The 72,089-nt window shown below is 33.2% G+C and overlaps 4 protein-coding genes and 3 long non-coding RNA genes across 9 annotated transcripts in view; 3 read left to right on the top strand and 4 right to left on the bottom strand.

Moving 5' to 3' along the window:
• Positions 1–3,596, top strand: part of LOC128186116 (uncharacterized) — a 5,558-nt gene extending 1,962 nt beyond the window's left edge. For 2 of the 3 annotated variants that reach the window (XM_052855846.1, XM_052855847.1), the window contains exons 3-4: positions 1,293–1,421; positions 1,601–3,596. In XM_052855846.1, coding sequence (XP_052711806.1) covers positions 1,299–1,421; positions 1,601–2,491 — 1,014 coding nt within the window. In that variant the 5' untranslated portion in view covers positions 1,293–1,298 and the 3' untranslated portion in view covers positions 2,492–3,596. Of the gene's footprint in view, positions 1–1,292; positions 1,422–1,600 lie in introns of those variants that run through there. The other variant, XM_052855850.1, reaches the window with a different exon arrangement.
• Positions 3,597–4,053: 457 nt separating this feature from the next.
• Positions 4,054–6,184, bottom strand: LOC128186115 (uncharacterized). The gene is made up of 4 exons (XR_008243891.1): positions 6,078–6,184; positions 5,875–5,923; positions 4,964–5,096; positions 4,054–4,137 (listed from the first exon to the last, which is right to left on the bottom strand). It is a non-coding gene; the product is annotated as an uncharacterized LOC128186115 (long non-coding RNA).
• Positions 6,185–8,072: 1,888 nt separating this feature from the next.
• Positions 8,073–16,221, top strand: LOC128186173 (snRNA-activating protein complex subunit 1-like). The gene is made up of 2 exons (XM_052855924.1): positions 8,073–9,182; positions 15,762–16,221. The coding sequence occupies exons 1-2, from the start codon at positions 8,147–8,149 to the stop codon at positions 16,085–16,087; spliced, it is 1,362 nt and encodes a 453-aa protein (XP_052711884.1). The 5' UTR covers positions 8,073–8,146; the 3' UTR covers positions 16,088–16,221.
• Positions 16,222–27,646: 11,425 nt separating this feature from the next.
• On the top strand, positions 27,647–35,475 carry LOC128184159 (uncharacterized). Its single transcript, XM_052853516.1, has 2 exons — positions 27,647–27,686; positions 33,413–35,475. Exon 2 carries the CDS (start codon positions 33,446–33,448, stop codon positions 35,114–35,116), a length of 1,671 nt encoding a protein of 556 aa, XP_052709476.1. The 5' UTR covers positions 27,647–27,686; positions 33,413–33,445; the 3' UTR covers positions 35,117–35,475.
• Positions 35,476–43,954: 8,479 nt separating this feature from the next.
• Positions 43,955–48,254, bottom strand: LOC128184193 (uncharacterized). The gene is made up of 3 exons (XR_008243703.1): positions 48,207–48,254; positions 47,759–47,911; positions 43,955–44,422 (listed from the first exon to the last, which is right to left on the bottom strand). It is a non-coding gene; the product is annotated as an uncharacterized LOC128184193 (long non-coding RNA).
• Positions 48,255–52,374: 4,120 nt separating this feature from the next.
• Positions 52,375–56,240, bottom strand: LOC128184192 (uncharacterized). The gene is made up of 3 exons (XR_008243702.1): positions 56,109–56,240; positions 55,671–55,823; positions 52,375–52,664 (listed from the first exon to the last, which is right to left on the bottom strand). It is a non-coding gene; the product is annotated as an uncharacterized LOC128184192 (long non-coding RNA).
• Positions 56,241–58,505: 2,265 nt separating this feature from the next.
• On the bottom strand, positions 58,506–65,964 carry LOC128184171 (ashwin-like). The gene is made up of 4 exons (XM_052853537.1): positions 65,829–65,964; positions 61,967–62,160; positions 60,410–60,806; positions 58,506–58,735 (listed from the first exon to the last, which is right to left on the bottom strand). The coding sequence occupies exons 1-4, from the start codon at positions 65,928–65,930 to the stop codon at positions 58,670–58,672; spliced, it is 759 nt and encodes a 252-aa protein (XP_052709497.1). The 5' UTR covers positions 65,931–65,964; the 3' UTR covers positions 58,506–58,669.
• Between the last annotated feature and the right edge of the window lie 6,125 nt (positions 65,965–72,089).

The raw sequence follows: 72,089 nt of genomic DNA, 5'->3' as shown, positions 1-72,089 counted from the left end.
TACTATGCTTATTTTTATGAATTAAAAGTAAATTTGCATGAAGAAATATGTTTTATGCCTTTTAAAAATTATTACATATTTTTTGTTTTGCTCGTAAATGTAAATTAGGTCATATATAGACTGTCGTGTTAGGTGCGTTTTTATCGAGACTATAATCTATTCGGATTTTTTCTTTCTTTTCAAAACAATGTATCGGGATCGGTATACGGGACATAGACCCCAATGACATGAAATTTTATATAGATGATATTACTTCATACTATGGCAATAATCATACAATTACCGTTAGAAATGCTTACAGTAACGAACTCGATTCTTAATAATAGTAATAAAATGGTATACTTCAAAACGTGTTACTGAAAATATATTATTTAAATTTTACCATAAAAATTAGTACAACCAACTCGTTATTTTCTTCTTTGTGATGTGTTTTTGAAGTAAACAACCAATGATGATTCTTACAACAATTATATTTTTTGCGGCCCATTTGACGCTTGTATGACCGCCGGCTTTGTACCGTATGGGGTATTTTCCTTACCGGGCGATTACTAGGGAATTAGCTCAACACTCGCTGTATTTTCCACATTTATTCCAGTTATTAACACAACCATATAACAGTTACTCTCCACTCCGTACACATTAAATAGGGGAAACTCGCTTGTAAATAATTCTAATTTAATGTTAACCTACATATGACAGTGAGGGAAAACGTAACGGATTAGACGGACGACTTGTAACTTGACTCTTAACCTCTAACTATCGAACTCTGACTCTCTACTCTCTTCAACTAACTAGCTATCATCTATAAAACATATAATAATATTTTACTGGCATGACCCTATAAATAATTGACATGTATAAATCATCCAATCAGAGAATATTTCTTTATCCTTAAACTGACCATCGCCTAGGTAAACGCCCATTTATTCACCTGCGTTAATCCGCTAATTGTTATATAATTGCCTTAACTCTATTAGTGTCAAACACACATTTGTTAGCTGAAGCCATTGTCCTTCAATCCTGCCTTTCTAATAAGTATATTTCCTAAAGCTACACTTGATTACTTTGATGTCCTATTTCTTTGTTACAGTTAAGACGTTTGATAAACATTAATTTACATTTTATCACATCACAGTCAGGAGGAATTTCACGATAATTAAGAAGAGTAAATAACGTTAATTTACCAACAAGCTAAAACTATAGAGAATGTTCGCAACATGCAAAATATACATTTTGCCTGGTGACACTTGCGTCAATATGATTTCTTGTTTCACATTTGACTCTTTAATTAGGCTGCCATGTGGAAAATTGTCAGGAAGACGCGGTGGAGATTAGTATGTGTAGTTTGTTGTGGCGTCTGTATCTTACTGCTGTTGTTGCTGACCAGAAGCAAGTGTGGCATCAGAGGAAATCTAAAAAAGGTGCGAGAAACTTAATCTTTGTTTTCTTTTCTCATTGACAACACAATGATGATTAAGGAAATTTATAATTAACATGAAGACTAATTTGAGATTATTGTACGCTCAGTGTTGCTGCTGCATGCATGTCTAATCTATATATATATATTTCCTTTTTTACTTTTTACTTTTGTTATTTTAAGATATTCAATAAAGTGTTGTATTTCCGCTCTAGTCGGAAATTACCAGAGGAATGGATGACGACAACAAAGCACGACAACGTCACGATCATCTCGGCTTTCTGGGACCTGGGTCGCTTCCGGAAGGGGGCCAGCTCAGAGTATTCTCCAAAGGATTATAAGCAATGGGCCGAGGTGTTCCGAAACATCGTTAACCCCCTCATCTTTTACACTGATTCGAAGGATTTCAAACTGCTGATGGAAAAATATCGAGAAAAATTCCGGAACAAAACCAAAATAATACTAATAACGGATCGAAAGAAATTTTGGCCATTCCAAATATTAAAGGAAATCCAGACAGTGTTTCAGCAGCCGAACTATCCTAAGTATTACCCAAATACTGTGATGCCGGAATATTCCGCCAGCCAACACGCCAAATACGCTGTCCTTGCAGATGCTTTAAAGCAGAACATTTTCCATACCGAGTTTTACGCTTGGCTAGACGTCGGCTACTTTCGCGATGCCACATGTGAAGGTGAAAATCATTACTTCCGGATTAATCCACCTCCGGAAGTGGACAAAACACGGCTGTCTATAAACCTAGTAAACCAATCTTTAACCAAAAATGTCTCTTTCGATTCCATATTTAAAGAAAATTACGTGTGGGTAGGAGGGGGTATGCTTGTAGCAACCAAAGACGTGTTTCTAAAAATTGAACGACTGTATCATCGCGCTGTGGTTTATTTCTTGAGGCGAAGGTTGATGAACTCGGATCAGCAGGTGATTTACGGGATTTATTGCGAAGAAGGAAGGCGGGTTTTCTCTCCGGAAGTGAACCTTCAGTTGTTTTGGTCAAATGGCTCTCGCAAAGTCTGGACGAGTAACACGTGGTTCTACCTGGGTTACTTGTGTTAAGAAGATATCTGAGTTTTTCTCCAATAGCACCAGAGAATATAATGTACATGTCATTTATTTCACTTTTATTACATGTACCAACATGAGTGCAATACACACACACAATATACCGCTGTATTGATCTGAAAATGATGGTCTTTGTCCGTCATACTATACATTTGGGGCAGGATATAGTCAAACAGTATATTCAGGATGTCTATCCTTCATTTTAAGTGTAACAGGTTTTATACTTTAATAATCAAGATTTGTTTAATAATAATATTACAAGTAAAGAAGCGGAAGATGTTCCTGAAACCACATAGATAATACACACATGACACGATTTTTTGTTCAGGTTTTTCCTCCCTTTTTTCTCTTTTTTATTTTCAATGATTTCATTTCAATTAAAAATTAAGCGATTAATTATTTGAATCATTGAACGCTCTCCATCGTAATGCATGGTCACGATTTTGGTCAAATTTTATTTTATTTTTTTCTATTTTTATTGTTTACAATGCTTTAGAAGTGCATTTCATATGATTAACCAACATTTGAGATTCAGTCGTAGAGTTATAAACAAGGTACAAAACTTGCAATTCTTTGTTAGGTCAGGGTTTTTTTTGTTCAATATACCAGTAAAAAAAAATTTTCAAGCTGATTTTTCTATCTTCTAATTCGTTTTGAACATAATAAACAGTTCTAGCTTGGCGTTTGTCACATTCAGTTAAGGACGTCTAAACCTGGAATTTCCTTATCAACATTCAAAATGTAACCAAAAACAAGACATGAGCTTTGTTTACGTTACAAAGAATTATGAGCTCTGTATCTTGCTTATAACTCTACGGCTGACACTCAAAGTTTGGTCGACAAATACAATTACTTTACGTACTGAAGCGCTGTAAACAATAAAAGCGGAAACATAAATTTTGATCAAAATAGTGGCTATGCCCTGCTTTATTTTTTGCTTTGTATGACGCTATTTAAGCACATCCGTCTGTACAGTCATGTATATTTTTTGTATGCTGATCCTAAAATGGTATTATAAAATAAAATAAATATGCGACGTTTTCATGCGCGGATCCAGAAATTTTTTTCCGGGTGGGGGGGGGGGGGGTGGGCGAAGGATAATTGTGTTTGCCGAGGGGGGGGGGTGTCCGAGGCATATTTGCGATAATTTTACAATGTAAACTTTATAAATTTTCATTTTTCAGGAGGGTCGGGACCCCTCCGACCCCCCCCCCCCCTTCTAGATCCGCGCATGGTTTTTTTCTTGATGAACAATATGATAGTGTTAATGTTAGTTTTTGTAGGCAGAACAGGGTAATTATATTTTTTACACAAATGGATGTGCTATTTCTTCATGGAGTTATACATTCTGAACACTATGATATTAAATCATTGAGATTAGATTGAATTTGACTCATTTTCAATTGCTTGACCCTATAAAGTAACTTATCTTTTAAGCATAAAAAATGTGGAGAGAGAGAGAGAGAGAGAGAGAGAGAGAGAGAGAGAGAGAGAGAGAGAATGTCTGTATTTATATGGTTTCGTTGCCAAGAAATAAAGACGCTAAATACTCATTTTTGTTGTTTTTTTCTTTTATTTTCGTATAATAAGAATAGGTATTTCTATTCACAAGATATATGCACTGGAAGTAAGGGATCCAGCTGAAAGAAAAGAAAATCAAAATCTTAAGAAAGACTCATTTCTGTCCCATTTATGCAAGCTGGATTATGTCAACATTCAATAAAAAAATACTATAAATTGTATTTCACCATACAAGATAATTAACGACATGTCTACATGCAAGATAATTATATGTCGACATATCTGATAATTATTGTAGTATGCAAGTTACCAACATTTAAAAAAAAAGAATCTGATATGACGTAATAATGTTGCGTCCTGTATATTTGATGTCATATACTGGAGGTGATAGACAATTTTTTCAATTTAGAAATCTCATTCGTAAATTGTATGTCACAACACGTGCAACATAATAATCTTGCATGTAGACATAGTTATTTTTCAACATGACATAATTAATTTTGCAAGTAGAGGTCATAGATCTGCCACCATACTACATTTAAAATACATACATGAATATTTTAAAACAACATAATGCTTTTTTTGGGTGATTCATACGGGTTATGAAGGTAGCGTTCATTGTAGAAAACCTTAAGCTTCATACATGTAATATTGAATTATAAAAGAACGCATTTTATTTTTAAATTTACATTTTTCTTTTAACAAATTAATAAAATGATTGTAAAAACTAAGTAAAATTCACTACATTATTGTTCATGTACATCAGAAAGTTAGCTAAAAGAAACCACCTTTTCCGTAAGAAATAGGGAGAATCTACTCTGTAGATGTTAATACTAGAATATAGAAATAATTAAGTGCATCAATATTCTCTTAGACCATCAACACGTACCCCACGTGTTTCAATATCAGTGATTCAATAACCTTAAATAAATTTAAGTGACTTACCGCGCTTGTTCTCAACAAAGAATCTCACACATGTAGCCATGTTTCTCACAGAACTGATAGTACCCTATGTCTGATCTCAGGAGGAGGTCAAAGCAAAAGCTGGCCGCTTCCATATTCCCCGCAACTACATAGCCTGAAATCGCCATTGAAGGATAGTTTTAATATAATTGCATTCCATAAATGTAGCGTTATATATAGACATACATTAATTAGCGGACTCAAAGTTTAGAGTAATACATGTATTCCTCTGGGTCTTCTATTAAACAATAAATGATTTCTTTGGTTTGGTGTTCAGTGCGGGTATGCTAGCTATTTAGCATTGCAGAAAAAAATAATTAATTAACCCGCGTTTACCAAATGCATGGTATCTCTTATACATTAATTATTAAGAAAATTGATAAGAAAACAAAACCTGTCGTAATTAATATTTCTAACAAACTACTGTAAATAACATGTAAACTAAGAAAAACATTTTAAAAACATTTTGTGAACAGATGTTGTGGTATCGATCATCGACTGTATCAAAATTAATGAAGTGTCATAGTCGAAAAAAAACCTTCTGTTTTTCAGTATTTTCATAACTCAAATAGATTAAGTGTCAAATATATGAAATAAGATTAAAAATTATTTTCAGTAAATAAATTTTTATTCTTAATAACCAACCAACGAAAATAAATTAATTAACATTTAGTAGATCGAAATTTTATAAATGACACTAGGTAAAGTATATATATTTATTTTAGCTCTTCCCGCCTCTTTAGATCTCCTCATATTGACAACAGCTTTAAAATTTTGAAAGATTACATTTTTTTTTAAGTTGACTGTGTATTTCTTGAACCTGTGGTATTATACACATAATCATATTAAAAAGGAAGAGTTTTATCTTCAAGTAAAAAAAAAAATACATCTACCTAATGTCGAGAAAACAGCCATGAAGCAGATGCATTGGAGTAAACTCATCTGTAAATCAAAAAAATGTATATATTAAATTACTATCATAGATACAATACATAAATGAATAATCATACATTCATATCACGTGTATAAATCATCCATACATTGCACATGTTGTAAATGAAATGATTTCAGTTGATAAATTTTAAAAAGCGCTTACCTTTATATATTGGTTGGATAAGGTGGGGGGAAAGCAAGATGCTTTGTAACAAAAACAATGATAGTCCGAGACAAGATCAGAATCGAGATAAAATTTCTCGGTTTTTGATAATCTTTTATATATCTAGAAAAGTGTTCATGCAATTAACGAAATATGTTACAATCGCCATGCAAAATCAAAAGAAATTCATTTAAACAGTAGTAAGAAGGTGTGTTTGACTCCATTAATTATTGCCACGACTTCTGTTACACGTACGATCGAGTCTAATGCACCAATTTTGACATGCACGTGCGCGCGGGTGTTATGCATGCACAATATTATTGGGCCCGGTCTAGTTTGACGTGCACTATTTTATCTCTGTCCACCTTTTTTCTATCTTTAAATAAAAAAAAAATTGAGTTTGTTATTAACCACGCTGGTGGTTTTTTTTCTCCATAAACAGATTCAAATCTTTAACTGTCATGACAGATGCATCTGTTCGTTAATTTATGTATCTATTATGTTAAACGCCTCTTCGTTTACCGATAATAAAAAGGTATCCTTGTCTTGTTTTTAATAGCACATGTAAACATATTTCATTTTTTTATTAAAGGGGGGGGGGGGGGGTGTTTGCATTCTTTTACAAGACACATTCAACTCATTATCTTTTTATTTCATTCTTTACCTTGCTTTTCGCATTTTATGACATAGATCTAATGCCTCTTCATCTGTTTGAACATTTGGTAATCTAGTATGCTATTATGTTCTATTATGATGAGAGTGCACGTGGGCCCTAGTCCTGTAACTTATATCAACCCCTCCCTACAATAAATGTCAGTATTTTTGTATGCAAATGAAAGGTCACATATTTTATACATGCACACGTATAAAAATACGATTCAAAATTTATACACACGATAAAGTAGCTGCAGGTCGGTAGCTCCCGGTCCAAAAAAACAAAAACAAAAAACCTACAGCTATAACAATGAAGGAACATTTCACACATTTCAAGTTTCAGTGGGGTAGCGTCCATTATAAGGCAAAAAGGCAAATGCCTACACATAATTTTGTAAAGCAAAATTTTGAATTTGTGTACATTTTAAATCCAAAACCAAGTTGACTTTAACTCTGCCTGGTTTACACAACTTTATAGTTCGTTTACAGAAAAGCCATTAGATCCTTTAATTGTATAGAAGCAAAAAAAGGAAAAAAAGAAGAAAAAACGTGTTAACGTCGTTTTAATATTACAGTAGACATGCGATTGCATTGCCGAAGTGTTAACTCTATATAATCCATGAAAAGCTGAATTTGAAGGGTTTTTTTTTCACTAAAACCTAAAACTCTTGGCTATGTTTGAATATATATTTTCAATAGTTAATTAAAACGATTACTTTAGCGATTATACTGAATTTTATGAAAAGGCAACTTTCTGAACAATAAACATGATATGGTCTGGTCCCTTAAAATTTATCTTAACGTTGTCATGCCTGTGCAATAAAAAAATAATATCCGTATTCGATTAAGGGACTGAAAACATGTAAATGTGGCGTATCAAATATGAAAAAGAAGCCCCCCCCCCCCCCCCCCTGCGACCCCCTCCAGCAACTACCCCCTACCAAAAAAGCAAACAAGAAAAGCTAGTGACTCCATATCGGTTATTTTATCAGATTTTATTGGTGTGTGCTTTTGCTATAATACATGTAATTATATTATCAATGTTTAAATGTACATTGCAAGGATGAGATAAATATAACACATTTGTATAGCTATTAGTATTTTATAATATTTTATAATACATATCGTGGATACACGGCTGTACTTCAAATGTATACATGAAAAAAAACTTGAAAATTAAACTGCCAAAATTGTATCAATTTCTGAGGATGTCAGAAACTTAATATTTTGTTTTGTCATACACGCATTATGTAAATTAAGTTTTAATCGTGTAAAAAAGAGAATTCCATTAAATACATGTTCGAAAGAGACACGAATTCAATTACGCTCGAGTTACTTTACATGCTAAAGCGAAAGTAGCTTCTCATGAAAAAACGCGGGTTGAAAACAAAGTTACAGTTTGCATGGTTTGAGCGATGAGGCAAGAACGTTTTCCTCCTTACAACCCAACAAATGGCGTTCGAACAGACTTTGAAGCTCTCTTACAAAAGTTTACGGATACGGAGTCTGTTAGATACGAAGAATTTGCCGCCATTTGGAGGGACATGAAGTTTTCGTTTTTATTTGCGGGGCGTCAGGATGATAGAGAAGTACAGGACTTTGTGGACGAGTGTTTCAAGATTGCCTTGAAATTCTGTTTACCCCCACACAATTTCCAAATTCGGGTGGGGGGTCTGTACATTTTGTATGGAATATACTGCACTCAGCCGACCGTGAAACGTAGAAAGATCCGCGTGACACAAGATATCTGGAACAAGATATTGGAATTCCAGAGCGAGGCGCACCAACAGGAGCATCTAGATGTAGAGTTCATCTTTCATAAGTTGAGGTATCATGAAGCCTTTCATTATTGTGCGACGGAATCCTACGTGTATCCGAACAAGAGTGACACGGTGATAGATGTCACGACGCGAGAGGAATTCAGAGAAGAGCAGAGCATGTTATACGAGTTATTCTCGACGGACGTACTCGAACAATTAGCCGCAGTCCATCAGCATTATCATCACATGAAAGTAGCCTTGGAAAACAAGAAGAACATTGCGCAGGGTGAAACAGAGACAGATATGCCGGCTAAATCGTTGGACGTGATTCAGCAAGATTTGGTCCCTGGTATTACGAAAGCTCTCATTCACTATCAAGAGAAGAGGAAAGCGCTCCAACGAGTGAAGAAAAACGCAGCAGAGACAGAAGAATCGGAAGGCGATTTAGAGGAGGAGGATTATTCAGTGTTTTTGCGTATGGGAGAGGGTACATCTAGGCAGGCCTCGGTGAAGAATAAGGCGTTTAAAAAGTTGGCCAAGAGTAGCAAATCTAGGCGACACAGACAGACTCTTGGAGATACCAGTGAAGGGGAAAGTCCCCAAAAGAGAAGGAAAAGGCAGAAAGCACCTAATTACTCCCTTCCACATGTTCCAGTATCCATGACGAGCATCAAGATAAAACATGTAAAAGGTAAAAGAGAAAAATAAATACCAGTACTTTGTTACTCTATACTGAAAAGATAAAATATACATGTAAATGATTTTAAGGTTCTCCAACCCTTAGCCACAAAATGTTTTTTACAACATGAAAAATGTTATTTCTCTTCAAACTTTATAAATGAAACCTGTTTTAAACATAAAAAGAAATTTATTGATGGTATCATTGCGTTTTACAATATTATTGCAAATTTGTTCACAACAGATATATGTATTATGGAATAGATATACATGTACAAGTTGAGATCAAATTTTGAAATTTTAAAAAAGGTTGTAACTTGTACATGTTGTATTGGTGCATTGGTGGCTTGAACCCCTCTACCTATATTTAGATGCTGGAGATCTCCGTGGACCCACTTACTGGCACTATGACAAGCAATTCATCGAATAACTGATGGCAATATTACATGTACCAGTAATATTATTACCAATAATTTCTTTATATGTAAAACTTAAAGACAGATTGATGGTACAGATAAAAAAAATCCAGTAATTTAGAGTTATTGGACATGGCTGAGGATCGAAGATCGTTAAATTATGTTTTGTTTTTATATTTTTATAAAACATTAGAATGTGGTGTAAACAATATCAAAGTACTTGGTACTAGCTAATCAGCCTATTAAAGGAAATTATTCTGATAAAAGCTTGCCATGGCTTCTTCGTGATCTTTGTATTAATCTATATCAAACCTACATGTACATGTGTATGCTTAAGGTGGATGGGGCACCTGTTGATATTAGTGTGGGCTAAAATTGAACATATATGTATCAAGATTACTTTTTAGCTCACCTGAGCTGAAAGCTCAAGTGAGCTATTCTGATCACATTTTGTCCGTCGTCTGTCTGTCCGTCCGTCCGTCCGTCTGTCCGTCTGTAAACTTTTTACATTTTGAACTTCTTCTCTAAAACTGCTTATCCAATTTCAACCAAATTTGGCACAAAGCATCCTTATGGGAGGGCGAATATAAATTGCAAAAATTAAAGTCCGATCTGTATTCAAAGCGGAGAAAACCTTGAAACTGTAGAAAAAAGGGGGTGCATTTTTAAAAATCTTCTTCTCAAGAACTACCAAGGCAAATTCAACGTAGTTTAGCATAAATTATCCTTATGGGAAGGAAAATATAAATTGCAAAAATTAAGGGGTAATTTTGTTTCAAATTGAAGTTATTACGAAAATAATAATAAAGGAAAGGCGTATTTCAATCGGGCTCGGCATCTGGTAAAATGGGTAGGCAAGACTTGGTCTGGGCAAAACAAAAGATTGGCAGTTATTAATCTGCCAATCTCATTAAAATTTCAGGATATTTGATGGACTAGTATATTTGTATTCGCTGTAGATATTGCTGCAAAATAATGCGTATTTGGAATTGACGATTGCCGATCTGCCCTGGCATTTATTTTGCCACGGCCCGGGTTTGCATACCCATTTTACCAAGACTTGTATTCCATACTTCTAAATCGAGGTTCTTTGTTTAAAGCAGCCATGACATTATACGAAAAAGGGTCGATCTGACTATGATGAATTTGCTTGTTGTGCAACAGTTCGCGTATGAAGGGAAGTTTTGAAACATGAAAAATATATTGGTGCCGATTTTGTGAAGTAAATTGAGGCTATATATTTCAATGCGTTGACAGTTTTCACACATGACGTTGGTGTTAGCTTGTTCTGATTTTCGTTTCGTTTTCATTATTTATGCTTTGTAACCTGGAAACTATCGTCTGTATTTCGTGATTTTTCGTATCAAATCAAACAGAGACTTCGGTAAATCAAACAGTTACGTTAACTGTTTACCTGCGCATATTAAACAAAGTCTGATGTAGGGGTACTGAAATACAATTCATTCTATCGGTAATTCGGCATTATCTTTTGCGTAATGGTAGATTAATGCAATAGGTTTTGTTGAGATGCTCGGCATTTTCTCTAGTTTATTCAGTTTAAATAGAGTTTGATATCGCTTACGGAAATATGTAGGTATATCCATGTATATATATATGATTCATTTCGAAAAAATAAATTGTTTTCTTTATTTGTTATACATGTAGTGCATGTTGTTTACAATTTCTATTTACTAACCATATTTGAGTGTTAAGCTTCGAATTATAAGCAAGATACAAAGATTTGCTCACAATTCTATGTTTGTACACAGATCTTAAAAGCTTAAGATTAAAAAAGTATAAAAAATTGTCAATATTTATTACGAAAATTTTCAAAATCTGTTCTTCCATAAACCCACTTATTGAATTGTAAACTTAACCTTTTTAGCTCACCTGAGGATGGGACCACAATGGGGGGTCGAAGTTTAACATGAATATATAGAGTAACTCTTAAGAAATCTTCTTCTCAGAAACTAATCGGCCAGGAAAGCTGAAACTTGTGTGGGAGCATCTTCAGGTAGTGTAGATTCAAAGATGTGAAAATCATGACCCCTGGGGGTAGGGTGGGGCCACAATGGAGGGTCGAAGTTTAACATATGATTATAAAAAGTAAATCTTTAAAAATCTTCTTCTCAGAAACTAATCGGCCAGGAAAGCTGACACTTGTGTGGATGCATCCTTTGGTAGTGAAGATTCAAATTTGTGAAAATCATGACCCCCGAGGGTAGGGAGGGGCCACAATAGGGGATCGACGTTTTACATAGGAATATATACAGTAAATCTTTAAAAATCTTCTTCTCAGAAAATAATCAGACAGGAAAGCTGACACTTGTGTGGATGCATCCTCAGGTAGTGTAAATTTTAAAGTTGTGAAAATCATGACCCCCGGGGGTAGGGTGGGGCCACAATGGGGGATCGAAGTTTAACATAGGAATATATACAGTAAATCTTTAAAAATCTTCTTCTCAGAAACTAATCGGCCAGGAAAGCTGACACTTGTGTGGAAGCATCCTCAGGTAGTGTAGATTCAAAGTTGTGAAAATCATGACCCCTGGGGGTAGGTTGGGGCCACAATGGGGGATCGAAGTTTAACATATGATTATATACAGTAAATCTTCTTCTCAGAAACTAATTAGCTAGGAAAGCTAAAACTTGTGTGGAAGCATACTCAGGTAGTGTAGATTCAAATTTGTGAAAATCATGACCCCTGGGGGTAGGTTTGGGCCACAATGGGAGGTCGATATTTTACATAGGAATAAACAGAGTTATTCTTTAAAAATCTTCTTCTCAGAAACTAATCAGCCAGGAAAGCTGAAACTTGTGTGAAAGCATCCTCAGGTAGTGTAGATTCAAAGTTGTGAAAATAATGATCCCCAGGGGTAGGTTGGGGCCACAATGGGGGGGGGGGGTCAAAGTTTAACAAAGGAATATATAGGGTAAATCTTAAAAAATCTTCTCAGAAACTAATCAGCCAGATGATTCTTTATAATTGTTAAGACTTTGGCCCCAGGACAATTCTTTGGCCTCACGAGAAGGTTCAGAGTTTGATGTACGTTTATATCCCATATATAAACTATTGGTAGGGATCTTTTTTAGATCTGCAATACTCAACATATGATATGACTATAAAATCATCCTGTTAGAAAAGGGACTAATGATTATAAACATAAGAATATCCAGGGGAAAATGGATTTTATTTATACAGGATTTACATGAATTATTGTACATTGTCCAGATAGTTTGTATTATGACTCCATTGAGCTGATTTTATCATACCTCTTGTTCCTCAGGTGAGCGATGTGGCCCATGGGCCTCTTGTTATAAGTCTTCCAATGGAATATCAAGAAAATATTTTATTTTTATATAAAATTCTCATATGGTCTTTATGTGAAAGGAAATGTGTATCAAATGAATGGTAACATCATAATGGTTCTACCATCAAAATGACACTGAAGAATCATTTACCAGGTACCGGTACTGTAAATTCCTTATATTTCGCGAGTACTTAATTCCGCGATCTCGCTGCTTAGTATCAAATCGCAAGAATATAAAATCACGAACAAAGAACTTTTATCCTTATTTCTTATAGTTCTCAGCTCTAAGGAAATTAATGACGAGATTTTTAAATCCGCGAAGGGTGCTCGCGAATTTACGCGGATATTAATTCCCCGCGTTTAATTAGGCATCTACCGGTACTTGATCTTGACTTTCAGGAGGCTGGATGGTCAACAAATTAATCATCAGATCTACCTGGAATTCTAAGAAATGATTTTTAACTATAAACTATTACTAAGACAGTAAAGAAAAAATCCATATATTTTAACCTTTTAAATTCGGGTAGTTTCCCATACAGTTATTGTTATATATAGGTCGTCTTGTAAAAAAAGAAAGTAGATCAATACAGTCTATTAAATATTGGCCACGACCATCGGGCCCTCTTTATTAAAGAGGTTCGATCCTCTGTTTTTGGGTGGCCATTTTGTGTTTCCTCAATATTCTGGAAATTATGCATCATATATTGATTCTACTCATAAATTCATATTTTATAATGCCAGCTTAACTATTTTAAATAAAATACTAAAGGAAAAATTACATATTTACAGAGTTTAGTATGGGACTATGTTTTGTGGCGGAAGGTTTTTAAGAAGAAAATGAACATTTTTCATAACTCAGTTGTTTAAGAGTACATACATGCCAACTTTTGAAAATCTCCATGGGGGATTTTACGCGCGACGACATTTTCCTAGAAGGAAAATTCGCGGCATTTTGTCGTGTAATTGCTTTGTATAAATAATTGAACTCTTAGAAATTCATCTGTTTCTTTATAAGGAATAAGGAATCATTCTTTGAGTATTATGAGGTGATAATTTTGGTCAGGGCGTGATCAAATCCAATAAAGCCCGAAGGGCTTTATGATAGATTTGATCATGCCCCGACCGAAATTATCACCTCATAATATTCAAAGAATGATTCCTTATTACTTATATTTATATAATTTTAGGCCATCGTACGATTAAATCTTTAAATATAAATAAGCAAACCCCGCTGGCGCCTCAATTTGGCGTCATTTGTATTATGGGTTATATAGAACAAAATCGATCTGTAGTGTTATCACAGACAGAGACACTGGATAATGTAAATATGTCTATTTAACATTATCCTAATGTCTTTATCAAACAATCTCCTCTCTGAGTGTACTCTGAGTACACTCACTTTAGCTTCCTTATTTTCAGTGCAAACACAATTTCCAGATAGTTTGTGCATTAGGATATCTTCACTTCGTTATGGAAAAAATATTTTTACAATTTTTCAATATATCTATAGACACAAATTGGCAAATTTAACTTATATTTCATAAAAGTCAAGGAAAAATGAATCCCAATTTTTGGCTAAAATTAGCTTATTTCATGCCATATCTCAAATTTTACATATTAGACCCATACTTTTGGTTTTATTTTCTGAAATTTGAAGGGTTTTTTGACACGTTTATCATAATTAGAAAAAAAGTTTGAGACTTTTAAATAATTTCATTTTATGTTGAATCAGTAATGGATAAAAACAGCTTTTATTAGTGCAAAAAGGTCAAAATATCAATTAGGTGAAGAATTGTAACATATTTCTTTATGATAATTTTAATTTCATTTATTTTAAATAGTTAAAATTTTTATTTGATGCCATAGCTCATTCTGATAATAAAATAAAGAGGGAAAAGAGATTTATGTGCAATCTGCATATTCAGTGCAGAAAGGTCATATTAAATACACCGTAGCGCCAAATGAAGCATATAGACCCCAACATTTTGTTTTGAATTTTGGTTCAGCTATGTGTGTAGATTTTTAAAAAATACTTTAGAAAAAAACTTCAAGACTTTTGATAGCAGGATCCAACGTCCTTAAGATAATTCAATGACGCTCTGCATTTTGTTTAATGTGATAGTACATGTACTGTTACTCTGTTACACAGTAAAACAAAATCCCAAAATATCAAATTAAGCATGTTCAAATCTGTTTTAACAGGAGAGTTGGAATCAATCAAGTCTTGTAGGGTTAATTTCAACTTTTATTTTGATTTAACTATTAAACTTCTTAGGATATGAAAAAAAATACACATTTGCATGGAATCCTGCAGTTTTATTATATTATTCATATGTAAAGACAATGAATAAGAAAAGTGAGAGTTTTTTACTTTCAAACTGTAGAATTTTAAAGCAAATGTGGCATGTTTCTGCGAGTATAAGGGAACTTTGTTCAACAGCCTTAACAACATAATATGTATTAATAGGACTATCTTCATATCTCCTGGAAGGGGTGTTGTTGGTTCAGGGATTGGACCAACTTTGAAAATTCAAACTCATTAAATTCATATAACAAAACTACCAATTAAGTCTGAACCAACACTCCCAACCTAAAGCCCCAGCAAACAAAATAATTTTTTTTCTTCGGATCCCCCCTTCCAAAAAATTTGCTTGATTTGCACATAGAGGCCTATACATTGTGTTAACCTTTCAATATAAATGTACATGTATTTCAAGTAGATTATAGATTTAGAACTAGTAAGGGTATTGCATTGTACCTTCAAGGCAAGCTATTTTCATTGTATTTCGGTTTTAGTGTCTGAACAGACCTTTCTGAATGTAAAAATGAATGTGATCGAAATGAATTTTGCCTTTATCTTTACAGAGGAAAAAGAGGTGGATGGTTCTGTCAATAATGATGAAAACGATGAAGATAAACATGATGAAGATGAAGACAACTTCATAATGAACATGCCGGTACTGGATGATCTTCCACCCATCCCTCAGGCTTCAACTGCACCAAAATCCATCAACAAAGGAAATGTGTCCACCAGAAAAAGAAAGACAGAGGCAAAAGAAGCCGCCAAGGCTTCTACCTCTTCCAAGCGAAGACCCACATCCAAAGCCACACCTGTGAATTCAGATCTGCCTAAAGCAAAGTTGAAGGTCAAAGTGAAATCTGGCAAAACACCTGCCAGATCAAAAAGATAATAAAATGCAATAGTGCTAATACACAGAACAATTTGACTGAAATGTGTTGGCTATTATACATGTACATGTATATTTATATAGTATTGGATTTTTGTGATCAAGAACTGATGCTATGTTGAGTATTTTTACTGCTTTGAATGGTTTCATAGTAATAAACAGTATTAAAGCTTGAACATCTTCCGTTTCAATGACAGTAGCAAAAATTGGTATGCTATATTAAGGTTACGAGAAGTATCATTGCTTTAGATTTCAAAAATGCCTTTACTTTTATCACACATTAGTGAGCTCCCCAACAGCCTCAAAATTTTATAAATATAAAATGTAGATTTATTATATTATGCTGTGGTTTATGGTGGCATATCTCTGCGCCTTGTGTGCAAGATACATGTAGTTATGTCAACATGCAACATAACAGAACATCTATAAGAAATGGTACAATTGTGAGAGAAGTAGTGCAAAGTAGATGGAGTTTGTTCTTTGCAAAGAATGTGTGCATTGGTGACATTAAATGCCAAAAATGAATGCAAGAGGACGGTTTATAGATTAATAAATATGGGGGTGGGTCAGTTAGAGTTTGAAATCTGTCCCCTTGTCATTCCTGCATCAGGTACATGTATGTCCCTTTATATACAAAGGATGCAGCTAGCTGTTAATACGGCAAATAGTTTAGTTGAATGTACGGTGAATGATGATAGTGTTTGAACGCCTCGTAAAAATTCCTTCTACATCTAAAAACACCATTCCATTCTTCCTGTTATTTCTGTTGAAAATAACTAAGGCGACGTGCATTATTTGTAGCAAAGAGTCAGAGGGGCTGCGAACTTTGAAAACGCATCACGTGAGAATTTCGATAGTTGCTAATATGTCCTTGGTGTAAATAAATGCATATAAATAACACGTTTTATAGGAAGTAAACTGAAAATAAACTTTAAAGATATTCAAGTAAAAAAGCAATCATGTCATACTGCTTGGACAACGACTGAGTATTTTTTTTTCAATCACTATACATTATGAGAACTAGACCCTAAGAGTTAACTATGTATGGCCTAAAATAAAGAAGTGGAACAGAAAATGATATGTTTTTGGTAAAAGCCAGAAACAAATACCGGTCCTATACAGGTCAATTCAATTGTTATTCGCTAAGATCCTCTCCACTTATTGAGGTGGCCTAACACATCAATGCATTATTTGATTGATCGATAAAGAATAATTTAAAAAAAATGATTATACAATAATGACTCTGATATCGGCTTCCTATGGAATTCCATATAAGACAGCCAACTGTCAACTGCCAACTGCTTACTACCCTAATCTACTGAAAACAAAAGCCCAGACTCTGATATTATAAATGACAAGCAAAAGCGGTTCACATTTTTACAATTTTTTTCTTATCGTCAAAGGGGGAGGGGTGATAGTTTGCTCGTGTTCATATATTTCTCAGATGTAATTCACAATGGGTCTGTGTTTTCTATGTTTATTTTTGCAATTCAAAATTCAGGAAAGTTGTGGGTGGAGCAGGAAGGGGGAGGGAAGTGGGGAACTCCAACCCTCAAGCACCACCTGTAGACAGGGGAATATCTATATTCCGTAATGACAAATAAGAGACCAGATGTTAGCTAAAGTGCTAAGTTGATAATGTTGCCTCTGTGGTATGGTGTATCTTTAGGCAGACCAGAGGTGACCTAAGTAATATTTTAACAAATCATTATACCATTTTCTTGAAGTATCAGTAAAAAGTCTAAGGGTGCAAGACTGCATCTTTCTACAAGCTAAATCAACGCATACAGAGTATGGACGTTATCTACTTTGATATTTTAATTTAATATGGAGGATCTTATGTTACATTGATAACGTCACTTATAACTTAGCATATCGTTAGGGAGACCACAGGTTACCTAATGTCTTTATCACTTATATCAAAGATAAAAAAAATAACAGTCAATGTTGGATTCTTTATCTTCTATTTCCAATCCTTAGACGGTTAACCCTTAGAAAAATACATTTTCTTTTTGCGGTATTACATTCTTAAAGGCAAAACAGTGGTACGAGTAATTCTACTTTCACTTTGCAGTCGCAATGCACTAAAATTTTGTGGCGGAGTAGATTTGGTAGAACTCTACTTTGTGAATAAGCAGGTGACCTTGGGTCCTAGTGGAGCGTACGTTTTATCCTTATGCAAATTGACTCGTACCACTACAAATCACGTGATGATTGTACAGATAATGGACCAGGTAGATAAAACACACAAAACGCCATGTTGGATTAATGCAAAGGTTTGTAGTTTGTTTTTCTATGAACAAGTGATGGCCATAATACTCTTATTTACTTCGCGAGGTAAATAGGTCTGACGTTATGCTCGTTAAGGTCAAGATCTAGTAAATGAAAGGTGCCTACATCTTTATAAAATTTAAGATATAAATTCTCTCCATGATGATTCATAACAATATATATATATATATATATATATATATATATATATATATATATATATATATATATATATATATATACATAGCTTTGATAGGGTACGCTGTACGGCGGGGGGGGGGGGGTAAAAGTTTTGGTAAACACAATAAAAAATAATGTTTTAAACTGTCATTTTCTATGAAACACGAAGGAAATACATGTAACTTACAAATTTCTGAGTTTTGTCCATTTTTGACTAATAAAATATATCTAGAATGCCTACAGTCTTTCCAAAAACAGAATGAAACAAGCTCTTGACTTGTTCTTTAAAATGATCTCAAATTAAATATAGGTATCGGGATTAATTTTCCCATGATTTTACATAAAATGTCAAGAACATTTTTAATTTTCTACATTATTCCCTAAGAGTCGTAAAGTACGGGAAAAAGATTCTTCAAATCAATTATGACGTCATAATGGCTCTATCACCAAAAAGACACGCTGGAATCATTAACTAGATCTTGACCTTAACTTCAAATGTATCTGCATATATACAAATATACAAGAATCATTTAGATAGTGTTAGGCCGTGAAAGCAATTGGGGGGGGGGGGGGGGGGGTCCAATTTTTAAAAATACTTAGAGAAAATCCTTTAAAAATCTTCTTCTCAAAAAACAAGAGACTTGTGTGGAAGCATGGTAGTGTAGTTTCAAGTTTGTTCACATCATAACCCCCAGGGGTAGAACGAGGACACAATGGGGAAGAGACGGGGAGAGAGGAGGTGGTTGAATTTTTAAATAGGAAATAATTTTGATCATTCTCAAAAATTCAAATGTTTTAGTATATGGTATTATTTACATGCACGAATCTTGGCATTAATTGTTGATTCTTAAAGCTGCTTGGTGTGATTTTACGTCAAATTTTGTCATGATGGCCATGCTAAACACATGTATGTACATGATAAAAGACACTGCAGTAGTTTTCTGTTAGTTAAGACATGCATATATGTATTTCAGTAAAAAAAAATGTAAACAAAACAAATGACACAATCGGGTACTGTATTATTTCGCCTCATATTAAAATTCGCCCCTAAAGTCGATGCGGCCATTATTTTTATTAGGACTTGGCATTGCTATAAATAACGGATGTAATGTTTTGGCAAATCAAAAATAAACCAGTCCTGTGTGTGCATATTGTTCACTAACATATCTGAAGTTCATAACATGCAGGTTCACTAAACCTAATCATTCGGAGCAGAATGGAACCAAACGGTTCCCGTTTTTAAACATTTTAATGTTGCAGTTTGGTTTGGTTTATTTTGTATGCCCTTAACGAAATAATTTAATTTACTTTGAGTATTTATAACTCCAAGGAGACCGATTATGCTGGTATAAATTCGCAGCAGAAGTCTATAACTTTCGTAGATAATTGGTTTGTATGCTTAACTGTTTAAATTTATATACATAGTTGTTGATCTTCTTGAGAACTGCAATGCTTAATATTCTATATGACTATGTACTCATCCAGGTACAAAAAGGCCAAACTTTTTAGCAAAAGCACACCTGGAGAAAGTTTTGAAATCATTTTATTCAAATTTTTCAACTATTTTGTATAAGACTCCATATAGCTGATTTTTATCATGGCTGTCATTGCTCAGGTGAGCGATGCGGCCCATTAGCCTCTTGTGAATAAATGTTTTCAAACACCAAATAATAAAAGACATGGGTAAAAGTCAGGGGAGACTCGGGTAAGGTACTCACTACTGTCTTTTTAATGATGAATTATCAACGTTACTAATCTATTTCAGCTGATTACAAGCCATCAATATTTTCTTACAGAGTCATGGCTGCTGACTTATTGTTGAACAATTCAATTTAGTTAATTTTTTTATCTGAGAGTGTACACCTAACATATAGAAATATTCAACTTAAGGTGGAATAACACATCATCACAAAATGGCTGACCTCTGATCAAAATGATATTTGTTTTATTAAAAGGATTTTATCGACTTATGCAGCTTACCTATATTGTACATGTAAATATACACACATCTAAATATATTAAGTTTTCTTCTTAATCCTCATTTCTACAAAGTTGAATTTGAGCAAAATCGTGACCATGCCCCTTTCATAAATACATTTATTCTTTACTTTAAGCTGACATGAATTCATACAAGCATTTATTCGCCATATAATTTTCGATCGCTCGTCTACTGCCACTTGGGTATAAATGTACCAGTCTAACAAGTTCAGTCAGTTGCTTTCCGAGGAAAGGCATTCAGGTTGCACGGACTTCTAAATACATGAACTACACATAATAGTAAAATGTTTGTAAAAACGAAGAAAGGAAACTACAATCAATAAACACGAAATATATTTATTCTTTGAAAGAATTTCCAATGTATCCTTAATATTTTGCACAGATAGTGCTACCTTACTTGAAGCATGCACATCGACCACGTTTGTCGTTCATACAGAGTGCGTAAGGTCCGCTTCTTTTTATAAACCTCGGCGGTTTATCCAGTAGATAAATGATAGTAAATCCAAGAAAGTAACAAAATAGCACCGTTTCCATTGTTGTTTTTTAAACTTCGTTTCTAAAATCCATGCTATCAATGACATTATTTGATCGGCCACAGTGTGTGGTTTGCACATGTGCGACGTTTTAAATTACACAGGAAAATGTTCTACAATTATCGAGGATTTTGACATATGTGTGCCTAGATTTCAGTCTGCTCTAGCTGTTTCGTCGTTTATTGGATTTTCCCTACAAGTGCAGTGGTTGTCTTATTATTTTGGCTCAAAACACGTTTCTACAAGACTAGCCTTTTTGTCAAATGTTTCGTATTTGAGTGAATGTAATGCATATACCTCAATTCGATGAAGCATGAATAGTGCTATCGGTCTTACATTAGTATATTGGGGGTGTGTAGCGACGAGCACATACAATAAAAGTCAACAGCTAATATGGCTATAGTCGGAGATAAAAGGGAAATAATGCGTATTTATGAATTCATGTCAGCTTTAATGCAGCTGCTTACTATTAGGCAAGAAATGCTCAAATTAGCGTAGAAACATCCTCAGGTAGTGTGGATACATGTTGGTTCAAATCATGGTCCCCAGGCAGTAGGGTGGGGCTACAATGGAGGATCAAGTTTTACTAAGGAATATAGAGAAAATCTTTCAAAATCTTTTTATCAAAAATCATTAGTCAAGAAATGCTCATATTTGTGTAGAAGCATCCTCAGGTAGTGTAGATTGGGGGTTGGTTCAAATGAGGGGATCAGGTTTTGCATAGGAATATATAGAGAAATTCCTTTAAAGCTGTTGCTGTTCCTAAAAGCTGTTGTTGTCGTCAATTCGTAAACTTTTCACCAGTTCATAAAATTCTCTAGAACTGCTTGGCCAATATCAACCAAACATGGCACAAGGTATCGTTTGGTAAAAGAAACTCATTGGTTTAAAATGAAGGATCACCGTATTTTCAAAGAAGGATGGTTTTAAATTTTTGAATATTTAAAAGTATTTATTTCTATTTATCAAAAAACCATTTGGTCAGAAAAGCTGAAACTTGTGTGGAAGCCTCCTTAGTTAGAGGATATTCAAGATTGTTCAATCATGATCCCAATTGTTGGATAGGCCACATAAATTTTTTACAAAGGAATAATTAAGCATTTTAATTCCTAACCACTTTGTGTAACCGGTTACTCAGTTGAAACGGTTAAAAAATCAGCAATGATTTAGTCCTTTAAAATAATAAATAATAACTATTTTAATGCGACAAGAAGTTTCTCTGTATTTGTTAATTATAAAGGTTATTAATCCAGAAAAGTGGAAACATGTGTAAGCTTAGATCGATGATGATCCTCAGATAGTGTAAATTTAAGTTTAATGGATGTTGAAGTTTTGCGTAGATATGAAAAGAGAATACTCTTCAAATTTCTTAATCAAAATATTTAGGCTATACAAGGTGAATCGGAAGTGTACATTCAAGGTTGTATAATTACATGTTTGGTAGAATGAGTCCACAATGGGGAATAAATTTAACATGGGGAAACACCTTTTAAAGGGGCATGGTCACGATTTTGGTCAATTTTTTTTGTTTTTATTATTTGCAATGCTTTAAGAATGCGTTTCTAATGATCAAATGAAATTTGGGTGCCAGTCGATGAGCTTTAAGCAAGATACAGGGCTCACAATTCATCGTCATGTAAACAAGGCTCGTGCCCTGTTTTTGTTTACATGTGTTCAATATACCAGTAAAAAATCTTTTTAAAGCTGGGTTGTCTATCCTATTATTCACTTTAAACATACATAAACAGTTCCTTACGATTAACATATTTATTTTAGGTCTAAAACTAGAAGTTTCACTTCAACATTCGAAATGTAAATAAACGCTTTGTTTACATAGCGAAGAATTATAAGCTCTGTAACTCGCTTATATGTCATTAAATGACACTCAAATGTTGGATGCTTATTAAAAATGCCCTGTTGAAGCATTGTTAACATTAAAATTGAAAAAATAATTTTTGACCAAAATCGTGACCATGACCCTTTAAATTAGTCGAAGCATTTAATCAGAATTATGGCTATATTTCTGCTCAAAGAACAATGTGGTCCCTGCAATTTATGTTTATAACTTTAAGTGGTCCTAAATTAGAAGTATGTGTATAAAAACTTTTAATGAATCGTATCTAATGAAAATAAGAAACACACTAAAAAACATTACTTGGTCAACAACTATTCATTTTGTGTGCAGGCCTGAATTTTTCGACGTAATAAATAAAGTTGTTTACGTTTAATCAAGGGTGTACGGGGATTAATTCTGGAATGTGGAATGGGCCTGGATAACAAATTTATCATAGTTTTCATATTATTTATTTCATATTATTTTTTCTCTATGTTGCATCATGGTTTTTTCTTTTCTTTGAATGAAAAAAAGATACATTTTTATTCTGTTTCAGCGGCGTGTTCGACTATTTACATCCGCCATAGGGAACAAAGCTTTATATAGTTTAAAAGAGATTGCCATCCAACGATTTGAACATTAAAGATGAAATTGACAAACATAGTCATTTGCAAGCTGACTTATTAGATGTAAAGCATGAAGGGGAAATTCTGATTAGAAATCCAGAGGAAATTCAGTGTTTGATGGGACAACGCTTTGAAAAAAGAATTACACAAATTGAAAATTAGCACCATTGCTCAGTTGAAAAAATATGGAAGATTTCTACCCACTGATAAAAAAAGTACCAAATGGATGGATGTGGCATTTTCGAAATGGGCAAAAGGTTTATTTTGAAAAAGCTGACTTGCAAGCCAACCATACAGAATGTGTAGTAAGATTCCTTCCAAACACAAGTAATCAAGAATCAAAGATAGGTATGTTTTTGTTAATGATAAGTATTGTATCATGCAATAGATAAAGTTAACATATAATTATCATTTGATTTCGAATCATATGATATATGATACTGTGTCAAATAAAACTACAGTGTCCAATAATTTATTAAAGATCATTAACTATGGTGGTCTCACAGAAGGTGATGCCTGGTATCGGTTAGCTTTTGTATCTGTGATAACTTATGTTTTTAATTCAAATAAATTGAAAGTATTGCTTAATTTTTGTCTACCAAATTTGGTGATGCTTTAATAAGGAATCATTCTTTGAGTATTATGAGGTGATAATTTTGGTCGGGGCATGATCAAATCCAATAAAGCCCAAAGAGCTTTATGATAGATTTTACCAAAATAATCACCTCATAATATTCAAAGAATGATTCCTTAATACTTATATTTATATTATTTTAAACCATCGTATGATTAAATATGTAAATATAAATAAGCAAACCCCGCTGGCGCCTCAATTTGACGTCATTTGAAGTTATGGGTTATAAAGTACAAAATCGATACGTAGTGTTATCACAGGCAAAGACACTGGAAAATGTAAATATATGAAGTAAAGTACAAAACTGTGGAAAAAAACGTCATTTTTTTACCGTCGTATTCATGTATAAATATCTGTTTTTAATTATTTAAGATGTACAAATCACACCTGTCAAAGAAACCCAACCGGAATCTGCAAGCATTCTGTTGGCAAATGTTACTTGCCCAATATGGAGAGACGGAAAGTATAAAGAGAAAGAGAAGATGAGGAAATGTATTCTTCTCTTAATTCAATGTCTTCGTGACAAAAACATGTCATCAGTAACCATTCCCATGATGTTTGATGATGCTCTGCACTGGTCCGAAACCAAACTACTTAAACAAATATTGGTTTTAAGGGAAGCTTTTGTAGATAAAACTGTGTTCTGTCATGCCGATGAGGAAAGGTACAAAAACCTTTTGCCAATTTTTGAAAACCTGAGAGGTAAACATTTTTATTTACTATACTTATAGCTTTTATAACAATTTATCTGCATATATATAATTATATATACCACTATTTTGAACACCGTTAAATTGAGTCTTCATAATGAACACTCTTTTAAGTCAGAGAGATAAAATTCAAATCCAGGATAGTGCGTGGCCACGAATTTTTGGTCTTTCCAGAAATTGATGTTAAGTTTTACAAATCATCATTATTGTAGATCAAAAGGGAATACAAGGAAACTTTCTAAAGGGTGCGACGTATACTTATACATCTGCCTGATGTTTGCTTGCACAGCCTCTTAAAATGTTCATTTAACAATGTGGTTGGTTAAAATAGTCACTTTCAAAAACCATTATAAAGATTTAACTTGAAGAGCCTGAAACTTATTTATTACCGGTGTAAGAATTTCAAACTTCAGCATATCTTGTATATTCTTAGGTTATATTTATAATCTCAAACCACACATTTATGGATTATTTTTCTTTATTTACATATACATCAATTTTCCTTTCTTGCTACTGTTAATTTTCCAGAGTCTGATCCGATTTTCTGGATCAACACACTGTGGTTTTCCGAATCCATATTAATTGACCACTCCACTCTCTGAAACTGATGACCTGTAATAGAAAACTTTTATTTTAGTGCATTTGTTTTAAGATGGCTTATTTCATTTGTGATCATTGAAGATTAATTAAACAAACTATGATAGTAATGTTATCGTTCCCTTTTAAAGGTATATGTGGCGTAATTGGAGTAAAAGTTTTAACATGAGTCTGAGTAAAAATATACATTATGCTTCTTATAATTAGACGTTTTACAAACTCTAGGCCCATAAAACATGTTCTGTCTTTAGTTATTTGTCTCTAAAAGTTGCTATACGTCTGATGAATATTAATGTGATTTGCCATTTGTCACGCCACTGCACATGAGTGTGGGAAAACCTATAGCATTGATAACACGATGGAAGAACAGTTTGTTTACAAATTAGAATCACGTTTTTCATGTCTTAAATCAGATACTTCTTATATCAGATGATACTCGAAGCATTATAATTCCGATATTCATTAATGTAGAACGATATAAATTGTCGATTATGTATATAATCAGATAAAGATGAAACACAATTTTAGTATCATCGACACGGTAACCTTCTCCTGAGGGACGCATGTAGTGAGAGTTTTTACATGTATTTATTCTTTATTGAAAAATTCCTCTAAAAAATCCTCTTGTGGTTTAGTAAAGACATGGAACACACGGAGCACGAACCTGACTAGCAAAACCCATACAACTTCAAGTTTAGTTCGGCTTTAATTCCTATTCCATCAATCTACACGGTCTCCGATGATAATTTTACCTTTATCCTTGTCAGTCTGTCTCTTCATTTTAAGGCGGGGTTATTTAAATCTAATTTATTTTTTACCGTGCCGGTAAAAATTAAAAAATATTTTTTTGATTTCTTGTATCTTTATGCAATTTACTTTTAAAGCGTAATTTGTGTGAAAGTCGTATCCTTTAGTAAAAAAATATTAAACAAATAATCAGATTGTATTATTGTTATTCATTAAAAATACGCCATATATACCTTTAACGAAAGGGAATTTTATAAGTTTGTCATCGTAATAGTACAATGCATAAAGATATTATTACGTGGAGAAAAAAATCCATTTATTTTCCCCTTTACAGAACAAGAGCATACAAGGCCTGACAAATCCCCCCGTACCCAGGATTTAGAAATTGCATATGAACATATAAAAAATCTTTACATTTAAAACTGTGCATCAGTACATGTACATGTATAATATAAAACTACATTCTCTGAAAAATAAATAATATACAATAACACATGCACTTGGTAATTATCTCTTTTGTTTTATTCGATACTTTCTAAGCATTACAACGTGATTTCATATCTGTACTATAAGCGCCTTTTTTATCCGACATTGTATGTACAGAACATGAATATCACGTAATTGTTGTCATTATATAAATGATATTAGATATATTTCTCATAATCAATAAAAAACCAAAACACGTTTTACTGAAAGGCAATTGAACTAAAATTAAAACGCCGTCTATACGATTCGAACAACCTGTCCATGGAGAAGGATGGACTACGAGCCGCCGCCTATCACAGTGAGCTACGTTGACACATTAGAGTATGGGTGAAGAACTTTTTTTTACAATAATTAAAAAAGTAAAACGTTTTTGGTGAAAATCACAAATTTGACCCATAATGGGTCTATACTCAATTTCGATAAATCAATAATAAAAATCAAAATAAATTAAACTTATTCTTAAATAAAAGTACTTTTGGGATGAATTCAGGACCCATTCATACCGAATTTTGCAATTAAAAACAGTGAATGATCCAAGATTTAGGCAAAAAAAGATGTGCAGCTTAATTTGGAAACCAATACCTGTCGTGTTGATAGAATGAAAGCACAATATTGACTTCCATCGTGAAATTTATAATGAATTAAAACAATGCATTAATGCACAATGAATTAAAACTAGTCAAATATTAATATTCTAACTTGAAATGAAATTCTTTTGTCATCATTGCTACGAGTTAGGGATATGCAACGCCTTGTACGCCCCTGTTCTTGTGGTATTTTCCTATATCTTTATATAGAGCTCTTCTTTTAAAGGTGATCAATGCAGTCTAAAAATGGGCACGACCATCGAGACCTCTTAAAGGTTAATAAATTTTTTTACAGTGTTGTAACATATTTACACATAATCTTAAAGCATTCATTTATTCATTTTTATTGACATAGATTCGCCAAAAAGTGAAAAAATCTGCACTCGAACGGACGTACAGGTATGATCGATCAATCAGTACTAGTAATCCTTTGAATTGCTTATTTGTATCTTTGTTTCTTTATTGACTCATGTCACTAAGAAAACACCCCCCCCCCCCCCCCACACACACACACACATATATATATATATATATATATATATATATATATATATATATATATATATATATATATATATATATATATATATATATATATATGTATATATATATATAGGAGAATGGGTTCCAGAGGTCGTGAGTTCAAGCCTCGGTCGGGGCGGAAGGTGGAGCTCCAACAAAAGTGAATTTCTCTGTGCTTTATATATATCTATATCATTCACTTTGGGTAGGTATATGTCAATTTGAGAGTTATTGCAATGTTTGTTCTTATTATATATATGTGTATCTATGCAATATGTATCGTTCCGATCCTCTCAAATTGTCGTTTAACTGTATTCCAACTGTATCTCAAGCGACTGTGTAGTGCGCGGCCAGCGCGCTAGGTTCCGTTCGTCATCGAAAGCAAGATTTTTGTCTTGCCTAGATGGCCGAGTGGGGAGCGCGGTGGCCGCTCACTGCTAGGAGAATGGGTTCCAGAGGTCGTGAGTTCAAGCCTCGGTCGGGGCGGAAGGTGGAGCTCCGACAAAAGTGAATTTCTCTGTGCTTTATATATATATATATATATATATATATATATATATATATATATATAGGATCTCTCATGATTTGCGATGGTATATGATTGTTATCCAACGAGTTGTGTGTTTTCTATCCCCGAGCCTTGGCGAGGGGATAGAAAACACGCAACGAGTTGGATAACAATCATATACCATCGCAAATCATGAGAGATTCTTTTTATCACATGTTTTACCAAGTATTTTGTTAATCCCAACTTTTTCTGTAAAAATTGTGATTGTGAGCCGCACAACACATTATTTACAACACGTCAACAACGTTACGCATGGAAAAAAAAGTTCCTTGAAGTTTAACAAACAGACATTCATTTTCGAACATTTTTTTTATGAATTCATGACAAATAACTGAAACAACATTAAATGTTTCAAATTTATATCTCAACACCCCTCAACTGAATTAATTATTTACTTTTTCATTCTACGTCAATCAGCCGTCTTAACCTACGTAATGATTAACTATGACGTCACGTGGCGTAAGAACACACAGTGGAATATCAAAAATTTACCCCATGAGTGATATCCACCGTATATTGGGATAAACATGTGATATATATATATATATATATATATATATATATATATATATATATATATATATATATATATATTTACAAACAGGAATTTAAGTTTTTTCAGCTCACGTAAGCTGAAAGCCCAAGCAAGCTTTTCTGATCATATTTTGTCTGTCCATCCGTCTATCTATCCGTAAACTTTTCACATTTAACATCTTCTTCAGAACCACTCGGCCAATCTCAATTGAACTTAATACAAATCACCCTTAGGCAAAGGGAATGCAATGTTGTGGAAATTAAAGATCATGTCCCTTTCCAGAGGGAAAAAGTTAGAAGGACCATTTGATCAGTAAAGCTGAAAATTATGTGGAGGCATCCTCAGGTAGTTTAGATTCAAATTTGTAAAAATCATGACCCCTGGATGTAGAGTGGGCCACCATTGAGGGGGGGGGGGGGGTGAATTTTTACATAAGAATATATATAGAGTAAATCTTTTAAAATCTTCTCAGAAACTATAAAGCCATATTTTACATATATAACTAATAATATTTAACTAATATTTTTGCTCCCCTTAAGGAAAATGCTCATCAATTGCAATTGTGTACCTTAATTTTTTTTACTTTTTACTTTTTCTAAAAGTGTTCTTAGCACAAAATGTAAAATAAAATTGTAGTGTATTCCCATGCACCTCGTCTGAACTACACCGATTAAGAAAACAAGAGGCCCCCGGTCCTAATCGCTCACCTGAGGAACAATGATTGTTATAAAATGAGCTTGATGGAGTCTTTATACAAACTATCTGGACAATAATCACAATATAGTACAATACATTTAGATCCTGTATAAATAAAAATCCACTTTTATCCCTGGATATTCTTATGTTCATAATTAAGTCCCTTTTCTAACAGGATGATTTTATAGTCATATAACATGTTGAGCATTCCAGTTCTCATAAAGTTCCTAAACAATTGTTTATATATGGGATATAAACCTACATCAAACCTTTTTAGTCAGAAGAATCACCCAGGTGCCGACGTCTTAACAATTTTAAAGAATCGGCAATGTGTCAAAATACTTGCATTGTGAATGATTAAAAATTTTTCCTTTGTAAAATTGGATCCCTATTGTGGCCCAACCCTACTCCCCAAGATTTTGATTTGAACATAATTGAATCTACATTATCTGAGGTTGCTTTCACTAAAGTTCACTAAACTTTTCTAGGCAAATGATTTTTAAAAAAAAGATTTTTTTTTCTATACATTCCTATGTAAACCCCCCCCCCCATCCTATCCATTGGGATCATAATTTGAAAAAGATTGAATTTACCGTACCTCAGTATGCTTCCATTTCATCTTTTCTGCTGATGAGCTTCTGAGAAAAGGATTTTTAAAGATTTACGCTATAAATATTCCTACGTAAAATTCACCCGAAAAAATGTGGCCCAACCATTCACCCGGGGCCAATCTATACTGCCTAAGGGTGCTTCCACAAAAGTTTTAGCTTTCCTGGCTGATTAGTTTCTGAGAAGTTTTTAGCTCACCTGAGCTGAAAGCTCAAGTGAGCTATTTTGATCACATTTTGTCTGTCGTCCGTCTGTCTGTCCGTTCTTCTAACAAACCATAAGACCAGGAAAGCTGAAACTAGGTAGTGTAGATCCTCAGGTAGTGTAGATTCAAAGTTGTGAAAATCATGATCCCCGGGGGTTGGGTGGGGCCACAATGGGGGGGGGGGGGGTCAAAGTTAAACATAGGAATATATAGAGCAAATCTTTAAAAATCTTCTTCTCAGAAACTATTCAGCCAGGAAAGCTGAAACTTGTGTGGAAGAATCCTCAGGAGTGTAGATTCAAAGTTGTGAAAATCATGATCCCCAGGGGTAGGGTGGGACAACAATGGGTAGTCAAAGTTTAACATAGAAATATATATAGAGTAAAACTTTAAAAAAAACTTCTTCTCAGAGACTAATCAGCCAGGAAAGCTAAAACTTGTGTGGAAGCATCCTCAGGTAGTATAGATTCAAAGTTGTAAAAATCATGACCCCCGGGGGTAGAGTGGGGCCACAATGGGGAGGGGGTCGAAGTTTTACATAGGAATATATAGAGTAAATCTTTAAAAATCTTCTCTGAAACTAATCAGCCAGGAAAGCTGAAACGTGTGGAAGCATCTTCAGGTAGTGTAGATTTAAAGTTGTGGAAATCATGACCCCAAGGGGTAGGATAGGGCCACAATGGGGGTCGAAGTTTAACATAGGAATATATAGAGTAAATCTTTAAAAATCTTTTTCTCAGAAACTAATCAGCCAGGAAAGCTGAAACTTGTGTGGAAGCATCCTCTGGTAATGTAGATTCAAAGTTGTGAAAATCATGACCCCCGGGGGTAGGGTGGGGCCACAATAGGGGGGGTCAAATTTTAACATAGGAATATATAGAGTAAATGTTTATAAACCTTCTCAGAAACTAATCATTCAAGAAAGCTGAAACTTGTATGGAAGCATTTTCAGATAGTGTAGATTCAAAGTTGTGAAAATCATGATCCCCAGGGGTAGGGTGGGGCCACAATGGGGGGTCAAAGTTTAACATAGGAATATATAGAGTTAACCTTTTAAAATCTATTTCTCATACACCATTTGGCCAGAAAAGCTGAAACTTTTGTGGAAGCATATTCAGATAGTTTTGAATTAAGTTTGTTTAAATCATGGTTCCCAAGAGTAAGATAGGGCCACAATGGGGGGGGGGGGGTTCGAAGTTTTACATATGAATATATAGAGTTAATCTTTTAAAACCTCCTAGTCAAATGCCAGAAAAGCTGAAACTTGTGTGGAACCATCCTCAAATTGTGCAAATTCAGGTTTGTTTAAATCATGGTCCCTGTTGGTAAGGTGGGGCTACAATTGGGGTCAAATTTTACATAGGAATATAAAGTTAAATCTTGTTTTTAAACCTTTTACTCAGAACACGACTGACTAGAAAAGCTGTAACTTATGCAAAGTATCATCAGGTAGGGTAAGTTCTAGTTTGGTCAAATTATGACCCCCGGGATAGGGTAGGAGCACAATGGGGAGGGTAAATCTTAACAAAAGAATTTATTGATAAAAATCTTTTTTAAAGAAAAACGTTTTCTTAGAAAAGGTGCAACAATAGTGAAAGCAATCTCAGATAGTGTAGATTCAAATTCGTCAAAATCATACTTTTAAGGAGTTAGGTGAAACCAATTATACAATGGAAAATATTTTAAATTCACCAAAACTCCAATGTTACAATATGTAGTTTTACTTATTTGCAAGCATTTTGACATATTGTTGATTCTTTAAAATTGTCAAGACTTTGGCCCCTGGACAATTCTTGGGCTTCACCAGTTTGATGTAGATTTATATCCCATTTGATTTTGATCTTTTCGAGAACTGTAATGCTCAATATGTGAATATTTGGAAAAAGATGTACAGTGACAAAAAGGGATAAATGATAAAAAGAATATTCAGGGAAACAAATGTTTTTTTTAAAATACAGGATCTGTTAGACTACATTATCTGTATTTTTTTGTATGTGACTTCGTAAAGCTGATTTTATTATGTCTATAATTGTTGCTCAGGTGAGCAATGTGTCCAATAGGCCTCTTATTGTTTACATAGGTTCAATATACCATTAAATAATCTTTATCTAACACATTCATTTTAGGTCTAAAACTGTATTTTTCATTTTAACATTCAAAATGTAAACATACGCTGTGTTAAAATAGCAAAGAATTATAAGTTCTGTAACTCGCATATAACTAAACAATAGATATTCTTAAAGTTTGATTGCCGATTAAAAATGCCTTACTAAGCATTGTAAACATTCAAATCGAAAAACCACTTATTGACCAAAATCGTGACAATGTCACTTCAAACTGGATCAGAAAATTTGAATAAGAACTAAGATTGCATATTGTTTGAAATTTGAGGCTGCTTTGAAGCTGAAATGACTTAATTTTTTTTTTTTTTAAGGCATTGGTTGTTTTGAAAATTGTAAGAATTAAAATTACAAATTATGAACTTGCAAGTACATGTATTAAAGAGTTCATTTCTTTGTTTAAGATTGGACCAATTTTAATTTATTTTTTTTGATCAGCATTATTTTTTCTACGCTGCAAATTAATAAAATTAAAAATTGTGTTCAAAACAATTCCCTTATTAAAGTAACAGAGCCCTTAAAATCTCGTGACCCGAAAATAGAAAAAAAAATGATTCAGAAGTGGGTAAACCAGGTCTTGTTGAAATACCTCTGTGAATAAAATATTTGTGGAAAATAAATGATAATAACTAGGAATGATGTCAAGCAAAAAAATAAATACGTAGGAAATTTAGTTTCATAAAGAAGAAAATACAAAAGTTACAGTTGTACAATTGAAAAGTAAAAAGGGGGAGTGGTAACAAATATATTCTTGGCCATCACCCATTTTGTAGAAGGGGGGGGGGCACCATATACCCCTCTCTGGAATTATGCGAACAAATATAACATTTAATAAATTACAAAGTTAGCTTATTACTGTTTTGCTCTCAGGAAGCTGTTAAAAATCCATCAAGGTGTCTGACCATGGACCGCCATACTTGGGCTCAGGATGTGTTTCGCTGTCATCTCTGTGAGAGCCCGGGCCCCCGTATGTACTGTGACATTTGTCATATACATCTTTGTAAAGGATGTGTTGGAGAACATCTTTCCGATGAATCCAAAGATCACAGAGTGGTGCCATTTAAGAAGAGGGGACTTAATCCTAAATGTTTAAAACATTCCACACAATTATGTGACCTTTACTGCGAACAATGTGTCATTCCCATCTGTTTGGAGTGTGTCTCCTCTAGTGAACATCTAGGACACAAACAAGTGGGCATATTAAAAATACTAGATACTAAGAGAGAAGCTTTTCAGAGAGATATAAAAGAATTAGAAAATTCCATTTATCCTAAATATCAAGAGATTGCATCTAATATCCATGTTAAGAAAGCTGATATAAAGGAAAACTCTCAGAAATTAACAACAGCTCTAGAGAAACATGGAGAATACTTGCACAGAGAATTAGACAATGCAATAAAAAAATTGAAATCTGATGTGATTGAAATGGAATTCAAACACCTGGTTGTACTTGATAAACAGGAAAATGAAATCAAACGCAGCATTTCTGAAATCAAACAGAACATAGAAGACCTCATCAAGCTACTGAACTCTAATGATGTCAGCCATATCAGTACCTTCAAATCCAGGAATGCTGAATTCAGAAGATTACCTCCTCGATTAACAGTTTTCTTACCAACATTCACTCCTCAGAAGATTAACAAAGAACAGATTTATCAGCAGATTGGTTCTCTGTCGGCTTTATCTATAAAAACAGAAGAACATGGCTACACAATGGATTCTCCTGGTGCTGAGTCCTCTCCCCTGAACAGACCGCTCATTGATGCACCTCGGAGCATCACAGAAATAAACACAGAGTATGGACACTCTAATGAATTACTCAATGTGTCCTGTCTGGGTGATGATGAAGTTTGGACTAGTGGTACGGACAAAATGATAAGACTCTACAACCTCAACAGTAAACTAGTGAAGTCAGTCCGATCCAAATCATGGAAAAGGCCATGGGGCATAGCAGTGAAACAGAGTGGCGAAATAGTTTATACTGATCCCTATGAGAGAACTGTGAACATTATGAAGAATACACAGATACAAACAGTGATCAGACTTCGGGAATGGTATCCGTTCTATGTCTGTACTACTTCCTCTGGTGACCTCCTACTTGTCATGATCACTGATGATCAGAAACAAACGAAAGTTGTGAGTTACTCTGGCTACTCAGAGAAACAAACGATTCAATACAACGACAAAGGACAACCTCTGTATTCATCTCAATTTGGCCCTAAACACATCAGTGAAAACAAGAACCTAGATATTTGTGTGGCTGACAATGAAGCCCGTGCAGTAGTGGTAGTCAATCAGGCTGGCAAACTTCGGTTTACTTACACCGGTCCTCCCTCTACTACCAAGAAACCATTTAAACCAGTCGGCATCACTACAGACAGCCAGAGTCGGATCCTGACAGCTGACATTAACAACCACTGTATCCACATCCTGGATCAGGACGGACAGTTCCTCCGCTACATTGACAACTGTCATTTACAGAGTCCATATGGTTTATGTGTGGACACAAGAGACAACCTCTTTGTGGGTGAGCTAATGACATGTAAACTGAAGAAAATCCAGTATTGTATGTAAACAAACTGTGATCGTAATGTTATTTGCCAGAACGTTATCATCAACCAAGTGACCATGCAAAAAAACATGTTTTAATTGTAGATAAACTGATGGTATGTAAGTGTTACACATTGTTTACACAATATCAAATGTAGCGTTATTGTGTACGTGTGTTATGTTTTATTAAACTTTAGTGACTGTAACAACTAAGAGACTGTACGTTAATTTATTGTATAATTTGTGTACTCATATGATTAATATATTATATTTTACATGTAAATTGGCATGTTATATGTGTTAGTAAATGTTGAAAATTAGTACTGTTAAGGCAGTTTCAGATTTATATTATAATTATATAATTATATTATATATTATATTATAAGACATAATTGTACATCATACGCAAATGTCGCTATAACAAATAAATTTCTTTATGTATTATTTATTGTACTTACTTATTTATAGATAGGGGGTAAATATGTAGGACTGTCCCATTATATGAAGATAAATCTCTTAAGGATTTCTTTCTTTCTTTGTTTGTGATGACCTGGAGGGCCGCTTCGATTAACATGACGTAATTAAAAATAGTTCAACAATGTTGCAAGTATTTGATTATTATAATAAATAAATATGGCACTGTTTTTGACAACACAACACTTCTTTATGATGATAAAGTGAAACAGTTAAGAAAATTCACCTGTACAATTAAAAAAAAAAAGAATGAAATTTTCGCTGAACAGTACCACCTTCATTGAAGTAGCAGAGCGGTTGGAAATTTAAAAAAAAGATTGAAAGCTGAGTTTGAGTCTGCATAGGCATTTTCAGAGGAAATTCCATCGTAGAATTAGATTCGAGAGCATAATGATTTTTCTCGGACATTATAGGGACAAACTATTCTGAAATTTTTACGGAACAAAGTGGACAGCGGATTGCGCAAACAGTGGTACGTTTCCTAAAGCATTGAATAATTATTTTTGCGTCGTCGTGTCAATAACTCCGTCAGTTGAGCAGACAAATTGAATGATGCGCCATTATTAAATTGAATCGGTATATTTCAGATCACGGAGGGAGTAAATTAATAACAGCAAGAAGAGATGTTTTCTTAACCGGTTTTAACTGGTTATCAGATGAGACGAACATGAAAATATAATCCATAAAAAATAACTCTTGTAATTTTGCTTTTCACAATAAAATCAATTTTATTGTTGATACATGTAATTGTAGACCATTATGTTTTAACAACATGTATGAATTATATTATTAAACCGATCACATAGAAATCAATGTTTGGGAACTACTTTAAAAAAAGTAAATTACATGTAAATGAATACGCAGTGATTAGGTTGTTGCATTTAGAGGAATTTAAAGATCGATCACATAATTTAATGGAAAAACACAGTAGAATGTAAATACTATGTATTTAAATCACAGTAGGCCAAGGCATTCTGTTGCAATCTTTCCACTTCGGTACATCGTCATTTCCTCTTCTCGCAGAACTCGTGACACTCCGCCTTAAACTGATGACAGAACTCAGAACCATCGTAATGTTTCTCCATACAGAAGTCGAACCCAGAATAACTCTTGCTTATTTTGTCAACAAGGGAATTTTCAAGATCTGAATCAAAACAGTACATACATATTATTAATTATTTATTGCAGAGCCATAATAATACCTGTATGCAAACACGAAGAACCTATCAATTGTCAGTTAAATCTTTGTTTAAAGTTAACTGACCTTAGTCAAGAGGGATATTCGATTAAATAGACTCAAAATGTAAAAGATTTGTGCAGATAAGGTAAATGTATAAAGAATGCTTTTGTTATCATGAAACTCCATGTATAAACTAGCCTTTCCTCAAGCGACCCGTTACATGCATATTAACATGTGTATATTAATTGTCTTGTATATGTCTATCAGATGTACAGCTGTTGACTAATAAACAATACCAAAAAAAAAAACTTGCTGGGATTTACTAATAACTTTATTTTTTTTTTCGTGAGGGTGACTGTTGTTTTTTTTAGAATTTTACCACAGTCGTAAATTGCATGTATTTATACAGAAAGTGTGTGCATTTCAATTCTAAAGATAAAGATTTCTTTAATTGTTGACGATGGTTTATCATCATTTTAAAATACATGTTTTAAACGATCTTGGATAAAAAGCTGCCTTAAGGAACATTTACTCACTTTGTTTCGACTTTCCAGCCGGTGAAGCCCGTAGATAATCGAAGAAGTTTGATGCACAGACAATACACATGATGAAGACCATTGTGCGCATTCTCATCTTGACACACGAAAATGATGCTCACTTTGAACAAAATATACGGTTTTCTGAAAGTTACAATGTCCGCTGTGTGAAAGTAATACATACTAATAAATTAACAAATGCATGGTTTTGAAAAAGGATTATATGAATTTTACAATTTTATTTTTTTCGAATATAATAAATTAATTGTATAAAAAGCTAAAGAGAAACGCTCAGAAACGATTGCGTCCTGAATGCTTTGCATTTTGGTTTGAATAATTAGCCATAAATTTCATTTTAAAAAGTATGTATGTTAGCATAAGTTCAATAAGTTACGCATGTCTTTTTTTTAAAAATTATCTGGAAAGACCATGCGTCTAGTAATGAATAATGCCCTAGCATTTATTGGATTAAATAAATTCTGAGTTTTTTTTAATCAGCTAGTCTGATAGGGAAAAAACTGAGCAAAACTAATATACCCAGGTACTTTGTTCTTGATGGATTCCTTAACATTGTTAACTTTGTTTAAAGTAAAACATTTTGATAATCTAATAAGCATGTCTTTTGTTTCAGAAAAGGTGCCAATTTTAAAATAAGTAAAAATGTTTGGGTAATACATTTACCTGTTTTTAAAATTATCCGAACAACTTCTGTCGGCTGGCTTTGCAACTATACATATTCACGGGATGTTCCTATATTATGTACAATTCATATAATTACGCCGTGGTTTTTAACTGCACGTGTTGCGTTTGAAACGCGTCATAACATCAATTAATCGTAACAAATGAGTAATATAATTATTTGATTGAAACAACCTTTAATTCTCAAGATCAAAATGTCCTCATTTTGTACCATGCAATACATAATCACAGTATTATCAATAATTATTGTATTCATATTCAAATTCGAATTAATACCCGTTAGCGAATTACAAGTGTCAATACAGGTTTTGATTTATACAAAATCATTTCATATAGAAACCTGTAGAAAGTTGTTACATAGTGAACATAGATCACAGGGGCTCGTCATGCAAAGTTTTTCATTTTTTTTTAAAACTTCGTGAATGGATACGCCGAAATTACATGTACGACTGAACGAAGTAACTTCATATCTCAGTCGACAGCAAAACAAATATAGTTTTTGAGGTTCGTTCGAACATGAGCATAAATTTACATCTACAAAGTATTATTCCCTCTATTTCTTACGTAAACTTATAGTTAATTCATAGCTTTATAGAAACAGCCAGACTGAAATCAACTTGCCCCGTTTATCGATTGGTCGAAATCTATAGCGGTTGAAACTGATATGGCTCAAATTGACACGCTCTGTTTATTGATTGGTCGAAACCTACAGCGACCTAAGAAAAATCACGAACAGCACGAAATAATCATGATGATATCAGACTCAATGTGTCACGGGAGACGATTTGGCTGTTTCTTTTAGCTAACGTACTTATGTACATTAACAGTAATTTAGTGAATTTTACTTACTTTTTATAATCAATTTATTGATTAGTGAAAAGAAAGATGTTACTATAAACAAAAAAATGCTTCCTTTGATGATCCATGCGGGTTATGAAGGTAGCGATCATTTCTTCGGCAATGTCGCTACCTTCATATCCCGAATGAATAATAAAAGAAAGCATTTTATTGTTTAAATATGTCTTTTACATTGAAATATAAAATTGAAATAATCTGTTTTATTGACATGATTGTATACAGTTATACCAATTATCGAAAGTCTTTTTTTTTTTAAGAAATTTGTTCATTAAGATTTATAACCGTTACGAATAAGCTGAACAAATATTTTATAGAATTATAGATTTTCCATTGTTCACTAAAACAAATTGACTGTAAGTGTTGCAGTTTTTATTACTAATTGAAAAAAAATATGACATGATTGTATACAGTTATACCAATTATTGAAAGTCTTTTTTTTTAAAGAAATTTGTTCATTAAGATTCATAACCGTTACGAATAAGCTGAACAAATATTTTATAGAATTATAGATTTTCCATCGTTCACTAAAAAAAATTGACTGTAAGTGTTGCAGTTTTTATTACTAATTGAAAAAAAAATAAATATGCATGTATTAATGTAGGCAATGTTTATAAGTACAGTTTATATGTGTGCATATTTGTAACGAATAAGTAAATATGTTCAAAGTTTAAAATAAAATATTTCTAAGCTTATTTATAGCAATTTCTATATTTTTTAACATCAATTTCTCTATACATGTTTCTTTATTTTTTATTTACGTATTCATTCATTAAAACAGTGTTATTTTAATTTACAACTGTTACATACACACTGTCTTATTTGTTCTTATTAATTCTACAAAAGAATTTAACGAAGATACTTTTGGAGTATGATTGTTGACTTTATATCAATGAGTCTTTGTATTGACATGTACACACGAACTTAAGGAAGGAGTCTTTTTATTATCAAACATACTTCTTATAATAAGAAATGCATGAAATTTTGACACAGTCAAACGGATCATATTACTTAATGATTCTATCAGTTTAATTAAATTTGACCTTTTTGTTTTCGGATAAAGGTCAGGTCAAGGTCACTACCTTTTTCCTTAACGTAAAGAGTGATAAAAATAAGTGTAGCTCTTTATAGTTCTGTAGAGATTTGTTTAAGATTTGAAGATTCAAATCTTCAATGAAATCATAGACCATGAGAGTGTCTATCAGCTTATACTACTAAATTGGAATAAATATTTATACTAAAATTGATATTGCTTAGCCCGCATTTCCTCTAATTTTCTTAAATTTTGAAGATATTTTGATTATTTTTTTATGCTTCCAATAATAAAATATTTCTAATTTTTATGTATTATGAAGACTTTATATAAAGATATAAATTGACAGAAAAGCTAATATATTGACGGTTTCATAAGAGAGAAAAACTGATTTTAGTGATTTTTTCACAAAAATCAATGTATAGAATGGGCGCTTTAAAAAGCTTATAAAAATATTATTTGATAGGCAAATCATATTTTAAAAACATATTCTGAAACCCAAGTATCATATTATTAGTTCACATTAGTAAAACAAAATCCAACATTATTGTTATTGTTTTTAAAATGCTAAAACAGACTCATTATATATATATAATCTGCAGCAATTCTGAATTGCGCAACATGTGATATTTTCCTACGCCAAAAATATAGTCCTTGTTCCATTCTAAACATTGATTACATTTTTCTATCCCAAGTTGTATGATAGAAAAAAAGAAAGAAAAATATACTATTTTAATTTCCTTTCATCTTGATTTAATGAACAATTAATCAAATTTACGTTTGACAAGTCGAAAACCAGAAAAGACTCCTTCCTTAAAGGATAACTGCACTTAGCGCCGGGTTTTGGGTCATTTTCGGTCGCTTCTGTTGCGTTTATTTCTGAACCTAGTATCACTTTTGTTTATTTTATAAAAGAGTCTTGTCAATTTCCAACATAAATTAAGATTTTAGACTGTGGTACAATAAACTTAATCTTTGATTTGTTCCGTACAACTTTCGAAAAATGGAGAAATATCGCTTATCTGCCCTTGATCGAACTTGAGATTGATATTTCAAAAGCTGATATAAATTCATAAATACGCATTATTTTTCTTTTTTATCTCCGACTTCCCCCATATTAGTTGTCGATTCTATTGTTCTGCTCATCGCTACACACCCCCTACACCCCTGCGAATGTTTCCGGAATGTTTAATTTCTTTATCGTTGCTAATTATGCACTAAATCCAGAATTGCTCGAATGAAAGTTCACGAGACTTCCGCGAGATTCGTCTAGTTCCTGTGAAATTTCGAGCGGAAGTATTAGTGTTCGGATAATATTATCAAAATACACAAGTACTGGTCGTTTTACATATCGCAGCCTACTTTGAGTTTTGTGGAAACACGAAAATCTATCAAGATGTATGTATTTATTTCATCATTTAGCAGTTACTTGAATTAAACGATGATATTCAGAACAAAGTTATCGTTCGTGTTCAACCACTCTACATGGGGTTGATAATAATTCTTTGAGTATTATAAGGTGATAATTTCGGTGGGGACGTGATCAAATCTAATAAAGCCCGAAGGGCTATTTGATAGATTTGATTACGCCCCGACCAAAATTATCAGCTCATAATATTCAGAGAATGATTCCTTATTACTTATATTGATAGAATTTTAAGCCATCGTACGATTAAATATTAAAATATAAATAAGCAAACCCCGATGGCGCCTCAATTTGGCGTCAATTGTAGTTCTGGTTTATATAGTACAAAATCAATACGTAGTCTTATCACAGGCAAAGAAACTGGAAAATGTAATTATAATCATATAGCTACTGTGTTGGATGTAGTGCTGCCAGGATTTTCAAAAAGATGCAAACGTTATGCACAATGTTGACCATTTCTACAATTGAATGAAAAACTCTGCTTTTAAAGGTTTATTATCTCGCAAATATGTCCTAAAGTGCAGCCATACTTTTCATTTAAGGTTTATTTTCATTGAATCGCTAACAAAACGAAATATCTATATACAATGTACACGTAGCACTTAATTACAAAATTAACGTCGGCGCAGAAAAAAAAACCCCAAATAAAGTAAAAATTGATCATAAAATATGACGAATTATGTCCAGAGGCCTCAATATCGTCTGTTTATGTTGAAATCCTTGGTTAATTCCCAATAGTTCAGCAGCAACTCTCCCCTTGGCCGTGCTAATGACCCGATTGCTCACCTGTCACATTCATTACTTTGTATGACATCATGACCCAGACCTTGCATGCACTTAAATTATCTTTTGATAGCATTAATATTAACCGGGGAGGGGAGTATGATCGCAATAAAAGTATTTCGGAACTCTGCCGGGAAAGACACAATATATAACTATTAACTGAGGGGAGTTGGGTATATCCCTCTAAGTATTTTTAGAATCGGTAGGACAACAAAGTAGTGCCTTTAAGCAAAATAGTCCATAAACTTGCAGAGTGTATATACATTTATTGGGACATTTTAAATCAGAATGCTTAACACATGTCCGAAAAGAGGATTTGCAATTTTAAAAACAAGTGTCAAAATTGAATTATCATTTGAAGAAAAGAATTGAAATTGTTTGATGTACACCCTTTCCAAAAATGAGAAATTCCCTACTTATACTTTTATTTTCAGGGTTTTTCAATACAGACGCATTTTGCCGGAAAACGAATCTGACTTCAAACCACGAAATTTTAACAGGAAAGAGACAGTTTGATGAGCTTTCATTCAAGAGGTCCCTCGTTGCTGAACGAAAATTAGGGCCGGAGCTATGAACCCTAACGTTAACATTACCCCTATGGAAAATGCATTAGTGGATTATACCCAGTTGGGTGCAATAGGGATAGAAAGAGACTAAAATGCATGCGTACTGTGAGAGGTAAGTCTAGTCAGCATAATCAATGGCGATTCAGTGCCTCCCATCCAACCCCAACTTGTTTAAACAATAATCAAAATAAGATGGATTCTATATCTTCATTGTAGTTATTCATAAAAATAAATGTCTTAGCAAAACTTTACATACAGTTTGGCCATCTAGTGTGAAGAAATGCAAAGTCATAACATCTCCCAGATCTACATGTAGCTGCCATTTTGACCAAAGAAAGAGGCCCATGGACCACAACACTTTTTGTACATGTACCAAACAACCCCTCCTTTTTTTGAGCAATAAAAAAAACCTTTTATTTTTATGTGATGTTCATTTTAGTCGGGCGTGTTCAAATCCATTAAAAACCATAAAACCTTGGACTTTCAGTAGGACGTCACCATATTTTCTTTGCATCAAAACAAGTTTAAAATGACGTTAATTTCAAGTGAAATATACACAGATTGCGTAGTCTAAGCTCAAATGCAAGACAAATCTTGTTGGTTTCAAAGATCCATGGCTGATTGGCTAGCGATGAAATAGACAGGCCTACGTCACATTTTTGTTAGACCCAACCACCCAAAGTCCAAGCTCTTGTTAAAATGGTTCTGAAGCCCAAAGATCTTTCTGACAGATTTGATAACGCGGCGACCTTTATTTTCAAAAATTGTACATGTACGATTATCTTAACCCCGCTTGTGCGTCATTTGCGCCATTGATGGATGAAAGGACTATATATGATATGCCGATTGGGCCTAAAAGTCTTCTACGAAATAGCATAACATTTGACTGTATCCGAAACACTTTAAAAAATGGCGAATTATGGGGGCCAAATTTAGATCATACCATATATAGTTCTTTATTGAATTATGCGTAAAAATTTATTTGCACAGTAATGTTATCATAGATAAAAACATTAGAAAATATTAATATATAACAATCAAAAAATATATAATGTGATAAAAAAAAACACCCAGTAATTTAAGATATTAAAAGGTTGTTTGTAAGCACTATACACATGCGCTTAATATCCGTGAAATTCGCGAACCGCCTTGCTTGCAGTTATTTAGGTTCGTGGACAAGGTGTTTCTTGTTTTTGTTTGTTTGTTTGTTTTTTTGTTATTTAGGTCTAAATAAATTTTAAAATACTTTTTTTTAAATTCATTATTTCAAATTAAGACACGAACAATAGTTTCAGTTTGCAAATGTTTTGGGGTGCGGTGGAGGGGAGTCTTGCTTCCATTTAAGATTAAGTTTCCCAAACACTGAATATTTATTATATCATTAGACAAACCAAAGTTCTAATTAGTATATTCCACATAATATACTGAAAGATAAATAAAAACCAACTAAAAATAAAAATCAATAATAATTTCCTTAATTTGAACCATCAAATCAAAATGTGTTACGTTTTTGTTTTTAACACTTATGTCTATTTAAATCACACTTATAGACATGGCATCTTTTGGTGTGTTCACTGATAGTCTATTGAACACTGTTATTTTCTATTGAACACTGTTATTTTCTATGGAACGCTGTTATTTTTTACAGAACTCGTGGCATTCCGCCTCAAATTCAACACAGAAGTCCCCGGCTCCAGATAATTGTTTCTCGATACAGAAGTCAGATGCGGCGTAACTTCTCGCCACAGGCATGCTGCCCCTTGGGTCATTGACAAGCTCTGAATCAAAAATAGAACGTATTTAACATTATTGATATCATACATATGCATATTATATATACATGAAGTACATCTATGCTTATTTTTTTATGCAAGAAATGAACTCTATACCTTGCAAGAGAATTCAAACAATATATATATATATATATATATATATATATATATATATATATATATATATATATATATATATATATATATATATATATATATATATATATATATATATATATATAATGCTTTCTTTGGTGATTCATTCAGGATATGAAGGTAGCGACACTGCAGAAAAATACATATACATGTAACCCGCGTTAATGCGTTATGTAATTTTTACTGCAATGATCGCTACCTTCATAACCCGCATGAATCATCAAAGAAAGTATTTTATTATTTTAATTAACATCTTTCTTAAAACTAATTGATAAATTGATTATGAAAAGTTATTAAAATTCACTAATTTACAGTTAGTGTACATAAGTACGTTAGTTAAAAAAAACAGCCAAATCGTCTCCTGTGAGACTTTGAGTCTGACATCATCATGATTATTTTGTGCAGTCCGTAAGTTTTCTTATATAAACAGTCTGAGCCCTAAAATCGCTATAATGTAATTTACTAATAGCACTGGACAGACAGAATTAATCAGGCATCATAGAACGTGGCATGGGTACCTTTCAAGTATATTGTTTGTTTGCCGCAGTTCTTTTATAATGTTATGTAATAGGAAAGTTGCGCTTGATAAAGAAAGGTTTTGTACAATTCTTGCGAGTATTTGATTATACAATGCAAAGACGCTATTTTAAAAAAAAACAAATTGTATCATGTATGCCTTGTTAGATTTAGTCAAAACCGGAAATAGAGGGGAAAAAACAACAAACTGAAAGCATATCAGCTAATCGGACGTCTACTGGTGGATCTTCAATTTTCTCCAGCTAGTTTTAGACCGCTTAATATCATTATTTTCCTGGCAAAACAACTATATTGATATACGAAAGCCCATTAAGCTCATTTTCGTAGGGAAAACATTTTTTTTTTCGTTAAAAAACGCGAAACATTCGCGATATAACGCGTAACTTTCGCAAATAAACGCGAAACTTTCACGAAAAAACGCGTTAGTTTCGAGAATAGAACACGAAACTTTCGCGAATAAACGCGTTAATTGCGAATAAACGCCTTAGTTTTGCGTAAAAACATAATTTTATCAACACATAAAGTTATATACGAAAAATGAAGTAAAAATGCACTGGCGAGAAATGGTACTCGACGAGAACTAGTCGCAAACAGCCAGATTAAAATCTACACGCCCCGTTTATTTATTGGTCGAAATCTACAGCGACTGAAACTGACAAGAAATTGACAGGACCAAACTTGACACGCCCAGTTTATCGATTGGTCGAGACCTACAACTACCTAGGAAAAATCACGGACTGCACGAAATAATAATGACGACGTCAGACTCAGGGTCTTACGTACATTAACAGGAATTTAGTGAATTTTACTTACTTTTCATGACTATCTTTTAATGTAAAATTAATTTTAAAAAACAACAAAAAACCTCAAACGTGGAAAATCTTAGTACTGATTTTCAAACGACATATGTGATAAATGTAGGAGACGGATTTATGTTATCTTAATTTTAACAATAGCTTTAAATATGTATAGATTAAATTTACTTCAATTTACAGCTTGACTATTCTTTATATATATTTACATTTTCCTGTGTCTTTGCCTGCGATAACACTACGTATCGATTTTGTACTATATAACTCATAAAGCCAAATTGAGGCGCTAGCGGGGTTTGCTTATTAATTTAATCGTAAGATGGTTTAAAATTATATAAATATAAGTAATAGGGAATCATTCTTTGAATATTATGAGGTGATAATTTCGGTCAGGGCGTGATCAAATCTATCAAAAAGCCCATCGGGCTTTATTGGATTTGATCACACCCCAACCATAATTAAGCCGTCAAACTAGACGTTAACCTATGTCGCGGCAATATAACATATATAACGTTTTGAACAATGATATCCTTTCAATGTTACAGTACTATTTAATAAAACCTTTAATTCGAATTAAAATTGTCATAATGCAAATGTAAAATAATGTATAATACAGCACTGATGAGAATTTGATAAGTGCGATGCATTATGTCGCATATATAAATATCATTATGTTACGCGTTTTTTCGCGAAAGTTTCGCGTTTTTACGAAATTTACGTGTTTATTCGCGAAACTCACGCGTTTTAACGCAAAAGTTTAGCGTTTATTCGCGAACAATATTTTTTTTTACTTACGAAAATGAGCTCAATGGGTTTTCGTACTGTTATGCTGTATGTGGTTTCATCATAAGACAGATGACTTAGTAAATCATATTTATTCATCATTATCATGTTTAAATACTTATTCACTAGATGTTAAATTCGCGGAATTTTTATTTGGACCGAATCTAGCGAAAATTTACTCTGCGAGTTAATTTCCCACTACATGTATACAGTAGTGGAAATAATACTTGGTATATGTAAATATATATTGTAAACAAATCGAATATAGATATTATTATTAATGAACTATTTCATTATGTTTTAATCAGTCTTCATAATATCTAAACTAATTATCTTTACCAATTATGATTATAAATTGTTAATAAATACACTATATAAATAGTGCCTGTTTGGGAGGGTTAGAGTTGAAATTGACACCCCGAGAAAGCCATTGTCAACCGACGCGAAGCGGAGGTTGACAATGGTTTTCGAGGGGTGTCAATTTTAACAGTTACCCTCCCAATCAGGCACTAATTATTTTATTATACTGAATGTCTTAATTTTAGAAAATTTTTTACTGCTTTTATATATAAATGACATGAATTCTACGGTGAACCGTACGCGCATAATTTAAATTCGTTGTGTTACCCGTTGCCATGTCTGTTGAGGGTGACAGAACAGATTATCAACTGCGTCTAAGCCAATCAGATTTCAGTATTTAACAATTATTGAAATAAATAAAATTTAATATCACAGTCTAGCGAATATCATATACCAAATGAGGCTAAAACGTGCTGTATATTTCGTAAACTTTGTTCTCCCGTTTCTTCTCTGTACATTGATTAAGGATGTTAACTTATCGCGGACTAATAATTCGTATAAAAAGTCTTTTTTCGGCTCTTTGTCTTTCTTTTAAGATAGAGGGGGAAGGGAGAACTAGTGCTAAAAATATCTTGGCTTCCAGTACTAAACTAGACTACATGGATATGTAAGTAAGAGTCATTATAATCATATACATTGTAGGCATAATCAAATATGTCAAGAAAGGGAAAATGATCCTGAACGTTGTACTCACGTTGTATCAACTGTTTTAAATTTGCGGGTTTAGCCTGTAGAACATCAAAGAAGTTGGATGTACAGACAATGCTCATGATGAAGACTACGGCACGCATGTTCATTTCACCACAAGAGTCAGTCGCAAAAATTTACGAGGAAAATATAAGGTCCGCTGAAAATTGAAGCATTCATTTAGCTTTATAAATGTATCATATAAAGGAATTTGATCCCACATTGTCCTGTTCTTGTTATTTTTGCCAAGAAGTCTTACAATCAATTCATTTTAATACATGTATATACCCCCAGACCTTGTAGCGGGGTGGAAGTGGGGGTCGAGTTTAAAAAAAAAATTGAACAAGTAAAAGATTAAGTTAGGTACTTAAGTTAACCGTCTCAAATTAGAAACTTTTTTATGTAAAAAAAATTTGCTTAGTAATTATTATAAGTCATAATAGTCATAATATTACCTGTATTCAAAATTTTCTGAAACGTCCCGTCAGCTATCCTACAATTGCAGCAGTAAACATATTCATTGAACGTCCATAAATATATAAGCCGTGGCTTTACATATCAATTAAACGTGTTACATTCGACGATCATTCTAAAACATCACTTAATCTTTAAAAAATGACTGATAATGCCTAATTATGCCTTATCTCAAAAACTTGGAACAGGATGCAACAGAAACTTTATTAAACTATATACATGGTAGATAAAGAAATACACATTCAGCTAGATATCAAATCAATCCTCTTTTTCTTTAAACCTGAAAAAAAGATCAAATATGGTGGACACTGAGATGATTTGAAACAAATTACGGCTATGAGGAAATACGTTTTTCACTGCATTAAAATTTGAACACAAATCTTAACCCCCCTCCGTCTTCCAGTATTTGTAGAATTGATTAACAAATACAACAAAATAACCGATTTCCTCCTGAAAATCATTAGTTTTTACAAACGGTGGTTTCACATGTACATCACTGCAAGCACATATTTTGTTGATTTCATGCTCAAGCAACCACCATTAAAACTATGTATTTCAATGTAACTGAGACATAATCAGTTGATTGGTGCAAAAACAACAACACAATTGATCATCATTTATGAATAATTATGTCCAGAGGCTGATTATGTATCAATATATCGTAGAAATCCTTGGCAACGGTGTGATTTTTCATCCTTCAAAAGCCACCCTCCCCCTGGAGATACTATTGACCCGATGATTGTCTTTCCCATTTATTACTGTATGACACCATCACCCAGATCTAAGAAGCACTCATCTTTATCATAATTCATTTAAAAAAAAGGTCTGGTTTTGTTTAACCAAACTGACACAAAATTACTTCAATAAAATGAAGAGCAGCAACTCTAAACAAATAAATAACTGGTATGACCATAATTAATAGAAAGAATTCACAGGTATTATTATTATTTAATCAGAAAAATGCATTAATTCTTTGATGGTTCATGTGTGAATGAAAAAAGTAAAAAAAAAAAACATACATTATAATTTAAATTGTGTTTGAAAACACTGTTAACTGTATATTTCTATTTCATTAAATAAGAGACATTTAAAAATATGTGCATGAAAACGCTAACAGCATCTCTGGCAGATTTTAAAATCTTTTTTTTTTAATTGACAGTCGTGAACTACATGTATAGTATAATTTTAACGAATGTTCAGTGTAGAATGAGGTACTGTGAACCAACTTTTCTTCGCTGGCGAGACATTTTTGCGAGGTTCGCAAGAGACACGTCGTAAACATTTCTTGCTGTGAACCAGCCTTCAAATGTCTGGTTTGTACAGTATTTTTTTTTTTAGAAAATCTTTATCTCTATTGTGAAAATTAGTTGTTAAAAACCTATCAAACTCGGATAAATTGTGAAAACAAGCGGTTGGGAATAAAAGTTGGTTTAAGTACACATGTAAAATAAGGAACCTTCCCTACTTTATATTTGAATCATAAGTAATATTTGCATATTTTTTTATACAGTGCAATAATATTTAAGGAATAGGGAATCAGTCTTTGAGTATAACGAGGTGATAATTTTGTTTGGGGCTTTATGATAGATTTGATCATGCCCAGACCAAAATTATCATCTCATAATTTTCAAAGTATGATTCCTTATTACTTATATTTATATAATTTTAAGCCATTGTATGATTAAACATTAAACTATAAATAAGCAAACCCCACTGGCGCCCCAATTACACGACATTTGAAGTTATGGGTTATATAGTACGAAATCAATATGTAGTGTTATCACAGGCAAAGACACTGGAAAATATTAATATTAAAAGTTGAATGACAATCACAAACACTGCAAAATGAGCATGTTCACTTAAATTTATTGCATAAGTCATTCTATTCACATTAAATGTTAAATAAAATCTCTGTCCATTCTCAAATTGTTTTACTACTCACGCTTGACACTTTTATTTAAAATGAATCAGGTCAAATTCTCTATGATCTAATAAGACTAGAATTTTTCTATGGCCATGAAATCTTGCTAGCTTTGAAAGTCTTTTTAGATGAGCTGCTCTCTGTAGAAGTGTCCTGAAAAGCAAAGGAAAAAAATTATGTGTTATTTCATCAATAATAATCATTGCATCTTTACATTGCCAAGATTTCTTGATCATTGAAGTGTGGAGTTTCAAATGAATTTTTACTTTCCTATTTTCATTTTTTTTTGGTCAAGACTTTTCGGACAAATCAGGTTCTCTACTTCCACAAACAATGTTAACATGTCTGTATAAAATATCAAAATGGCTAATTAGTGCATTGTAAAACTCAAACTGAAATATTTTTCAACCCCAACTGGTTTTAAACAACAATAATCAAAATAATATGGATTCTATATGTTTTGCAATACATATACACTGTAGTAATTCATAAAAAAATAAATGTCTGAGCATAACTTTACTTACAGTATGGCCTTCTAGTGTGAAGAAATGCAAATTCAGAACATCTCCCAGATCTACATGTAGCTGCCATTTTGACCAAAGAATGAGGCCCAAGGGCTACAGCACTTTTTGTACATGTACAATACAACCCCTCGTTTATTTAAAGAATAAAGAAATCTTTTAAATTGTATGTGGTGTTCATTTTCGTCGGGCGTGTTCAAATCAATTAGAACCATAGAACCTTGTACTTTCAGTAGGACGTCTGTCGTCGCCATATTTTCTTTGCATCAAAACAAGTTTAGAATGACGTTAGTTTCAAGTGAAATATATACAGATTGCGTAGTCTAAGCCCAAATGCCAGACAAATCTTGTTGGTTTCAAAGATCAATGGCTGAGTGGCTAGCAATGAAATAGTCATGTCTACGTCACATTTTTGTTTGACTCAACTACCCAAAGTCCAAGCTCTTGTTAAAATGGTTCTGAAGCCCGAGGATCTTTCTGATAGATTTGATAACGCGGCGACCTTAATTTTCAAAGGTTGTACATGTACGATTATCTTTACCCCGATTGTGCCCCAACTGTACGTCATTTGCGTCATTGATGGATGAAATTTATTGATTATACGTAACAAATTTGATTTCTGCAGTAATGTTATCATAGGTAAAGACATTAGAAAATGTAAATAAATAAGAATAGAAAAAATATAGAATGTGATACAAAAAGAAACAGCAAGATTATATAAGGTTGTTTGTAAGCATTAATATACACATGCGCTTAACATCAGTGCAGTTCGTGGACACGGTGTTGAATTTTTTTAAATTTTTGTTTATTTGTTTGTTATGTTTAAATAAATTGTTTGTTTAATAAAGAACTATATATGATAAGAGTTAAATTTTGCCCCCATAATTCGCCATTTTTTAAGTGTTTCGGGTACAATAAAATGTTAAATAATTTTTTAGAAGAGTTGATATAGAATATATTTTTCATCTATTTATTTGATTTTTTTGGCACTCACTGGCAGTATATGACGTCAGAAGTGACGCCATTTCTATAATTCAATCAAAATCAGCCAAAAATTGACATTTTTCTTATCTATTTACGAATGTGAAATATAGAGCGCATGCTTGAACAAGGAACATTTTTTTGTCACTTATTAGTCTTGGCTAGATACATCTCTGATTAAAATATTTTATTTGTTCAAGAATGCGCTCTATGTTTTTGGAAGGAAAAACTGCTTGAAAACAAGCTGTTTTAGCTAAAAATGCAAAAATGGCGGGAAAAGGTTGTCTTTACAATGTCATATTTCTAAATTGTGGGCACATGAATTAAAATGAATATTATGTAAACACATCACATACATATCTGTACTAAGAAAACAAAGAATGATAGTAAAATAATGATGTTCATTTTAGGGGGCCATTTTAGGCCCTTATCATATATAGTCCTTTGTTTGTTTGTTTGTTATGTCTAAAATAATTAAAAGATATGTCTTGCTCTCTTTTAAATTCACAATCTCCAATCATTTATAACAACAAAACTCGAACAGTAGTTTCAGTTTGCAAATGTTTTGGAGTGTTGGTGAGGGGAGTCTCGCTTCCATTCAAGATTAAGTTTCCCGAACATTTAATATTTATTATATCATTAGACAAACCATCCTCTGATGAGTTCTAATTATAGTATATTTCAACAATAGAATGACATATAAAAAAACCCACCTAAATACTCAAATAAAAATCAATAATAACTTCCTTTATTTGAACCATCAAATGAATATGTGTTACGTTTTTGTTCTTAACAGTATTTAAATCACACTTATAGACATGGCATCTCTGATAGTCTATGGAACGCTGTTATTTTTTGTTGTGTTCACTGATAGTCTATGGAACCTTGTTATTTTTTACAGAACTCGTGGCATTCCGCCTCAAATTCAACACAGAAGTCCCCGGCTCCAGATAATTGTTTCTCGATACAGAAGTCAGATGCGGCGTAACTGAACGCCACAGGCATGCTGTCAATCTCTGAATCAAAAATAGAACGTTAATTATAACATTATTGATATCATATTTATGCATAATATATATAAATGTAGTACATCTATGTTTAAGCTTATTTTTTATGCAAGAAATTAACTCTATAACTTGCAAAAAGATTCAAACAAAAGGACTATGTGCGGTATGGTCAAATATCTGCCCCCGATTTCAACCAATTTTTAAATAGTATCGTATAAAAATAAAGTCTTCACAAATCATTGTATAGAGGATGCCTATAACTTCAATATTGATTTTAGTAATCATTGCTCATTCGCTGTTTATCTATGACGTCACCTAAATGGTCCAATTCCCGCAAATTTGCAAACAAATGAAAATATTCTCATTTTTGCACTATATTTTGCATTCGGAAGTATAGAGCGCAGGTCTGCTCAAGTGCGATTTTAACGTATGTTTTTCTTCAGACAGTTATACACGTTATACTAAAAAATGGTACTTGAGCAAGCCTGCGCTCGATGTTTCCCAGTCGAAAAACCATCGGAAAACACCCATATTTTGCTGCAAAACACCAATTTATCAAAATAATGCAATCTTCATGACGTCATTCCTACATTATGACGTCACTGTGGTGATCACCTTTTACACCTTTACTTCCAATATGATTTTAACTATCTTTCACTTTAATTGTAAAGCTCTTTCTAAAACTTTGATTTTGGGGGCAAAAAATGCATAAAACCGCACATAGTCCTTTACTTTATCCCCCCCCCCCCCCAGAAAAAAAACGCATTTAAACAATAATAGGCCAATTGGCCTTAACGGTCACCTGAGTAGCATATATCCCATACACAAACTTGTCGAGGAGACTCATAATGCATTTAATAAATTAGGTTTCATTCTGGAGTAGAAACATTATAAATTTGTAATGACGACCACCTCTCTGCCTAAAATCTTTCAAAAAGAACTATGTAACCTATAATTTTGGCGAAAAACTTCAAGATCTGGTCTACAAAATCATGAATTCAGTTTTCCTTTCAGGTGTGTGGGAGTAAAGAAGATAATTTTTTAACATTATATGCATTAACACCTATACATCTATTTTGACCCTGTCCTAGAGTCAAAACCCATATTCCAGGGGACATGAAAATGAAAATTTCAGAAGGGGACGTCCTGGTAAACATAATTATAAGTCCTGTTTTTATACAGATGACCCAGGGGTCATGAATTTCACAATTTTGATAGAGGGCCTCATGAACATCATAACCAGACAATTAGTTCGTAACAAATATATATGGGAGTAGAGAAGAAGATTTTCTAAGATTTAATACATTTTTACTTTATGGCCATATTGGCCCCACCATAGAGCCTGAACCCCTGACCCAGGGGCCATGAATTTCACAATTTAAATAGGGGCCTCATGGACATCATAATCATGCATTTAGTTTTTAACAAATATATATGGGAGTAGAGAAGAAGATTTTCTAAGATTTAATACATTTTTACTATATGGCTATATTGGCCCCGCCCTAGAGCCTGAACCCCTGACCCAGGGGGCATGCATTTCACAATTTTGGTAGAGTGATTCATGGACATCATAACTATGCAACCAGTTTTATCCTTACAGGCGCGGGAGTAGAGAAGATTTTTGAAAATTTGGCTTTTTTTTGCATACATGTATTTGGCCCCACATATGGCGGCCCGGGGGTGGTAGAGCCATAAATTTCACAATTTAGAAGTATCTTACCATAGAGATGTCTTACACCAAAAATGGTAACAATCAGCCTTGTAGTTTTTAAGAAGAAGTTGTAAAAAAAATGTTAATTGTTAACGCATGACACACGACGACGGACAAAAACGGATAGTAATAGGTCACCTAATAAAATGCTTTCTTTGGTGATTCATTCGGGGTTTGAAGATAACGACACTGCAGAAAAATACATATAACCCGCGTTAGTAAGTAATTTTTTCTGCAATGATCGCTACTTTCATAACCCGCATGGATCATCAAAAGAAAGTATTGTATTATATTTATTAACACATTTCTTTTAACTAATTATAATAAATTGATTATGAAAAGTTAGTAAAATTCACTAAATTACAGTTGGTGTACATAAGTACGTTTCGTTGTAGCTAAAAGAAACAGCCAGGCTTTGTCTCATGTATGCTTTGTTAGATTTAGTCAAAACCGGAAAAAGTGGGAAAAACCCAAAGTGAAAGCATATCACTAGTTATCAGCTAATCGAAAGTCTATCTATATGGTGGATCATGCAATTTCTCCAGCTAATAATAGACCGCTTAATACCATTATTTCCCTGGCAAAATAGCTATTATAATTATAGTAAGTGTGGTCAACTGTACTGTTATGCTGTTAAAACGGACAAATATTTTGTGTTGTATGTTTTCATCATTAGATAGACGATTTAGTAATTCATATTTATTCATCATTATAATGTTCAAATAATTATTCACTAGATATTAAATTCGCGGAAATTTTATTTCACCGAATCTAGCGAAAATTAACTCCGCGAGTTATAATTTTCTGCTACCTTTATACATTAGTGGAAATAATACTTGGTAGATGTAAATATAATTATATTATAAACAAATCGAATATATATACTATTTCATTATGTTTTAATCAGTCTTCATAATATCTTAACCAATTATCTTTACCAATTATGATTATAAATTGCTAATAAATACCCAATGTAATATCACAGTCTAGCGAATATTATATACCTAATAAGGCTAAAACGTGCTGTACATTTCGTTAACTTTGGTCCACCATTTCTTCTCTGTACATTGATTAAGGATGTTTACTTATCACGGACTAATGATTCGTATAAAAAGTTTTTTTCCAGCTCCTTGCCTTTCTCTTAAGATAGAGGGGGGAAGGGAGAACTAGTGCTAAAAATATCTGGGTTTCCAGTATTAAACTAGACTACCTGATATGTAAGTAAGACTAATTATAATCATTTACATTGTAGGCATAATCAAATATGTCAAGAAAAGGAAAATGGTCCTGAACGTTGTACTCACGTTGTATCGGCAGTTTCGGTTCTACGGGTTTAGCCTGTAGAACATCAAAGAAGTTGGATGTACAGACAATGCACAGGATGAAAACTACGGCATGCATGTTCATTTTACCACAAGTGCCAGGTGCAAAGATTTACGAGGAAAAAATAAGGTCTGCTGAAAATTGAAACATTCATTTAGCTTTATAAATGTACCATTTAAAGGGATTTTATCCCACATTGTCCTGTTCTTGTTATTTTTGCCAAGTATCCTTACAATCAATTCATCTTAATACGTGTATATACCCCCAGACCTCGTAGCGGGGTGGAAGTGGGGGTCGAGTTTTTCAAAAAAAAAAATGAGCAAGTAAAAGATTAAGTTACTTAAATTAACCGTCTCAAATTAGGAACTTTTTTGTAAAATAATTTGCTTAGTAATTTTTTGTAAGTTTGACAATATTACCTGTATTCAAAATTTTCTGAAACGTCCCGTCAGCTATCCTACAATTGCAGCAGTAAACATATTCATTGAACGTCCATAAATATATAATCCGTGGCTTTACATATCAAATACACGTGTTACATTCGACGATCATTCTAAAACATCACTTAATCTTTAAAAAAATGACTGATAATGCCTAATTATGCCTTATGTCAAAAACTTGAAACAGGATGCAACAAAACCTTTAATATACTATATACATGGTAAACAATGCAATACACATTCAGCTATATAGATATCAAATCAAAACCTCTTAATTTTTTCTTTAAACCTGAAAAAAATGATCAATGATAAGGGGACACTGAGTAAATTTGAAACAAATTACAGCTATGAGGAAATACATTTTTCACTGCATTAAAATTTGAATACAAATTTTAACCCCCCTCCCTCTCCCAGTATTTGTAGAATTGATTAACATATACAGCAAAATAACCGATTTCCTCCTAAAATTCATCAGTTTTTACAAACGGTGGTATCACATGTACATCATTGCAGGCACATATTTTGTTGATTTCATGTTCAAGCAACCACCATTAAAACTATGTATTTCAATGTAACTGACATATGATAAGTTGATTGGTGCAAAATCAACGACACAATTGATCATCATTTATGAATAATTATGTCCAGAGGCCTTAATCTGGCTGATTATGTATCAATATATCGTAGAAATTCTTGGTAACGGTGTGATTTTTCATCCTCCAAAAGCCACCCTCCCCCAGGAGATACTATTGACCTGATATTTGTCTTTCCCATTTATAACTGTATGACATCATGATCCAGACATAAAAAGCACTCATCTTTATCATAATTCATTAAAATAAGGTCTTGTTTTGTTTTATACCAAACTGACACAAAATTACTTCAAGAAAATGAAGAGCGTCAACTCTCTACAAATAAATAACTGGTATGACCATATTCAATAGAAAGAATGCACAGGTATAATTATTATTAAATCAGAAAAATGCATTAATTATTTGATGGTTCATGTGTGTATGAAGGAAGTGAAATAAAAACATACATTATAATTTACATTGTTTTTGAAGACACTGTTAACTGTATATTTCTATTTCATTAAACAAGAGAAATTTTAAAATATTTGCATTAAAACGCTATAACAGCATCCCTTGCAGATTTTAAAATCTCCTTTTTTAAACTGACAGTCGTGAACTACATGTACAGTGTAGACGTAATTTTAACGAAGTTCAACGTTCAGTGTAGAATGAGGCACATGTACTGTGAACCAACTTTTATTCGCTGGCGAGACATTTTCGCGAGGTTCGCAAGAGACACGTCGCCGCAAACATTTTTTGCTGTGAACCAGTCCTCAAATTTCTTCGGTTTGTACAGTATTTTTTCAGAAAATATTATCTCTATTGTGAAAATCAGTTGTCAAAAACCTGTCTAACTCGGATAAATTATGAACATAAGCGGCAGGGAATAAAAGTTGGTTTAAGTACACATGTTAAATAAGGAATCTCCCCATTTGCATATTTTTTTTATACAGTGTAATAATATCTAAGGAATAGGGAATCAGTCTTTGAGTATTACGAGGTGATAATTTTGTTCGGGGCGTGATCAAATCCAATAAATTTGATTTGATCACGCCCCGACCAAAATTATCATCTCATAATTTTCAAAGAATGATTCCTTTAGTTATTAGTTATATTTATGTAATTTTAAGCCATTGTACGATTAAACATTTAAATATACAGTAAAACTCAGTTATAGCGAAGTCCTAGGGACCAATAAGTTTACTTCGTTATATCCGTATAACGAATTCGTAATAATAACTATAGCGAATTCACTATATACATGTTTACTTTCACTAGACTATTGGTTTTTTGTTTAATTGAGGCTTAAAACAAAACTTACATTACTTTAATACCTTAAATAATCGGACTGTGAATTGAAAAATTATAAGAACAAAAAAGCATTCAAACTATTATGTTGAATGGTACTATGGTAGTGCAAACTTTTTTAACTGTACTGTAAAGAAATTCGTTATAAAAGGGTTAAATTTCGCTATTATTCACCGCTACGGACTCAATTTCAGTTCGCTATATCCGTAAATTCGTTTTATTCGAATTCGTTATAACCGTAAAATTTTGCTAAGTTTTGTTAAGAATTTTACCGGGGACTCAAAAAAACTTCGCTTTATCCGAGAATTCGCTATATCCGTGTTCGTACAAAACGAGTTTTACTGTAAATAAGCAAACCCTGCTGGCGCCCCAATTATACGGCATTTGAAGTTATGGATTATATAGTACAAAATCAATACGTAGTGTTATCACAGGCAAAGACACTGGAAAATGTAACTAATAAAAGTTGAATGACAATCACCAACACTGCAAAATGAGCATTTTCACTTAATTTTATTGCATAAGTCATTCTATTCACATTAAATATTAAATAAAATCTCTGTCCATTCTAAATTGTTTTACTATTCACACTTGACACTCTCATTTAAAATAAATCAGGTCAAATTCTCTATGATATGATCTAATAAGACTAGAATTTTTCTATGGCCATGAAATCTTTCTAGCTTTGAAATTCTTTTTAGATGAGCTGCTTTCTGTAGAAGTGTCCTGAAAAACAAAGGAAAAAAAAATTATGTGTTATTTCATCAATAATAATCATTGCGTCTTTACATTGTCAAGATTTCTTGATCATTGAAGTGTGGAGTTTCAAATGAATTTTTTCTTTCCTATTTTTTTTTTTTGGTCAAGAATTTTCGGACAAGTCAGGTTCCCTACTTCCACAAACAATGCTAACATGTCTGTATAAAATATTAAAATGGCTAATTAGTGCATTGTAAAAATCAAAGTGAAAATATTTTTTCTATGATATCTGAAATATCAAAAATTTGTATGTTAATTAACATCGATATCATGATGATAAAATTTAGTTGGGAGTTCTGATAACTGTTTTCTTTTATAAACTTCTGCTAGTCTCAAATTCTCGCCAAGTACAAAACGTTCTGGTGGAATCGGCATGCAGGAGGTACATAGTACAGTCAAACTTCGTTATCTCTAACTAGATGGGGCTGTTTAAAAACTTAGCTATATCCCAGTATTTGAGATATCAAAGGTAAAATACTTAAAATATGAGTGGTTGGGACTTAAAATCACTTTGACAAACCAATTTTATTCAAGATATCAGTGTTCGTGATATCAAAGTTCAACTGTATTTATATCCTACATGTATTATATTTTTGGAGCTTCTTTAGACAAAAGTGCAAAAGCTCCCATTAAACGGATGGTCGTCATCAATGCTACAGTCATTAAGTCTTAAAAATAAATCCATAAAAGCAGATAGCCGAATCACAGCTTGTAGTAGGAATACACTGTACTGATTTTACTAACAAATTTATCGACAACTTTAAAGCTAATACAGTAAAACACGGTTATAACGAAGCCCCAGGGACGGGCGATTTTGCTTCGTTATAAGCGTAATTCGTTATATCCGTCAAGTTTACAACATGTTATATAGTCACGGGGAATGAAAGTCACTTCGCTGTAAGCGTCATTGTATTATAAGCGTGTTCGCTATAACCGTGTTTACTGTATTGTTATATTCAGTATTGTTATACCACAGGGGCTTGTGATAAAAAAAAAAATCGTTACAAAAGTAGTTTCCTCGGAGAGAAAAAAAAAAAGGGAGGACACCATCTTGGACACCACCTCACTTCATCAGCCAATTTCTCATTTAAAAGGTCAAACTAGAGACTTGTGCCAATTTGTACTCCTTCATAAATAATTCTTCTTTAAGATCCCACCTCCATTATATTTTCTACACAAGCCCCATGGGTTATACTTGCATACAATTTAATATTCCTCTTTAAATTTCCTACCAACAAAAAGTCCAACAAAATGAATCAAAATACAAATGGTCAAGCACATGACCTTGACCTTTGACCTTCAAAATCAATAAGATTCTTCTTTTATTAATAAGATTTCATTTCAAAAAGTAAAAGGCTTTTAAAAGATATTCACTGGAAACGATAGTGTTACACTAAAACAGAATATTCATTCTTGACTTTTTGACTTTAAGGGTATAGGGAGTTTTGATATAAAAGTTTATTACAAAAGCTCAAATGCTTTTTGAGATATTGTTTGAAAATGAAAGTATTACATAGACAGAACCGAATTAATACCGCCCACTTTCAGTTAAAGCAGGGCACTGAAATTATTTTGAAAAATTCAATGAGGGATTCCGCAAGGAAACGTTACTCAAATATTATTCAAACACTATGATCTTACCATAGGTTGGTGTTCAGAGGTTTCTGATGAGTTCACTGGGGTACATTCCACCATCTTACTGCTATTAATATCCGTCTGCGAAGCTGATACTGACAGTTTACTGTTAAGTTTAATGGTTTTCTTTGGTGAAGCTGACATGTTATCATGCCCTGATTCTTTTGAAAATTCTGATTTATGGTCGATGCCACTACTGGCTGAGTTTCGCTTCAAGGTCACTTTACCGACAGCTGTGTTTGTGGACGATTTGTTTTCCGTGGAGGTCGCACTTCCGGAGCTCAGCTTGATTTTCTTCTTTCCAAAGTCAATGCAAGAGGGTGGGGGTTTGATCCTCTCCCCTGAGGAAGGAAGGTTGTAGGAGGTCAAAAACCGGGACTCAGGACCAGAGTTTCTCGTCCTCCTACAAAGGCAAGAGTTCAATTCATGTCATTTTCGAAAATTTTGTCCAGAAAAAATATGTGCACAAATTCATTAATCATAACATAAAACCATAATGTATTAATTTCTTAATATTTCCTTGAAGAAAGCATAAAATTCTGAACTCAAGTACATGTAGAAATGATTTAAATTGCCTCCATGTTCATGCATAAATGCTGTGCATATTTTTAAGTATGAATAACTTCTCACATCACTGTTTAAGGTACCTCACAACAATTACACTTATACTTTTAAGACACAACGTCACAAGATGGCGATTTAAATCTTTTGTTAAACTGTTTATATCGTTTGATTGGGTTGTTTATCATCGTAGATCAGTGGTTAAAGTATTGGGCTTCTGAACCGCAGATCATAAGTTCGAATCCACCAGGAGCTTTTGTTCATGTTAACTGAATTAAATTTTTGAAAATGCAATTTTTCATTTAAAATTGCACATTATTTTGCCTATTATACTTAAATACTACTTATCCATTATGATATCTATCAAAATCAAGTAATTTTCTGCTGATTTTAGAAAATATTTCACGGTGTAGTGAGCCACCTTAAAGGGGCATGGTCACGATTTTAGTCAAATGAAATTTTACTATTTTTATTATTTACAATGCTTTAGTAATGTACGTATTTCTAATGATCAAGTGGAATTTGACATTCAGTTGTAGAGTTATGAGCAAGATACAAGGCACACAACTCTTTGTCATGTAAACAAGGCTAGTGCCCTGTTTTTATTTACATATGTTTAATATACCAGTTACAAATCTTTTTAAAGCTAATTTGTCTATTGTCTTATTCATTTTAAGCATAAATAAACAGTTTTTAGCGTTTAACACATTCATTTTAGATCTGAAAATGGAATTTTCATCTCAACATTCAAAATGTAAACAAAAGCTTTGTTTACATATCAAAGAATTGTAAACTCTGTAACTTGCTTAAAACTCAACAAATGATACTCAAATTTTTGTTGCCTATTAGAAATGCCTAACTGAAGCATTGTAAACATTAAAATCGGAAAAATAATTTTTTACCGAAATCGTGACCATGCCCCTTTAAGTAATGAAAGTATGGTATTAAATGAATCTAGACTAACCCCCCTTTGATTATATGTTAAGATATGACTGTACACACTTTCTGTCAGAACTTTCCTCTCCTTGAAAACTGGTCACTCTATTCTTTTCCATGGCGGCCTGTCGCCGGGTCATTTCCTGTCCCCGGCGGTTCTTCCTGTAGGTTCTCTGGGGGAGAGGAATGATGTACTTGTAGTATAGGTCCACCAGCTCATCTTTCTGAAGCTGTTCCAGGTCGGTACGTCGAATGTACCTCTGTAATTTTTAGAAACAGAAAAATGAAGTAAATGATTCAAGGCTCTAAAAAAATGTCTAACATATTTTGAAACAGAAAAATGAAGTTAATTCAAGGCTCTAAAATATTTCCTTACATATTACTACATAATCGCAGGCACTAAAGCTGTATTGTTAATGCTGAATACTACCTTTAACTGTAAATCCCTTATATTATGCGAGTACTTAATTCCGCGATCCCGCTGGTTTGTATCAAATCGCGATAATAATAATATCAAATTGCGAATGTTAAACTTTTCTCCTTATTTCTTATAGTTTTCAACTCACAGAAAATAAAGGCAAGATTTTAAAATCTGTGAAGGATGCTTCTCGCGATTTTACACGGATATTAATTCCTTGCGTTTAATTAGGAATTTACAGTATATAAACTGATCAAATTCATAGTGAAATCAAGCATTTTTTTTTCATTGGTCAAGAGAATGGAGTGTATCATAAAGACATACATATACTCCTTTTAATACAAGTTATGAGAAAATAACACGATACCCCAGCTGCCTGCTACATCCTATTTCTTTATATTTTGATAATTTTTTTTGAAATTTCTACTTTATACTAGTAACTGTATGTGTCACTAGGTTGGCCAAATATTGATGAAATCTTTTCGTAAACTTGAAATGTATCCTAGCTTCCAAAATCCACACATGCCTTATCTGTGTTTGCCTTCAAAAGGAAGCCAAATATAGAAAATAAAATTACAGTACTGCAAAAGAAAATGTTCTGATTGGAATAGTGTCTGATAAAACTGTTTGAATTTTCAATAAAACCTTTCATTGGATACAAATCCACCTTATATTGTGCACTTATTGATTTCATGTCATTAGACGTTGTATATTTGATAGAATATATACTTCAGATGTCTTGATATTCATGAAAAAAAATATTGCATTTGATCTGTTCAATCTAGAAAATACAGTATGATGCAATACCAGAAATTGCATGACTTATCATCTCAGTCAGTTCAGAAAAAAAACTCTAGTAATTCAACAGACAATGAGACATGCAAACAAATACTCTTCATACTAGTCCAAGGTTTTATTTAAGTGTTTAAAATTCAATAAGTATACCCTTGCAGATTTTATAAAATTCAAATTAAGTTTATAATACATCCCATAAAATAATCTAGTAATTACATGTACACCTGTGCACATTTGAACTGCTTCCTGCTTTGTATTACGTATTCATTAAAAACTGATCAATTTTATTACATATACATGTATACATGTTATATGCATGTACACTTCCCTTCACTCTACAAAAACAGGACAAATTTTTGACAAGGTCATATTAATAACAAAGCATACGGAAAATAAAAAAGAGTGGACATTGCATAATTATAATATATACTACTTTAAAAGGTGTCAAAATATGTACATATATGTGCTTACAAAGCTATCTGATCAAAATCAGTGAAAGCAAAGCAAATGAATTCGATGGAAGGGAAAATTACCAAGATAACTTCATTTATATCATTTTTCCCTTGTAAAAATTCACAGGAACGAAAACAGATTTCCTATGGAGTACTAGGGAGATTTATAATGGGGAATGTTGATTTCTTTCCTCCATCCGGAATTCACTCAGAATACATCACACAATTTTTCAACGTTATTATCCGGGTACCTTCATCTTTTTTGCAATGGTAAATCCTCGTAAACTTTTTATTTTTAGCAGTGTATTGAAACCTGACGAGCTAGAGGGGGCGTTTCAGAGGGGAAATATTGGGATTTTTTCACACTATTGAATGAACATCATGCATCATCTGAACCAAGAGGTGTTTATAGTGAGCGCAGCTCGCCGGCGCGCAGCGCCAGCGAGCGAAGCGAGCTCTAAGAACCAGTGTGCGCGGGAAAAAGAACGAGCTAAACCTACAGTTCATCAAACAAAATTTTTTGTCTACGTCCCATAATGCTCTCTAATGTTTTCACCCGTGGTGCTATGCCAAAAATGGCCGACTTTTAACACGTAATTTACAGTGACTTAAAGTTTGAAGACACGTTTTGAGTACCGCATATGCTTTGGCGAGACTCAAAAGATTTGTTACATGCTTCCATACCTCCGTAATGAGTCGTGAAACGTAAACAAAGACGAACAAAGTCATGGATGACGTCACAGTGCAATCGCGCTATATTTCCCGAGATAAATTTAGAGGTGGATCAAACATCTGTAATGCATGTACTAGCTATTTCAGTACAGACTGCGATACCTGCCTCATTGGCGTATGATTTGTTTTTAATTTTTTTTAATATGATAATGAGATATATGAATATGAGATTTTATGTATATATATTAGCAAGAGCCATACTTTACTGTCATATCGATCCATTTTTAAGCTAATTGTGCATGAATGAATAGGGAGGAAATAAACAATAGGACATTTTGAAATAAATTAAAAAGGAATAAAATAAAAAAATAAACAGTTAAAAAAATTATGTAGATATGGGATATAGTCAGACCATTAAATTTAAAAGTGGGAAATTACACACCTACAAACAGGTACCGGGCTCTCTCTCTCTCTCTCTCTCTGGGAAGTGGGTTGCGCTGTATGTATCATAACCATTAAAATTAGTACCTTTGGCATACTTATTGTAGAGCAATATACTCTCTCAAAAATTCTTTGACGTTCGTTGATACCTAAATAAAACTATAAGTTGACAATGATGCAAGGTATGTGTATAATTCTTGCTGCGCTCGCCAGAACGGTAGCACCGTAAAACATATTAAATGTAGAATAATTTTTTAAAATATGCTGCAAAAATATCTTAGGTTTCTAGACTATAGTTAGCCATGCACACACATGAAATATTAATTTTAAAGAACTATATATGATAAGAGTTAAATTTGGCCCCCATAATTCGCCATTTTTTAAAGTGTTTCGGGTACAACAAAATGTTAACTAATTTTTTAAAAGAGTTGATATAAAATATATTTTTCATCTATTTATTTGATTTATTTGCACTCACTGGCAGTATATGACGTCAGAAGTGACGCCATTTCTATAATTCAATCAAAATCAGCCAAAAATTTACATTTTTCATATCTATTTACGAATGGGAAATATAGAGCACATGCTTGAACAAGAAAAATTTTTTTGTCACTTATTAGTCTTGGCTAGATAAATCTCGGATTAAAATATTTTATTTGTTCAAGAATGCGCTCTATGTTTTCGGAAGGAAAAACTGCTTGTAAACAAGCTGTTTTACGCTAAAAATGCAAAAATGGCGGGAAAAGGTTGTCTTTACAATGTCATATATCTAAATTGTGGGCACTTGAACCAAAATGAATATTATGTAAACACATCACATACATATATGTACTAAGAAAACAAAGAATGATAGTAAAATGATGATGTTCATTGTAGGGGGCCATTTTAGGCCCTTATCATATATAGTCCTTTAAATGGTTTAATCATCATTCGAGAATTCTTTTTTACCATAAGCCTATTATCATCTTACTTTTACCTTCAAATTGTTTATATAGGTTGCTTTGTATAGCATTGTGTTAGCTTAGCCGGTTAAGACATGACAGATGTTTTAATCACCACAACCTGACCTCCCCCCCCCCCTTCTTTCCCTGTAAACATTAAATCTTCAAACAAAACCACATGCTTTCGTACGTGTTTAGTCTTAACCTACCTGTCTAAGAATTTCGACAAGTTTGTCCTGCGACATGAGCTCCGGATACAGCCAGTCATGGTTGTCTTTAGCGGTATCTGCATTAGTCTCCACTCTTTCCATGTTTTCTGTTTCATGCCATAAAGAATTTATTGAATGTCGATCCCGACTTAAGTTGGTGCATGCGTTTTGGAAGCCGAGTGTAGTTTTCAATGCGCATGTTTATGCGCATTCTGGTATAATACAGTTGATTTATACTTCTTATGAGAATTTTTCGATACCATTTATAAAACTGAATACAATAAATAAATACAGATAAAAATATTTACATTTTTTAAGGATTTTTTATTTTTGAAACGATTTTTCCGTTTAGCATATTTAGGGTAGGGAAGCGTTGCCATTGCGCTTTTCTGACGTTATAATAAAATGAAGCTTTATAGGAGTACATGTACGTTATAAAAAATAACATAAAAGAAAAAGTAAAATTGAACGCCGTTGAAACTTTATATACAGAATGATGCTATCCTTGAAGACATTTTCCTTATTTTTTGAATGAATCCATTTATCCAATCTTCATTCGTAATGATCCAAATATATAGTAAAATTTGGTGCATCTTAATATTTTGAGATGGCTCCCATTAAAAACCAGCGGTAGAATTTAGTATTTCTTTTACATATAAGGTAGGAACTGATTTTACTTATCATATATAACAATTTGAGAAAAAAACCTATAATTGTAGTATTTTTTTTATTTGCTTTGATGTGCGGAAAATGACAGTTTCATATATATTCCTACTAATACTAGTAGTAAATGTACTTCTACTTTGAGATAGTCCCTAAAAAAAAAGAAAAAAGATTTTCTTGAAACTTCGCTAATAAACTAGAGTTGGTTTAAATTTCATATGGTTAAAAATTAAAAAACAAAGTGATTATAAATCTTTAAAATATCTTCATTGATCAATGTATGTTATAAAGAAAAATATTGTATGCAATACTTTCCGTAGGACAACAACACAGGGCAGACAAACCGTCCTTTGGTATACGTGTAAAGTCGCTTTAGGCTTATTTAATTGTGATATGTATATTTGAGGTTTTTTAAAAAAAAAAAAAAACATAATATCACTCATATCAAATCAAAATGATCTGGCAATCAAAACCGCTGTTTTTTTAAAAAGTATTTTAAAACACTGATATCACAAAAGTCCTGGAATTCTCGAATCAAAATTGATAACCATGTTATAGGACGGTGAATTCATGTGATTAATCCGATAAATCAAAACTTATAATCCAGATGTAGTAAATCATGCAGACTTGAATTATTCCGGAAACAGCAGGGAATAGAGTAGGCACGTAGCATCGTTTTTTAAAGTGTGTGTGAGGGTGGGGGGGGGGTGGGTGGGGGTTAGACTTATTCAAAATATCATGACAAGCCAAAAAAAGAAAAAGACATTCCTTATTTTCACCTTAATTTTTTACATGGTCCCAAAAAGTAAAAAAAAAAAGGGGGGGGGAGACTAAGAGATTATTCACTTTTAATGTCAATGCCCCCCCCCCCCCCCCCCAATGCTACGTGCCTGTGACAAATAGTACGATAATTTTAAAGTATGTAGCACAGTATTAAGGCATGATATATCAATGTTACAGTTGTCTTGGGGAAAATAATAACACAACCAGATATTGACAAAACATATTAGCATTATCTATATCCTTATGACTAAAATTTGTTTCAAATAAAACTAACCATTAATTAATGTTTGTAAAAAGTATTTGTATTTAAAAAACACACACACACCCCTTTTAATCTACATTATCAATTGGACAACTCTTTAACCGTGTAGGCCCATATAAGTAAATATTGCTGTCTAGTACATGGGATACTCGGATCAGGATCAAGATATTAATGGAAAATGAGTTAAAATTAACCTTTTCCTGATTGCCTTTGACGACATTTGACCTTAAAATCAGAGGGGGTCATCTACCAATCATAATTATATGTACTTTATCTGATCAAGCTGTGACTATCAAACCAAGATCTCATACAATACCGGTATCCACCAGACATTTGATTTTCTTGGATTACTTTCTTTTACATAATTATGCATGTAGAGGTGAACATGATACACATTTGTGTAAACATTTAACCGACTTAAGCATAATCGAAGTGTCAGAAAAATAACACAATGACAATTAATGAACTTTATTCTCATAACTGAATTTACAGTGAAGAGAAAATACTTATGTACAGTATATACAAACTACAATATAATAGATGAAAATCATTGATACAGGCATCAGGATAACATGAAGGGATAACAGATAATTGGTTCAAGTTAAAAAAGAGAGCTAGCTCTCTCAAATATAGTATCTACATGCTATAGTTTACAAATATTGATAAGTTGGTTTATGTTTGTGACATTAACTAGTGTTTCAAATTTTACAACATTTGAATTTGTTACTGAGACCCTCTTACTACATGCATCTAAAAGAAAACTGCCAAATTCCCAAGGCGCATCCTCTGTATTCTGGGTATATAGCCGTACGTTTCTGTTTTGTTTTGGTTTACTGTTGACCGACTACTGTATCATCTATAAAATGCTGTCTCTATCCATTACCAGAGGGCCCTATTAAAGTTCTGCATGGCCAAATACAATGGCTTTGTCATAATGACATATATAGTTAATATATGTGGCGAAGTTCATCCATGAGAATTTCGGTCAAAGACATTCAAAAGAGTTCCGGAGGCCATTTATTAAGGTTCCAGTCAAGAGAGTTATTACGGGGCGCTTTCTCCCGTAGAGGACTAATACTGGACCAACCGTGAGCTTATTCTCTTGTTGTTGGACCCAGCCTCATGAAACCTCCAACAAGCCAACACGCGTTTTAGTTTTCAGACTTTTATATAGACTTGACATGAAATATACTTTTACGTGAGTTTGGTATGCATCAGCACCGAAGGTCTGATTCCAACTGACTATAATTTACAATTCAGAATAACATATAATGAACAATGGAACAACACAATGAAGGATTGACATAAGAAGTACAGATGTAAGTAAATCAATTATCAAACAGCTATTGAGTAACGCTGGACATTTCAGCAGCATGTACATAAAAGGATTAATAAGGTGAAAGAAGCTTAAGTGTCAATAAACATAAACAGAAGTCAATTAAAAGATTAGCTGTCCATCACTGATTGTGCCTCAGGTGGGATTTATTAATGCTGCGAGGAATTTATAACGTTTATAAAACAGTTGTCGAAATAGATGAAAAGTTTTTGTAACAATTAACACAAAGTCCGAAAAACATAATTTACACAATAATTAAAAATAGTCCGAAATGAATATCAAAGCAAAGCCCTGGCCATATTTTTATTGAATGCCCTTGACTTGAACTGGTACGCATATGCACTCTGTCACGGTGTGAAATTCAATCTTTCGGACTATTTTTAATTATTATCATCTATTACTCCCAGTCAATAATATTCATTACAGCTGTAATCTTTTACTCTGTTGTTTACAGCCGAGTCGTTCCAGTTCAATACTGTTATGCTGTTTACACAAGTTTTGAATTGTTCTGTTACCAAGGGAACTTAACCGAAAGCGTCGCACCATATTCAGTAACTGTTTTTGCTCGGTGTTTTCGATTGGTAGTTCGGGTTTGACATCTTCAAATTCTATCACCGTCGGCTCCGTCATTGAATTAGGATGGTCTCTTTTTCTCTGGTTAATTTCATCGTCGTCATCATGCGACGTTTTCTGTCCGAGCCGTACAAACTCCTCCGCCATAATACCCTGTTTCAAATTCCTACCATATTTCCTGGATCGGGAAAGTGAACGTACCTTTGAGCATTTAGTAAAAGAAGCCCTTGGGGAATCGTCACAGGCAATCTCTTTTGTAATATTCTGATGTGGGACAGAGTCCGAATTCACTCGCTTCATCTCCTTCACTTCCAGAACCATTGCCACTTTCCGTTTGCTCAAAGATTTAACGTACTTCAGTTTTTGGTCGACGAGGACTTTGCATATATTGCGAAGCTGGACTTCTGCGCATCGATTCTTCCTTTCGACATAAATTGATGGCAGCCGAATAGAACTCGAGACTCTATTCTGTTGTAATAACGAAATTGGAATCATTGTTAATAGGACTTGCACTATTTTTTCTGTATTAATTAAGAACGTCCATCTAGTTAAACTTACAGCTGAACATGAAGGCAAGTTAGTTTTAATAGTGAGAATAAATTTAAATGGAAAATCGTAGAACCATAAAACCATACTGTGCATGTGTGGCGATTTAGATTGTATAAACAGATATATGTGTAATCATGCACACGACTTTCGAAATTAAATGACTTTGCGCCTTTGTTTTAAAATACTCTCGTTTTGTTCAAAAGACAAAACAAAATTGGTGGAGGTCTCTCCTGCAACGAAAAAGTGAATTTATAGCTTCGACCAACTGACGGTAACCAGACAAGATTTACATGCAGACGATAGTGCCAGGTTACTGAGAAGTGTCTGTCAAAAGGGTCATCACGTGCACTCACGTGTAAATATTGACAGAAAACTGATTTTTTTCTCTCCAGAACCGTCGATACCTCTCTTTCTTAAATTTGAATAGTTTCTCTTTTCATTTTTGTTTAATATGTAATCAATTTATGTATATAATTACATACAGAATTTATCTTAACACCGTGTCAATAATATAGATGTTAAAAAAATAAAAATCCTACGGCCATTAATAAACTTTTCCTAACCGCGTGTTGAATAGTTTCACATGACAGTTTTGTTTAATGTGTAATCAACGTATGTAAATAATTACATGAAGAATCGTGTTAACGCTGGGTCAATAATGAAGATGTTGAAAAAGAATCCCCCTTTTTAAAACACACCTGAAGAAAATTAAGCGAACGTGATATAAACAGAGTTTTTATGCTATCTTGAGCGTTCTTTCCTCGTTACACAGAATAAATTTTTCTATGTTTGCCTAATTTGAATTCAATATACTTGAAATAGATTATTATACTTGACACTATCTCCCCTTGACAAACAGAGAATAACAATTTAAAACCAAACCAAAAAGTACATAGTTTAACAAAAACCCTGGAATAGGAATCTCCCATCATTTAATTCCATTTCATGTTGTGTTTAATATACTAGTCTTTTCTATTTCCATTGCTTCCATTGAATATTTTGCTTAATTATTCTACTTTTCTATGTCAACTAAAATCACACGTATTAAAATTTTTGGCCCAAACCATGCAGTAGCAAAGCTCTTGCATCATTGTTACTTGTATAATACAGGTATATCCATGACACCTTTTATAAAGTAAAACGGATATGATATTCATCCTAATAATATTGTTTAAGTCACTCTTTTTCAAGCCCTTAAAACAAAACTAAGAACTATGACAAAATTTAAAAAAAACCCAAACAAACTAAAAGAAAAAAAAAACAAAGACTTAAAAAAAAAAAACAAATTAAAAAAACCCAACAATTTGATATAAAAAGGAAACGCACAGTCATGTAGATATAACAATTTTTAACATCTTTATTAAAGACCAGTGTAAACAATCAACAGTTACAATTCCACAAGCCCTGAACAACCAAGACAGAGCCCAGGGGTTATATTGAATTCTATTGCACATTTAAAGTCTTCCGGTACATAAAAAAAGATGTTTTACAAAGTAAATACCGTTTTGTTAATGTTACACAAACATTAATATAAACAAAACTTCTGAAAGTTTAAGCAGTTTCGACTTGAAAAACTTTGCATCATTTAGCACCATCTTCGTGTTAAGATATATACACAGTCCGGATAAAGTCATAAGCGGTTGCCGCGCGACTTTTACCTGAAGAAGCACCTCTTGGAATGGCACCGATCACCAAGCACCGATTCGGAAATGGATATAGAACCTACACTATACTATCTATTCATCATTTTTTGTCATATTTCAGTCTCCTATTAACATTGACAATGGGTTCGGTTCGCACTTGCGCCGAATATCTCCTCTGCAGATTGGCGATTCGCGTGTCACGCAGCCTTTCCTCGCACGATGACTTTTTGGCGCTAAGTTTCCTCGTATTGGGTTTCAAAATGGTCAAACTGTCCTTAGACGGCGGTGATGCAATCTCTTCCTCTTCGTCCTCAAGGGAGTAGACGCTGGATCCGTCGTCCGAACTATTTCCATCAGATCGGTATTCGTCTGCTTTGGCATTTTCCCTCAACGCCTGCAGCCTCGCTTTCTCTTTGGCTAAAAACGAAGGAGACGACACTGTCGTCTGCGCT

This window comes from Crassostrea angulata, chromosome 5 (genome assembly GCF_025612915.1).
Source record: "Crassostrea angulata isolate pt1a10 chromosome 5, ASM2561291v2, whole genome shotgun sequence".
In the NCBI taxonomy this organism is placed as follows: domain Eukaryota; kingdom Metazoa; phylum Mollusca; class Bivalvia; order Ostreida; family Ostreidae; genus Magallana; species Magallana angulata.
Note: the sequence above shows the minus strand (reverse complement) of the source record. Positions and strands in the feature narration are given on the sequence as shown.

Coding starts and splice junctions, on each gene's coding strand:
- LOC128186173 (XM_052855924.1), top strand. CDS start 8,147: ATGAGGCAAGAACGTTTTCCTCCTTACAACCCAACAAATGGCGTTCGA. Junction 9,183..15,761: donor CAAGATAAAACATGTAAAAG/GTAAAAGAGAAA, acceptor TTATCTTTACAG/AGGAAAAAGAGGTGGATGGT.
- LOC128184159 (XM_052853516.1), top strand. CDS start 33,446: ATGGACCGCCATACTTGGGCTCAGGATGTGTTTCGCTGTCATCTCTGT.
- LOC128184171 (XM_052853537.1), bottom strand. CDS start 65,930: ATGGAAAGAGTGGAGACTAATGCAGATACCGCTAAAGACAACCATGAC. Junction 60,807..61,966: donor GAGGAAAGTTCTGACAGAAA/GTGTGTACAGTC, acceptor TTGCCTTTGTAG/GAGGACGAGAAACTCTGGTC. Junction 58,736..60,409: donor CCTCTGAACACCAACCTATG/GTAAGATCATAG, acceptor TTTGTTTTTCAG/GACACTTCTACAGAAAGCAG.